Here is a 72,089-nt window from a genome sequence, read left to right on the forward strand (position 1 = left end):
CTCTTAGCCAGGTTCCCTTGATGACATCGTACTCCTGATGAAAAGGGGTCTTTTCACTGTCATTTTGCGTTGGTCTTGATTTCTGCCGTGCTTTGGCTGAAATCCTTGTTGTTTGCTGCTCATCCCTGGATTCATTCTCCGTTACATCGGATTCAGACGTGAGGAGTTCGGGTGCTGGGGTAGTTCTTGATTGTAGTGCTTGGCGCGAGGCATCATATTTTTTTGCATATGTCAAAATGCGCCCCTGTTGGTAGTCATCCTCATCTCTTTCGTACTTCTCTTGTTTCCTAGTACGTATTTTCTGTTCGTATTTGGTGAGGCGTGCCTTCATATCAGTTTTAAGTTGAAGCACTAACTCTTGATCAGATTCCCCTTCTAATGTCTCCTCCAAGTTTTTTATTTCCTCCAACGCTTTCTCGCGGTCACTCCAGGCATACTTGATTAGTATCTTCAGAGTCCCCTCCGTGTACGAGGCTGTATGTGATTCCCAATCCGTGAGCAGCTGAGGGTCGGGGTTCTCATACGATGGCACAGTATGGACCCTTAGCCCACGCGGTACCCTCTTTACCTCGACATAGCTAGTGAGGCTTGTGGCTTCCCACCATTTGCGTGTCTCGCGTTCATGCAGTCTTTCAAGTTTAACCATCATTTCCTTTATTTTAGCGTTCTGTGGGTCTGCTACTGGCACTTCTTCGTTGGTCCTCTCACGTCTCTCACGTTGTCTAAACATATCTTTTGCCGCTGTGTGGCGTTCTGTTTCTGAGAACATGATGCCGGTTTTTCAATTGCGCTTCTTGCTAGGTGTAGTGCATGCGCAATGTTTTTGTAGGCTTGGCTTGTGGTGTCTGTGTGAGGACGGTAACCCCCCTGGCGCTCTGCCCAAATGTCCGCTCCCTCATACGAAATTCACTTGAGTAGCAGGGAAAATTAAGTCGGACGGTGGTCCGCTTACCCGTCTCAGTATTTCCGAGCGACTCCAAGGGTGAACCACGGCACGCCGGCGTCCTCCAGGATTCGGCTCGTACTCTCCAAGGCGGGGGTGGATCAATCCGCAATCGATCTTCCTGCTGACTGGCGGTCAGGCGGTGCACGGAAACAAATAAGTTCGCCGCTCCTTTCCCTTCGTCAATTCCGTGCACTCGTGGGCGGGTGCTGTCAGCGGCTCAAAGGACGCCGCGTAACACTGCGCTCAAACAACCTTGTATTCCCAAGGAAAAGATGACAGCACTCGCCTTCACTCACACAGTAGTTTATTGACTACAAGCGCGCCACAGACGCGTTTCGGCTCTTGGCCTTCGTCAGTGTGTGATTTTACACATGAACAACCGGTACATGATATAGATTGCAGAGTACACAGGTTACACCTCTCAGTCGACATCGACAGAGGACCAAAACTTTCCCAGCCATCGCGGGCGCCATCTTGTAACGGCAAAAAATACATACATTTATGTTCGTAATGAATGTACTGCACGTAATCATACCTACAGATAGGTAAGTATGCGTAGATGGGAGATGATATTCACAATACTAGTGGATTATTGTACACTGTTTGATATATATATATTACCTACTGGCGGTCGCCAGTAGGTATATATAGTTAGGATTTTTTCTCTATGTAACTTTTGAAAATTCTATGTCTAAAAACTTTGGCGTTTGTGGACCGAATCGGCTGAAATTTTTTCCCATTCATTTTTCCATAGGGCGTTTGGCCTCACTTTTAGCTCGAACGGCTGAATGGATTTACACGAAACTTGGCAAAATTGTAGGGACTGTTAGCCCGATGTGCCTTTGCTGGGTCTCAATATATGTGCTCCAGTGGATTTTGAGAAATTAACATTTTAAAAAACAGATATATCTGTGACAGCGTCCCGGATAGCGCTCCAGTTCGCGTACTTTTCGCGTAACGGAGCTTTGCGAAGCGAAGCTGATTGGCTCTCCGGTGTCTGTCAACATTCTAAACAGTCCGTAGCGGCCGCCATCTTGTCTCTCGGTAGGATCGAGAAACAAGAGGAGGCCAAAGCTAAGGGGCAAATGACCATAAGGGGGCATAGTAGATCCTCCCTGACCCCCTAGGTTTGATGTGGAGGTTTTTAAAGGGCCCCGCGGGGCAAAAAAAAAAAAAAAAAATCGTTTTTTTTTCGTGGGGTGCGCCCGGGAAAGCGGTCTGGGGAGCGTACTATAAGGAAACAAGAATGATTGACTTTTAACTTATTGTATGTTTATTGATTGTTCGTTTTGTTGTTTTTTTTGTTTATTTTTATTTACGTAGCAACTTGTAGCTACCAATGCTGAGTCTAAAAATCAATAAACGCTGTTTCCTTTGTAGATATCTTGCATGTTGTTACAGAAGTTATTGTGGTATATGGAATTCATACCTTAGTCTGTCAGGAAAGCCGAAACAACATGGAGGCAGGAGATGATAAAGAGATGTTAAATACACATTGGAGATAATATAGTGGAAGAAAGGAAGTAACTATGAGCAAACTTAGTAGGTAACACAAAAAAGTTGCACAGTATATTTAAAGTCTGATTTCACGTTATAATCAATTTGCTACTAGTTTACAATATACATATAAAAATGAATAATGTGTCAAACAATTTTTGAATTATGAAATAAAAATTTATTATTCTGATTCTTTCTCAAAATTTAAAAGAAATTCTAAAAAATCATTATCATTTTTTTTTCATTTTCCAGTAGAAAATCTACTGCTTCCACACATTGCAGAAGTTCTTTGTTCAGTGAATCGTCATAGAATTGATGGTCAATTTCCGACTCGTTTTTTGTTCCTGCTTCAATTTCCAAGTTATTTTCCTGTTGTCCTTCCTTTATGTATGCTGAAAAAAGATTTTTTTAAAAATATATCAGTACAGATAGGGCACTGTTGGGTTTCAGTACAGACAGGCAGTTTGTTTATTTAAACAGTGATTTTTTCGTTGGGCACTGTATGGTATCAAACTGGAAGTAGAAATATGAAGAAAATTATCAAATAAACTCTTAGTCAATTCTGAATTATACAAGACAAGTCTAACTCCATCCATAACTAAAACAGAGAAGACTATTTTATTCTATAAGTATTACAGAGTGATAGAATATAACTATCAGAAAATGTTTTCCTAATTAGCTTACAGTACAGAACATACTTCAGTTTTTTAAATAATATGTTACCTTTTAAATAAAACTTGAAGTTATCAGTTGAAATTTAGTGGATATGCACTTCAAGAAGTAGTAGTCAAAATGGCTGTGTTTCTCTCTCTTACTTTATATATATTCAGGTACATAACCAATCAAATGTCATGATATAATAGTAGAAATTGAAAGTAATATTTTAATTGGTGGTCAATTCCAACACTTCCGATATGTTTTTTGAAGTAATTTACCTCAGGGATTTTAGAGAGTTCTACATGCTAAATGGCTAAATGGTATTCCAACGAAATTTGTGAAAATGGTAGGGATTGGTATGTAGTATGAGCTAATGTTTAATTGGTGAAAGTGTCTCCAGTGGTCTTTCTGTAAATTACTTTCCCACCTTTTTTGAGCGAGTGCTTGTCAGTGCGTGTCCCGGTACGCAAACCTGCAGCGTTACGGGAGTCCTCCATTTTGTGTTTTGGTAGAATTGAGATACAAGATGGAGGGTAAATAATGTTCAGAATGGGTAGAAGGGGGTACTTTAGACGTATCCTGACCCCTAAGTTTTCTGAGGGTGGCTGAGGAGGCTCATATATGTCGAGAAAATAAATTTAATTTTTCGCGTGGTTAGCTGCCGGTACGCGAACTGGGTAGCGAACCGGAAAGCGAACATAAGTGAAAATTAGTGAAAAAAGGTACATTCGAAATTTCAAAAGAGTAAATAAAGTTAAGGTAGCTCTGAAAAGAGCTTTTGGGTTCTGTGTAAGTTCTAGATACTTATAAGTAGGAACCAATACACATTCTTAAATTTAGTATGAAAACTCTGTTCCCCTCATCTGAGAAATGCACGCCCTCTCCTCTGTAGATATCTTGCATATAGTAACGCAAGTTATTGTTGTAGATGCAGCCCATTCCATGGTCTCTCATGTAAGCTGAAACAGACTTATTTACATGCTTCCTCGATTTCTCAATTTGTGGACAAAATTGATTGGACCACCTCCAATTTTGTCTTTGGCATATATTGGAATATACCAAGGCAGTTTGAGGAAAAAGTGTCATCAATTGCTCAATGGTGTCTTTTAGGAGCATTTCCAGACCTACCCCAGTCAAAGTGCCCAAATCGTTTCCTCCACAGTGCACTATTATGAGGTCAGGGTTTGGCAAATGTAAAAAGGTTTTCACCAATGGTATCAATTGGTGACATTTCAATCCTCTTCGGCCAATCCATTTGATTTCCACATTTTGTAAATTGAGGTTGTGTAAATTTCTGTTATCAGCATACCTGTGAGCCCAGTGGATGTAGCTATGTCCAAGAATCCAGACTGAAAACATGGCTAGAGGAGTTTTTGCTGCAGTCAGATGAAGTGTGGGAATGAAATGGCAGTTGAAATAGTGAAGTTTGTAATGAAAAAAAACTGTGGAGTTTAAGTGCAAATGATTCATTAGCAGTGATTGGTGTATTTCCATTGCTGAAAACAGAGAGTTAGGGTGCATGGATGTGTTCTTTGAAAGATGTAATTTGAATGGTTAATAAAAAATGATGTTATGAAAGATTGCAGTGGATTAGCAGGTGTACTGAGAGTTCAGAGTTCATTTGAAACATTGTTGTGTGAACTTGTAAACATGAGAGGTCTGGCAGGCGGTAGTTGCTATGGAAAAAGGTCAGAAAGGGCAGAGGGGGGAAGGGTGTTGATTTGAAAATAGTGAGGGAAGAGTTTTGATTGGCTGACATGAGAGATATGTGTGATGAATATCAGCGTTTCAGTGCCTTTGTTGGTTCCAGCCTCTGGAGTGCATACCTTTAATTCTGCTAAAGAATAATTGGTGTGTTTCTGAGACTGTTTTGAAATTCAAAAAGAATTTGTAAAGGTGAGTTATCGTTTCTATATTTTAGATAAAGAGTAGTATGCTTTTTTGAGTAAATAAGAAAGTCAGCTGTGTATTTAAAATGATGTTTTGCGTCAAGTGTTTGCATTATGCTTTCAAAGGCGATTTTGCATTCTTTTCCCAATTGTAATTGTAGTTAATGTAAAGTATTAGTACTGATAAGGTGTGTATGTACATAGGAGCTGTGCTGTGTTTTTTGAAATTATGATCAGAAAATAGTTTTTAAGGAAAAGGCATGCTTTAAAAAAATATGAGAATTTATTTACTTGTGATGTGTTTCCTGCAATGCGTCGCTTTTGCAGAACAGATGCATGATGCATCTGTGTTGTTATTGCCCCATGCTGTTCTACAGTGTATATGTAAAAATGATGCATAAGTGTTGCACGGGCATTGTAAATACTCTCCTATGTGTCCGTAGCCATTTCAAGTCACTCCCCCTGGTTTAAGGGCCTTGTAAATACGTCCCCATGTGTGTCTGGTCATTTGTAGTCACTTTCCCCGTGGTGCAAGGCCCTTGTAAATACGCCCCGATGTGTGCTTGAAAACTTTTGTTTTTGATTGTTTGAGTTACATAGCCATGTAAAAAGTTATTGAAAAAAAGGTGCAAGTACCTTAAAAAACGTTTTCATGTGTATTAGGGCATTTTAAGTCAGTTCCCCATGAATGTAGGTGTATAATTGTTTTACATAAAAGGTTTAAAAACTTTTTTTGAAATTAAATGCATGCACACTTTGGGCCCGATGTAGGTGGCCGTTTCAGGCCATTTACCGACCGGTTACGGCCGATTTCGGCCGTTTCCGACCGGTAAATGGCTATTCGGTATGTAGGGGCCTAAATCCAAGGCCACATGTAGGTAAATCTACATTTACAGAATTGGTAAAATTACCGATTCGGTAAAATACCGAATCGGTAATTTTACCGATTCTGTAAATTCCATATGTAGGTGGGACTCTTCTGAGTCCCAAAGGCCTTAACGAATCGGTATTTTACCATGAAATCCAACTTCATGGTAAAATACCGATTCCGGTGTGCATGCACATGTGTGCATGCACACGTATGTCATGTGACAGGCAGGTATGCCTGCCACATGGCACTTGTGCCTGTTTTGGGGGTGCCAGAGGGTATCAAAGTGACACCCCCTGCACCCTTGTGAATTCTTTAATTAGCGATTCGGTAAATACCGAATCGGTAATGCCTAATCATTCCTATGGGCTTCAAAGCCCATAGGAATGAATGGGCATTACCGATTCGGTATTTACCGAATCGGTAATTAAAGAATTGTTAAGGATTCGGTAACGAATCCAGATGTTGAGACCTACATACCATTTACCGATTTTGAAATACCGAATCGGTACAATTCGGTATTTTAAAATCGGTAAATGTTTTTTACCTACATCTGGCCCTAGAATCGGTATTTTACCATCAAATTGGTTTTGATGGTAAAATACCGATTCGTAAAGGCTCCTGGCACTCTGAAGAGTCCCACCTACATATGGGTGGCTTCAAATCGGTATATTTACCGATGTTTTATTTTACCGGATCAGTAAAATTACCGATTCGGTAATTTTACCGATTCGGTAATATATTGCCCCTTACATGACAAATTTTGTAAACTGGTCGGTAACGGCCGAAAATACCGTTTTTCGGCCGTTATCGACCGACCTACATCTGGCCCTTAAAGTCTTAGGGACAGATTTATGATGGTTGTGCGCCTCTTTTGTGCTGCTGTTACGTCACTTTTATAATGCAGGAGAGATTTACAAGATGCACCATGTTGCAAAACAGCAGCCGCGGGTCGTGGAGGGAGTTACGGTGGGGCAGGCAGGCGGGGAGGGGGAGGGGCAGGGTAGAGGGACGTAAACACTGGCATATGGATTATTGCAGGTAAGTACACAATTTAATGTGCGTAAAGTTTCATGTGGGCTTTTTGTTGCAGGGTAGGCAGTCATTTGCATGAAAGTCCTGTAATACTATCACTATCACAGTAAAATTAAAAATATTTTATTGAATCATCTTTATAGCATTGCTGAATCAAATTCTTACTGTTATTGATTTACTGTTTGGTAATAGTGGTTAATAGCATTTTTTATTATATTTTACCACAGATTCAACTGCAGATTATTTAGAAATTAGACAATGCCGTCTAAGGATAGAATCCGAAAGGCTACGAAACGTCAAAGACAGCAGATTAGTAAATGCTTGCAGCAGTCCTCTACATTAAAATCACCTCAACGCACGAAGAAAGCTCAGGGTAAGAGAACAAAATCATTTCTTAGAAACATTTGTAGAAACAAAAGTATAACTACAGAACAAGTTTTAGTGCCGAAAAAGACAGCCAATTTAAATGGAAAGGAAAGGCTCGTCAAAAAAGTTTCTGCTACAGCAGGAGATAACTCTGTGCATGGCAGTAGAAGGGAAAATGCATTCAGGGACATTCGTAGGCGAATGTTCCGCAACAGGGTAATTGTCAATTTGCTAAAACAATTTAAGAAAGGCCAACAGAAAGTGGCATTTTATAAGAAAAAGAAAAATGTAGAGAAAATTATTGATCAGGCTTTCGAAATTAAGCAAAAGTTATTTATTTTGGTAATTAATAGAATTAGGAAACTAAACAAGGTAATCTATGTTTTCAAATCAAATAGTAGATGGAAGAGAGAAGTTAATCGAAGTAATTTTTGTGAAGTTTTCTCAGGAGAATGGATGCATAGTTCAAATAGTGAGGCATTTTTTAATGAGGAGAGTTATTTTCAGGACAATGATTTGGTGCATGCAGTTGACACCAGTGGTCGAGCTTATGAGGTAAAAGATGGTCAACCGGTTGAAAAAGAAATACTTGTGTCTGCAGATGCAGAAGAGGTGTTAAGTGATGAGGTTTTAGGGAGACGTCCTAAGGGACCAGTGTACACCTGGAAGTGTAGTTCTATTTGCAGTGTGCGACAGGATTCCATCAATTTGCTTTGTCATTTTATACGGACGTTTAATAAGAAAAGTTTAAAACAAAAAATTAAGTTGTTGCAAGAATTAGATCCTTGCAGAGTGAGACAAGTGACAGGTTTGCATGGTCATTCACTGGCTTGTCTTTCCAGGAGAGTATGCCAGAGTGTTTTTCATCATTTCAGGATGCTAGCAGTGCATCATAATAAAGTGAGGAAATTAGTGAGAATGTTGTATTATGCTAAGAGTCCAACAATTATGCTTAAACAATTAAGCAGTGCTCTTTTGCATGGTTCTGAAGTAAATGTGAAGAATATTTGTCAAGAAATTGAGTTCTGTTACTTTGCTGGTAAAGAGAACAATGTTGATATTGAACCACTAGAAGAAGGTAATGTGGAAGACAGTGTACAGATTTTCAGTACACATAAGTTTCACAAGGAAATTTCCATGTTTATGGTGAAAACATGTGAGAGGCCTAATTTCACTTGTGTGTGTTGTCGAAGGAGTTATTATAAGAATCAGACTAAGTTAGTGGATTTATTTGCAAAAAGTGATATGGAAAACAATAGTGAATGGAAGGATTTTGTCACATACTTGATGGTAGAAAACTGTTTTGATTTGGGAGCGGACCAACGTATGTGTACTTATTGCTATAACAAATTAAACCAAAACCAGATGCCTGCTAGAGCGGTTTATAATAATCTGGAATTAGTTGGCATTCCTTCTGAATTGAAGGATTTAAATACTTATGAATCTATTTTGATTCAAAGTGTCCATCCCTTTCAGGCTATTGTACGAATGGAGCCAAAGACAGGGAAGTTGCCTCCATCAGATTTACAGAGAGGATTAAAGGGAAGGGTTGTTTATTTGCCTTTGGATTTGAAGAAAAACATTAATACAATTGGAGTAGAGAAAGTGGAAGAGGAACCTCTGGTTATCATAGTTAATGGTGTTCCGACAAAGAGTAAGAAAATCTGGCAAGATTTAGTGGATGTTAGGAAAGTTAAAAAGGCAACATTGTATTTGATAAAAAATAATGAGTACTACAAGAATGTATGTGTTGCAGAAGAGGAAGTAAGTGAAGAAGAAGACAGCGATTTGTGTCCTGGACAAATTGAGAAAGTAGAAGCCTCTAAAAAGGAAGAAGTATATGAACATTATAGTGTTCATCCTTTGCATTCCAAGGAAGTCATGGGGAATGCTATTGAGTTGTTTCAAATGAAACAAACCAAAGGGAGTCCCATTAGTGTTTGGGAGGAAAGTTTGGAAGCTCGATGTTTCCCACAGTTATTTCCCACAGGTCGAGGAGGACGATATGATGAGCGACCTGTTCAAATTCCTGCTTCAGAATACCGGACTTTACGATTGTATGCAGAAGATTCTAGGTTTCGTCAATGCATTCCCTATTTATTTCATCTACTGTTTGAAAGTGATCTCTCTGGGTTGTCTTATGCAGTGAACCACATCTTGAAAAGTGGTGTACAGCTGCGAAATATCTCGGCAAGGGACTTTATGGATAAAGTCAATGTGCAAGACAGTATTTTGGATTCTCACCTGATTAATCTGATGATATGTCAGCGTGGTACTAATGAGTACTGGTACCGTCGTCATGGTGACTTAAAATGTATGCTGAGGAACTTAGGAACTCCCACATGGTTCCTCACTCTCAGCTGTGCTGAGTATGGCTGGGAAGACTTACTTGAATTTCTACGAGAGGTAAATGAAAACATTGAAAATATTGAATTCAAGACACCCGGAGAACTGTGCTCTTTGGATCCTGTGAATGTATGCAGATACTTCAATCATAGATTTGAAGCTATGATGTCTTTCATCACGAACAAGAAAAATCCACCTCTTGGAGAGGTGTTGGATTTCTTCTGGAGAAAGAAGTATCAAGCAAGAGGTGCTCCTCATGTACATATGCTGCTATGGATCAAAGATGCACCCAAATTTGGAACAGATCCGGATGACTTAGTGATGAGTTTCATAGAACAGTATGCTACATGTGCTGTTCCAAAGACAAATGAAGACAAAAGTCTAGGAGAACAAGTTTTACGGTTTCAAAGCCATCGTTGTGGAAAGTACTGTCGTCGTAAATTCAGAAATAAGGACAAGTACTACACCAAATGTCGTTTCGCATTTCCACGGTCGGTGATATCAAAAGGAAGAGTGAACAATTTGATGTCTTCGCTGCGACATAATGTGACGAGGAAATCACCCAAAAACACATACAATTTGAAAAGAAACGAAGAGTCCAAGTACATCAACGACTACAACCCAGTGATTTTGTCCATGTGGAATGCTAACATGGATATACAGTTTGTGGCTGACAACTGTATGGCTGTGGCTCGGTATGTGACGTCTTATATCACCAAAAAAGAAAAGACAGAACTGAAGGATATGTGGGAGGATATTTCCCATGAAAAGAGTCTCAGTAAGAAGTTGTACAGTTTCAGTCTGAAGATGTTGTCGCATCGAGAAATCAGAGCTTACGAATGTTCTGACCGGTTATCTTCAGCAAGTCTCTATGCCAAATCTAGAAGTATCATTTGGGCGAGTCTTGGTCTTGCTGCAACGCGTAATCGAGTTCTGAAACCTGTATGGGAAATTGAGTATTTGGCGGACAAGGAGCCAAACAGTACAGATATTTTGAAGACCAACATGTTGGATACATATTATCCAAATAGAAGCAGTCACCTGGAGAATGTTTGTCTGTATGAGGTTCTACAAAATTACGTTTTCAAGAGGAACATCAAAGAAGATATTGATAAAGGAGTGTGTACTGTAATTGGAAGTGAGGGATGTCTGGTCAAGCAAAGAAAATGTCAATTAGTTAATCATCGAAAATTGGATTTCGAATCTCCAGAAAGAAAAGAGTTTTTCTATTTAGCTCTTTTGCAACTTTTCAAGCCTTGGCGTGTAGAAGAGGAACTGCTTGGGGATTTCCTCTGTTACGAAGACTCTTTCAATGCGGCCAAGGAGTCCATAGAATGTCCTGTTTTTCCAAAATATCTCGAAATGTTGAATGCAGAAATCGAGCAGGAAGCAACAATTGCAGCTGAGATTGCTAGAGACAGTTCTCAGGACAGTCAGAGTTCTGTTTCATTGAGTCAGGATCCACTAGGAGGACCAGTTATCGAAAATGAAGCTGCCACTGCCATGATTGAAGTGGAAAGAGCCATGGCACATGCTCAGGAGGATGTGGTTAACTTAGAAGATTTGGAAAGACAACTCAACGTTGAGCAGAGGAAAATATATGACGAAGTTACCAACCAAATTGAGCATGGATTAAGTCATGAGAAGAAAAAGTGCTCATGCACGTCGTTGAAGCCTGTCCGACTATACGTGAGTGGAGAAGCAGGAACTGGAAAAAGTTTCCTCATTAAAGCAATTTCATGTTATCTGCAGAAAAGGACTGAGTCATCGCTTTCTTGTGTTGTGACCGCTCCAACTGGACTGGCAGCTCATAACATTAAAGGTATTACTTTGCATCGGCTACTGATGCTGCCAGTGGAGCATGATAACAAATTACAATACCACAAGTTATCTGGGGATGCTTGTTGTGAAGTATCTAGAGTCCTGAAGAAGATGAAACTTCTTATCATTGACGAAGTAAGCATGGTTTCCAATGTCATGCTTGCCTTTGTGCATTTGAGAATGCAAGAAGTTCTTAAAACAGAGTATGATGTGTTATTCGGTGGCAAACACATCATTGTTTTTGGTGATCTTCTGCAGCTGACACCCGTGAAAGGACAACCAGTGTTTAAACTGCTTACACATGAAGATACCAAGAAGTGCCTAGGGAGCATTGGCAACGTTAACATATGGTTAAACTTCAATTATGCTGAGCTGCGTGAAAATATGCGTCAGGCGAAGGACGAAGATTACAAGAATATTCTACAAGATGTTAGAATCGGGAAAGTGACTGAGCGTGGGAAAGAAGCTTTACATGCACGATTACTGTCAAATTTGTATCCAGAAGAAGACGTTCTGCCAGAGGATATTTTTCAGAAAATTACTGAGAAAAAATCTGGAATATGTTTAATGCCAACTCTTGCAGAATGTTCCATCTTCAACAACAAAATGTTGAATTTAGAAAAACAAGAGATTGTGAAACTGGAAGCTATTGACAGAATAGAGCATATGGGAGCAACAATTATTTTGTCTGAGAATTTGAAATCTAAATTGGATTCATTAGAGAAGACTATATCTAAAACTGCGGGTTTTGAAAAGACTCTGAATGTGTGCTTAAATTGCCGTATCATTTTGAGAAGGAATTTACATGTTGAAAGAGGTCTGGTAAATGGATCAATGGGTAATGTTGTTGATTTTGAAAAATACAGAAGTAGAGATGGAATTGAATTTTTAAAAATTAAATTTGATGGCATTGAGGAAGTACAGCTAATTGGTCGTTGCACAGCTAGGTTTTTGCTTGTAAAAGACCTATATGTTCGCCGTAAGCAGTTTCCTGTTTGCTTGGCATATGCAGTGACAATTCATAAATTGCAAGGATTAAGTGTAGACACTGCGTTAGTGAATATTGGCAGTTCTGTGTTCAAAGAGGGTATGGCTTATGTAGCATTGTCACGAGTCAGAACTTTATCGGGTTTGTACTTGATTGACTGTGATGTCACAAACATTTGTGCGGATCTAGATCGTGTTAAGGAATACAATAGGTTAAGAAGAGAGTATGCGCCACATTTGCCTCAATATCCTTTGTTTGAGAAACGTGTGGTAGGCCGGAAACGAAGAAATATCAGTAATAGTAGGGAGGTTGAAGCAAAAAGACCAAAAGTCGATGAACCAAAAATTGTAAGCAGGAATAAAATGAATTCTGTTGAAAATGTTGTTGGTTTTAAATTTGAAAATAGTTCTGGTGTCAACTGCTATGCTAATGTAGTTGTTAATGTTGTCTTTTCACTAGAGACTTTAAAAGAACAGATTGTGATCAATTCGGAACAAAGTTTATGCTGTTTGTTGAATTCTGTGTTAGAGAAATGTAGCACTGATTGAACAAAAGTAGAAAGTGTGTCTGAAATTCGTTATCTGTTAGACGAATGTTCAGGTCAAACAGAATTCTCTGAAAATATTCAGCAGGATTGTCAGGAGTTTTTAATGTATATGCTTGATGTATTGCAAGATGAAGGTGTAGATGTAGATTATCTGTTTGGTCTTTCTTATCTATGGCAGCATGATTGCGAGAACTGTAGGCTATCAAGTACTACTAGTGTAGACTCAGAAAGATTTATATATTTAACTTTGCCTGACAGTAAATCAGTATCCTTCAATAAGCTAGTAAAGGCAGCCGATCAAAACATGGTGTGTAGCCAATGTAAGTCTGCAATGCTGTCCACGTTCATTTTACGAAGTTATGGCCAGTATGTCATTTTAATGTTCCAACGATGTAGGCCTGATGGAACTAAATTGACAACTTTAATTAATAATTTTGTGGCTTCGCAGTTGTCAATATCAGGAAGGGCTTTTGTAACTACAGCAATTATATATCATGACGGTCCTTCAACTTCTTCAGGACATTACACAGCTTATTTAAAATCTGGAAACGGCTGGTCATTCTGCAATGATTCTGTTTTATCTTTCAAAAAAAGATTGCCCTTCCACCTTAAAAATTCTTACCTGCTGTTCTTACAACCAAAATTTTAGGAAAGGAATCTTGGGATTTGTTCAGAGGAATTTCCAGAGGTTCTAATGGCTCCTACTCTATATGGCCTTGTGGATAATTGTAGTACAGAGCCAAAACTGTTTGTTTTTATAAGCTAAGTCAAGCAGCAGATCAAAATAAGGAGTAGAGGAAATGTAAGTATGCAATGCTGTCCATATTTTTTATGGAAACTTATGGGTGAAATGTAATTTTACAATTTGAACTACATAAACTGGATGAAAAAAAGTTGTTAAGTCTAATTAAACATTTTTGGGCTACACAGTCATCGATTTCAGGAAGAACATTTGCAACTGCAGCTATTATATGACATGATGGTCGTTTGACAACATCTGGATATACACAGCTTATTTGGAATATAAAAAAGGCTAGTCTTTCAGCAAACATTACTAATTGAGTACGAAGCAATGTTGCCTTTTGACTTGATTACTGAAGGGAGAATTTAGGGTAGGTAATTGGACTATAATGATTCTAGGTATTGCTGTAATTTAGTGTGCTGTTTTAAATTGCTTTGTATGTCTCAGTTTTCTTAAAACAATGGAGTTTATCTTTCAGAAAGTGGCGGGCAGAAAATAGTAACAGCACAACAGAGTATAAGCTGTTCATAGGACATCCTTTGACGTCATAGAAAGTAAGTTACTTTGGAGGAGTTCTTATTTCTGCTTAGTTATATTATTTGGGTTTTTTAAACACAATCATTTTGATTGTGTTTTTTTTTACCCGCTGTTATATGATGAATACCTTCAACTCACTGTTTTCAGTGAAATTTGATATTTTCTGATAACAGCAAAAATAAACCATTAAATATGTTTAATTAATTTTCTACTTTGAATTGTGATTTATAATATGTATTCATTTTGTCTCATGCTCACTCTTTTTTTACTACCTTGTATTAATTTAAATTTTTTTGTTCTTTCTTACACAGATTAAAAGTATAAAATGATACTTTACTTCGTTAATGACAATTATAAGGTAAGTGTTTAGTACTCTTTATGTTACATGTCTATCAGATTTAACTTTTATTAGTTCCACTGCTTCATTTCTTTAACCCTTAGTTTCCTGCCTTTGCTACTTTCTTCATTTCTATTACTTATTTATACTACTCTTTTCACTCCTTTTATCAGTCCCTCTTTCAACAGTAACTGTGTGTTACTCCCTCTATTTGTCTTTCTTTTCACATTACTCTCTGTTTATTTACTCGTCTTTTTAAAAAAAAAAAAAATTTTAGTTCGCTCCTGGTTCGCGTACCGGAACGCTAACCGGAAAGCGAACCAAAAGAAATAGAGGATGCTAGAGTGCTAAACATTCTAGCAATTTTTTTTAAAAGGGAAGGTAGTTCTGAAAAGAACTTTTTTTTTATTATTTTTGTTGTTTTATATTTTTTTTGTGTTTTTTTGGAGGAAGGGGAAACAAAAATGATTCACTTCAAAGGGCTCAACAGGAGCAAAAAAAATAAAAAAAAATTACTTTCTTGGACGTTTTGGACATTGATGATGTTCATATGCTCTATTTATTAGAGTAATACTCCTCTCTCCACATGAAATTAATTTGCCACATTGTATACATGTCAATTTCATTTGCCCAAAGTTATTTTGGAGATTTGGTACAGTTTCCCTTGCCTCTGATTCAGTTATTGCTAGTTCATTGGTGGATGTATTGGCCGGTCGGGGGTTATCCACCAAATCTCTAATTTGTGCAGCACTATAATTAATCGGGTGCCACCTCTCCATGTGTCGATGCATGGTATGATTACCATAACTATATTTTTTTTTGGTCCATCTGGAGAGTTTTTCGTGGCAGATGAGGCAGGTAACGTACCTGGCATTTACTTTCTTTTCATGTTGAGGAAAAGAAAAAAATTGCCAAATAAAATTGACTTTAACATGGGAAGTCCTTGGCATTTCTTTCAAAAACCCCCTTGTCCCTTGCTCCTGTTCCTCGTCTTCCTCTTCTTCCTCCTCTTGTTGGAAGATGACCTGGCCAGTTGGTCCTCTCTTCTTTGGTGGTGGTGGAGGTGGTGGGGATCCACCAGCTGCAGCTACTACAAATGCAATGACTAAGCAAGCAAAAACAGGTCTTTCTCTCATAAAAATGAAAGTCGGAGTGAGGAAAAAAGGTGGGACTTTCATCATTTGGGAAAAATAAATGTTCTAAACCAATGAAAAGTGTTTATTTTACAACATATGATCAAGCGTTCCATCATTAGGAAACTAAAAGTAAAATGAACCAATGAAAAGTTTTATTAACTTGTCACATGACCTGTTATGCTTACGTTACGCGCTCCGCGCCGCGCCTCGGATCGTTTCCGGGGCTCTGCGTTTCGCGCCTTGGTTCGCGTTCCAGAACGCTTCCGGGTGCGCTAACGCGGCGCATCATAAGGCGCATTACGCAGTAACGCGATACGTTGCGATTACGCGACGCGTTCCGATGTGTCTTTCTAACGCGGTACTTGCACTAATGGAACGTTTACCGGTTCGCGGACCGGCAGCGAAACAAGAAAAAATAATTTAAACTATGATATAAATTGAATTAAAAAAATATAATACAAAAATATATAAAATATATTTGTGAATTAGAATAAGAATATATTGTACAGCTATAGATATTAGCTTTTAAAAAACCAATGAAGTTCACTGAAAAAACCATAGGTTATAGACCATATATAGTTAGGGATTAGCATTTACAAAACCTTGAAAATTCACTGAAAAAACCATTGGTTATAGACCATATATAGTTAGGGATTAGCATTTACAAAACCTTAATTTACTCGCACAAAATCATAGAAATTCGCATATATAGTTAGTTGCAATAACTATATATCGCGCACCCGCAATCCACTGCTAATGATGTCACATATTACATCATTTATGACATGGTCAGTGACATCACTGATGACATCACTGATGACATCTCAAATGACATCACTGATGACATCACTGATGACAACACCCAGTGACTGTATGTTTCTGAAAAGTTAAAATATGTCTTACATATTGAAGAATGAGTGGATGTATAAGTGTCTGGATGAAGGATTTAGTAGGTGCATGACTGACTGTATGAGAGAATGATTAAATGTGTCTCACTGAGTGCATGGGTTAGTGACTAAACTGTCCTAATTTGTGCATCATTATATATGTTGTTCTGTAAACTGCTGCATGTTTAAATCAGTAGCTATATGAGTAACTATATGGGTTATTGAATGGTTGCCCAAGTATTTGTATGGGAGACTGAGTATGTGTGTGGGTGGCTGGAAGGTGTATGACTCTGTGCATAGATGTGTGAGCAGTTGATTCACTAGATGTATGGGTTCAAAAGTGCATGTGGAAACAGCTGTATGGTTAGTTGACTGTGTGCATGAGTGTATTGGTGAGTGAATGGATATCTCAGTGCTACATGTCAAAGTACGTACATATGTAAAACACAGTCCATGTGAGAGTTGACATATGTAAATAACTGTGCATAAGAGCCAGTGAATGTGTGAGTGGCTGTATGGATCATTGTGAACTTGTATCAGGGATTGTATAAGAGTAAATATGTGTTAGTATATGTTTGAATAAGTAAGGTGTGTATAACTGTATAGTTGAGGAAATGGAGGTGTGATTGATTCTTTGCATGACTGACTAGGTGTGTGAGTAACTCCATGGATGAGTGACAGTCTGTGAGTGTCTGTTTACACTGATTGTATCTAAGGTTATATTAGAGTCTGAAGAGGTTCATCGTATTATCATGTGAATGATATCATCAGTGATGTGATCAGTAATGTCAAATGAGATGTCATCAGTGATGTCATCAGTGATGTCATTTGAGATGTCATCAGTGATGTCATCAGTGATGTCACTGACCATGTCATGAATGATGTAATATGTGACATCATCAGCAGTGGATTGCGGGTGCGCGATATATAGTTATTGCAACTAACTATATATGCGAATTTCTATGGTTTTGTGCGAGTAAATTAAGGTTTTGTAAATGCTAATCCCTAACTATATATGGTCTATAACCTATGGTTTTTTCAGTGAATATATATATGTATATATATATATATATATATATATATATATATATATATGTATATATATATATATATATATATATATATATATATATATATATATATATATATATATATATATATATCTCACAAGAGTAATTCCACGGCACTCCTCTATTCAAAATAATTTTATTTCACAAATGTGTCTTTCTCCCTCGAACCGTAGTTCCTGATCATGGTAGTATGGTACATTGGTCCTTCCTCTCTTTCCCTTTATATACACACACATTGATGTCTTTCATAGTGCATTATGGGAATAGTAGTTTTTTAAATGTTTTTTCACATTTCAACAAACTTTATAACGCTTTTTGCAGGCTTGTTATTTTCTGATGCTGGGGTGTCGACCAATAGTTTTCCTCATATTATTATTTACTTTATGTACACACTGGTGTCTGTTTCTAAAGTAGAATCATAGCACCATAGGAACATGGATGTACCATGATTTAATACACCACATCTGAGTATTCTTTTTCGCAGAGAGGAAGGACCAATGTCTCTACGGTGCCAGTCAGCTCCCTGCATCCTTCGGAAGCCACCATTACTTTTCTACACGGGGACCTGCTAATATTCAGCTCCCAGTGGGGAAAAGCATTCTGCTTTGCATTTTAAAAGAGAGAGTAGGTTTTCGTGTTCTCTGTTTCAAAATGCAAACCAAGTTTGCTATGGCAGGGTGAAAACCTTGCCTCTCACACTGCCATAGCAAACGCAGTGTTGAAAAAATCTTCCGGTAAGACAACAAAGGATTTTGAAGTCCATTCTCGCCGTTTTAGCTGTAGTTTGCTGCCATGAAAGCTGCGATAATTTTAATGCCGTCCTTGTAAATATACCCCTAAGTTTTGGAATGTTGACAATCCCGTCTCCCATTTAAATAGGCATGAAGTATTTAGTGAAGTACACACTGTGAATTGTGATGCAACAGTGTCTGATTGTGTTCTATAAAGAATTGCCCATTGTTGAGTACAGAGTAGGCAAATTGTACATGGGGTTTTGTAACATCAGTGGCTATTCCTCGAGCCCTCTAGTTAAAAAGAGTTGTGTACTTCTTTTGCTCGTAATGTACATAGTGTTTTGTCGTCTCAGTTTGCTTCCCCTTCTGTCATGTAGAAGATACTGGGTAAATATAACGACTTCTGTACAGCCAATACCTTTCAACCCTACCCCCAAACTGCTTACTGCCTGTTACCATAGTAACAGTTCATGGAACAGTTAGCTGAGCACCCAGGTCACAAGTTCACCACACAATGTTGCTAATCCAAACAGCAAGTGTGCTGGACTTTTTAAAATTTTCCATAGGAACTGTCAATCGCAGCTACAGACTCTGGTAACGAGCTGGTAAAGAATTAGTCTCAGTATTATACTTCTAGTTATAAACATCATTTCTGTGGTTACGTTTGTGGGTGTTCTTTTACGAGGAATACACCATTTGGACTTTACCGGACTCAGTGAAAACGGAATCTTTGAGAATTATATACGAAATTGGAATTCCACATAAGAGCTGGTAAGATTTGTCACACGCTCTTGTTATGTTAATATGGATATTGAGTTGGCTATTAGATTCGGGTGACACAGTATGGAGATGGGGAGATGTCTCATAATATTGTTTAAATACACAATCTGATATCGAGTTAGCAATTATATTTTGGTGACATAGCAGGTATATGGGGAGATGTTGGTTTAGATCCTCAATATATACAATTCCTTGTGAAACAGAGAAGATTGTGTACTTATAATGAACAACGTTTATTATTTATTGGTCCTTTTCGCATCATTAGAATGATCCAAGAGGGAGATGTTGCATTATACCGCTATAATATACAATCTGATATTGAGTCAGCCATGATATTCTGGTGGTACAGTATGTATATCGGGATATGTGGCGTTAGATCCCCAATATATACAATCTCTTGTGGAACAGAGAGGGTCTTGCACTTAGAATGAACTGCATTTATAATTTATTTGTCCTTCTCGCATCATTAAAATGATCACAGAGACAGAGGTTTTGCAACGATGGTTGCTCACGGTCATTCAACTACAATAGATCCGATTATATGTTACTGTAGAGAATGTTTGTCTTCTCAAACATTTTCACACGCAATCTGTACTGATAGCATGACACCTATATTTTACAGTGTCTACGTCTATTGTGACTTGGAAAATTTAAAGTTACCCCGCCGGGTTGGAAGTATCACCGGAATTGGGGTAAGGTGGCAACTTGAAGATTATTTGAATTTTGAAACCATGAGGAGACCAGTACAGAGGATTTGGGAGACTAATACTGCTCTCTTTATATCCCTCCCCTCTTCTCTCTGTTCTTTTCTTTTCCTTTTCTCCATATATATTATTCGTATGGAACTAGTTGAGATATTGCTGGTTCAACATTGGAGGTAATATAAATGTTGCTGTTTTACAACATGTACAATTGTCTCTCTCTGTGGCCTCTCACATTGTGCCATTGGCTATAATTAATAGATAATGGGTGTATATACACATTGTGTGATTTATTAGAACTGCGACACGGGTGAAGTCACACTCTCACTTTTTCTTTTGCATCACTTAACTAAACGGTACTTTGAAAACCATTGTACTATAGATTTTTCAGGGGTTCCACACAAGGAGGTGTCCATCGACTAAAAAGTCACTATTGGGACATAATGCATGACAGAGCATACTTTGTTTAGACATGCATATGTAGGAGTGCAAACTCAGGTAATTCCTTTTGTATTTCCAGCCCTGAAGAGTTGTAGCTTCTGTACATTTACAGTCCTACAACGAAACACGTGTCGGCTGGCTGTATGTTAAGTTACCTTAATTTGATGACCCAATAAAAGGAGAGACACACGAACCTCCATGAAAACGACGCTGAACAAGAAATTTCTTTTGTATCTATTTGCAAAACTGACTGTCACATTGTTGTTGAGATTCATTGAGTGCGCGGGATTTTGTGTGTATATTGTAAGGGTGTGTTTTTCATACTCTAATTGAGGAGTTCCCAAGGGTCTCCCCTTCCTGCCTGCACCATTACCTTTGAGAAATACTTTGCACGTTCACTTTGCTCGAGCGCCTACAAATCCTGAATACTTAAAACCCTTTCTTTTGACAGTATCATTTCTACTTTTGATTTAATCTTCTCTAAGCATATGATTATCACACTAAATAATAGTGAAATGTCAGAAAAGAAGACGTGTACACTCAGTTTTTTATGAGCTTTTATTAAAACAAATAAAAATAAATAGAAACGTAACTTTAACATAACAGTATAATGAACAAAATGTGAGATGGACTCCAATGGTAGGAGGGTAGGTAACCTGCAAAACAAAAATTAAAATAAGTCTTTAAAATTAGATTGATGTGACTGAATGAGGTCAAAGATCACAAATTAACATAACACTTGGCAATATTGCTTATTCGCAAGTGTGCAGTGTGCCTGATACATCCCACCGCTCTCCTAGGCCCGCGTTGAAGAGGTGTCTGTAGGGAAGTGCCTGCTGGGTCAGTTCTACAGTATGATCCAGCAGGTCTTTAAAACGCTTCAGAGATGAGACAGAATTAGGTGAGAGATCACGTCATTATTCAGGACAATATTGTTTATTTGCAGCACGTTTAATTGGAGGCATTGTATATCTAGGCCACTCTGCTTACCTTCTGTAAACTTGAGTTCTGCTTTGGTTCTATACTGCAGACTGTATTAAATTCTGCCTTGATTTATTTATCTGCAGTGGACAGCAGCGTTTATAACTTGTAAAGAGAAAGAGAAACAATGTGAGGGAGAGAGAGAAAGAGAGAAAAAAACCATTGAAAGTGTGAGAGAGAGAAAGTAATAGATGGAGCAGGAGAGTTAGTGTTGATACTGGAGAAAATCTTCATAGCTTACCTTTTTGCCACCTGCGTGTGTCCAAGCACGTGCCGGTTCATAGTGCACCCTCAAGTTTAGTAATCTGAAAGATAGTATAGAGTTAGTAATAGCAGAGTACATAAAACTGTACACTTATAATTCTGCGTTATGCCTTTGGACACTCATGTTACTGTATTACATTAACTTCCACTGCAGGGAGGTGTCTGTGCGCTCTTTTTCTCCCAGAGTACTATACCCATGCACTCCCACTGCATAGCGTTGAGTTCTCATTACTGCATACCCAGACTGTTGCACCCCATTGACTCCCAGTGTCCGGAGGTGAGTGCCCTTTCTTGCGCACCCAGACTGTTGCAACCTATCCACTCCCACTGCCCAGAGGTAATTGTACATTCGTACACAGTCAAGTTGCTGCACAATATCCACTTTCTCCACCCACAGGTGACTGCTCGTTGCTTCGGAAACAAGCTTCTTTGCTCACCTGATTCAAAGAGGGTCCACCACGTGTCGAAGCAGCCTTCTTATGCATTGCTACGATGGCCAGGCATCATCGCAGAATCCTCAAACGTTTAGCTTTGGAGGTGTTGGGGGGAACGTCAATTTGTGAAACACAACCTGTTAGATAAAAAGGAAGATAAGATTGTGTGTCATTTGTTTATAAAAGGAGAGAGGAAGTGAGAGAGTGACTGAAAAGAATATTCGCAGCTCACCTTTCTGTCACTGGTGTGTCTTCCACCAAGTGCCGGGGCATAGTGCACCCTGAAGCTCTACATCGAAAAGATAGTAAAAGAAAGATGTTATGATTGGTAATTGTCACTATCTTAATGTGGAGTAGAATAACATCGCTCTTTCACACACCTTCTCTCCCGGATTAATAATACAACTATTTGTTCAGTTCCAACTTGTTTAATGGGCTTTGATTTATGAAGAATTAGTAGGGTAGTAAGGTTTTCCATCCGGTTATAGAAAACAAGTGGTGCGCAGTGATACACGTGGTTTCAATCGTCACGAGCGAAGGACTTTTGACCGGTTATAAAAACTTTCCTGCTATAGGAAAAAAATACAAATGCAATAAGATACGGTTTATAGGACTGCATACGCCTAAATCACTGTGTCCCCTTTTTGGATCCAGTCTGCTGCACCCCATCTACTCCCTCTGCTGCGCACCCAGGCCTCACTGATCACCTTTTCACAGACAGGGTACGTTCTACATCATGCAGTCCTGCTCTGCCACCAAGAAGTCTCACATTTGGTGCTGAGTCTTGATATCACTATGGCAAAGGACATACTCGTGCACCCGTCATCATCGCAGGATCCTCACCTGCTCAGTGCTTGTGGTACCACTAACTCAGTGACCAAAGAGGCCACGCACGTGTTGGTAGGCCCCCTGTTTGGTAGTTCGGGCCTACATGCGGCGTTGGAACCACCAGGTTGGGCCTGGGCCATCACAGCACTTGCGATGGGAGCACTCTAAAATGGCGTAGAGCACGTGTGCCCCGCCTTTTTTATTGGTAGGGTCACGTGTGTTGTGACGCATGTGCTAGATGGGTGTGGTGTGGGTGTATACCAGCCATGAGGGAGTGTGTGTGTGCCGTTCTGACAACTAGACCTGGAACTAAGAAATCACTACAATGGAAATCTGGGCCATGTAGCGTTGTTGTGTTTTCCTGGAAACGGAAGCGAATAGGGCTGGACTGACAAATGCCAGTGCTACATGAGGATGTAACAATGACTCTGGAGCTATGGGCGTGGCTCCGCAGTAAGCTATATGAGAAATCAACTGATTCGGGTGTCCGTGTTGTAGTGCTGCCATCACCTGGGTCTTAAACGCAAATGTGTCATTATGTCTCTAAAGTCCCACAACATGGCCAACATGGAAGGTACAGGGTATCACTGACCCTATATTCATCCATAGTTGCACACATAAAAGATGGTGGACATGATGCTTTTCTGCAAATATGAATGTTTGCTGTACATTCAGTGGAGTGTTGTAGCTGTAGTAATACAGGGCTATGAAAGCTTTAGGTTGCAGTTTTTGGCACATGAAGGGCAGCTTATATATATACGTATGTGGTCATTCGGGTATACTGTCGAACTTGGTGATGGAAATCAGTGTTCGAGGCTCGGAGTCTCGCCCACATCCTGTTATTGTAGATAAATGACGTAATCTATGCGTGCCTGAAAATGTACTGTAAATACGGTGCTCATGTAAATTACTGTTATAGTTTTGGGTCAACGTCACGCTATATAAATGTGCTAAAAAAATAATTGTGTAGGTTTCAGGGATGTTATACTTTGTTTGGTACTGCACTCTGCAAATAATGGATAAAGAGTCTGTTGAATTCTGCCTGAATACGGCCACATGGCGATGAATTAGGGTGCACTGCGTTAGTAGTACCTTTGGCACTTAGCGTGTACGTAACCTGCGATGATGATTGGTCCAGGCAGGCACTGGGAGTAATGTTTTTTGACAACTGAATCTTGCCTTAATAAAGCCACGTGGCGATTATTTATGGTGTACTGAGTTAGTGGCACGTCTGGTGTTTAGCGTGTGCTCACCCTACAATAATGCGTGGTCTGAACGGCTGCACTCAAAGCATTGACTGTTACATACTGGACTGCATGAACTTTGAGGGGAAAAAAAAAACTACCATCGATGGTTATCAATTGCTCAGCAAACTAGGTTTACTGATTGCTCCCCATAACAAATTAAATGATTGCACTTCACGCAGTGTATTCTAACTTTCTCAAAATGGGGATGTATGTCTGGTGGCGATGTTGAAGGTGATGCCTCAGAGGTACTTGGTAATGCCGGTGGAGGAGGTACATTTTGGCGCAGTCTTCTACATTCTTTGTGAACATAGTTCACAGGATGCAGGAATTGAAGGTGCTTACGCATACTAGCAGTGCCACAGGAATATTTTTTGTCTCTGCCTTAAATAAATCGAGGCTGAATTCAATACTGTCTATAATGTAGATCCAAAGCTGAATTCAAGTTGTGAACCCTACTGTCTGCAGTGTACATTGAAGGCATTAGTCAGCACAGTTATAGAAGAATGCTTTTTTTTAGGGGTGGGCGGAATTCACGTAATCGCGTTATGCAAATCTCCACGAAACGGTAAAAAATCTCTGTGAACATGCAGAAATTCTGCGAACACCACGGAATTGCTTGTTCGCGATGCTTTTTTACTATTTGCAATCGCTGTTTGCGTGCTCGGGGGAAATATCTTGCGAACACGCATTTGAGAACGCAAACAAGCAAAACATTTCGCGAAGTCGCAAAGCGCAGAATTTTGGGCAATTTCGTGTTCTCCGCAGAACGCGAAAATACCCGAATTCCACGAACGGAACGGAGCGGAATTTACCGCCCAGGCCTACTTTTTTTAACTTATTCTAACAAAATCTGAATACATACAGTATAATTGTCTCTGCATTAAGTAAATCAAGGCTGAATTCCCTATTGTCTGTAGTGTAGATGCAAAGCTGAATTCAAGATGTCAACCCTGCTGTCTGCAGTGTAGATCCTAGGCTGGACTGCATCATATGTAATCACGATTGAAATAAAAGATGAACCATGTATGGAATACATTGTCAAAATATGTATATTTCAGGGACATTATAGTTCAAATTGTAACCTGTGCTGTCAGCAGTGTAGACTGCCATTGAGTGTGCCTTTGCCCTTGCAGCGTGAATTTTATTATTCAAGTAAATCTATAACTAATATAAAAGAAGTTTTTAAAGGAAGCATACTAAAGGGATATTGTATAGGTTTGATAGGTGTTATATTTAGTTTGGTATTGTACTCTACAAATAATGAATCAACAGTCTATTTAAATGTGAGCTCTGATGACTGCAGTGTAGGCAGGAGGCAGCGGTTAGCAAGAGCCCACGGCCACGTGGGGTTGAGTAGAGCTGCGCAGTATTGGTAATTTAGCGTGTGTCAGCCAGCGATGATAGTTAGTGGCACCTGAAACAACAAGGTTCTGTGGAGGCCTGCGATGATGCGTGATCCGGGCAGGCCGTACTGATAGTAATGTTTTTTGTCTTGTGAATTCTGCCTTAGTAAGGCCACGTGGCGATGATTTTTTGTAGGAGCTTTGGCGCTTAGCGTGTACGTACCCTGCGATGATGCATGGTCGGAGGGAGGCACAGTAATTGGAGTAATGTCTTTTGTCGATTGAATTCTGCATGAATTCCATTTAAAAGGGATAGTATGCCTCATTGCTGACATAAAACTGCTCACTCTTCTTTGCGATGATTTATGGTGCACTGAGTTAGTAGTATCTTTGGTGCTGAGCTTGTACGTACCCTGCGATAATGCGTGGTCCAGGGGGGCCGCATTCGGACCAATGTCTTTTGTCTGTTGAATTCTGCCTGAATACTACCACGTGGCGATGAATTATGGTGCACTGAATTAGTAGTACCTTTGGCACTGAGCGTGTATGTAACCTGCGATGATGCGTGGTCCGGGCAGGTCTCACTGGGAGTAATGTTTTTACCTAGTGAATTCTGCCTTAATAAGGCCAAGGGGAGATGGCTTGTGGTGCAGTGAGTTAGTGGTACCTGAAGAACTGTTTTTTTAATCTTTTTGTTGTTTTATACTTTTTATTGTTTTTTGAACATTTTTTATTTTTTTGGGATTTTCTGAACAATTTTATATTTTTTTGTAGTTTTTCTGGGATCAAACAAAACACAGGGAATTGCAAGCAGCTCAACTGGAGCAAAAAAAAAAGAAAAAAATTAAAGTTGCTTGCTGCAGTGATGGTTGTCTGCAGCTCGATTGAGTAAAGTGATGCTCTGCTCACCATATGATATTGTTTTGTTGCAATATATGCAAACAAATTTAAATTTTGCAAACTTGGTTTGGACATTAGGGACCATCTCCCTAGCCTCTGCACCCGATGGAGTGGTTTGATTGGAGGTGCTTGAAGAAGAAGGATGGGGAGGGTTCTTGGTCAGTTCCCTGACCTCTGCTCTTCAATAATTGTTCGGGTGCTTCCTCTGCATATGCCTAATCATAGTGTGGTTCCCAAAAGAATATATTTTGTTTGGGTTCCCTCTTGACAGTTCTTGGTGACAGATGAGGCAAGTCACCTTAGCTGCATTCACTTTTTTGGCACCCCTTGGCATCTTGAAAAACTGCCAAATAAAATGTTCCTTGGGTCTGTATGGGGGATTGTCCTCAGGCAGATATTGCCTCTCCTCCTGCTCCTCTTCGTCCTCCTCTTCTTCATGACCACCAATGTGGTCTTGTGGTGGTCCTTGTGGTGGTGGTGGAGGTGGTGGTGGTGCAGATGCACCTGCAGCTGCTACTAGTGAAGCCATTTCTCACAGAATGAATGCAGGTCTTCTTCACTCAAACAACAAAGTGAAAATGAGGAAAAAAGGTGGGGTCTTTCATCATTTGGAAAATGTTTTCCCCATGTTAATTTCCATAGGGCGGTCAACCTCACTTTTAGCCCGAACGGCTGAATGGATTTCCACCAAACTTGGTAAAATTGTAGGGACTGGTAGCCCGATGTGCCTTTGCTATGTCTCAAGATATGTGCTCCAGTGGATTTTGAGTAATTTAGGTTCCAAAAAATATATATATCTATGGCCGCGCCCCCGGACGCGCACCGGGCGCGCTACGCGACTTGCGCACGGAAAGCTGATTGGCTCTCGGTGTCTGTAAACATTCGAAACAGTCCGAAGCGGCCGCCGTCTTGTATCTCGGTAGGATTGAGACACAAGAGGTGGCAAAAACAAAGGGGGAAATGACCAAAAGGGGGCAGGGTAGACCCCCCTGACCCCCTAGGTTTGATGTGGAGGCCATAAAAGGGCCCCGCGGGGCAAAACATTTTTTATTTTTTTTTATTTTCGCGGGGGGTGCGCCCGGTACGCGCAACGGGGAGCCCACAGGGGAGCGTACCATGGGGAAAAAAAGAAAGACAGTTTTTTAAAAATTTAGCATTTTTATATAAATTGAAGGTAGTTCTGAAAAGAACTGTTTTTTTTATTCGTTTTGTTGTTTTATATTTTTTTATTGTTTTTTTGAACATTTTTTATTTATTTTTGGATTTTCTGAACAATTTTATATTTTTTTTGTAGTTTTTCTGGGATCAAACAAAACACAGGGAATTGCAAACAGCTCAACTGAAGCAAAAAAAAATAGAAAAAAATTAAAGTTGCTTGCTGCAGTGATGGTTGTCTGCAGCTCGATTGATTAAAGTGATGCTCTGCTCACCATATGATATTGTTTTGTTGCAATATATGCAAACAAATTTAAATTTTGCATACTTGGTTTGGACATTAGGGACCATCTCCCTAGCCTCTGCACCCGATAGAGTGGATTGATTGGAGGTGCTTAAAGAAGAAGGATGGGGAGGGTTCTTGGTCAGTTCCCTGACCTCTGCTCTAGAATAATTGTTCGGGTGCTTACTCTGCATATGCCTAATCATAGTGTGGTTCCCAAAAGAATATTTCTTGTTTGGGTTCCCTCTTGACAGTTCTTGGTGACAGATGAGGCAAGTCACCTTAGCTGCATTCACTTTTTTGGCACCCCTTGGCATCTTGAAAAACTCCCAAATAAAATGTTCCTTGGGTCTGTATGGGGGATTGTCCTCAGGCAGATATTGCCTCTCCTCCTGCTCCTCTTCGTCCTCCTCTTCTTCATGACCACCAATGTGGTCTTGTGGTAGTCCTTGTGGTGGTGGTGGAGGTGGTGGTGGTGCAGATGCACCTGCAGCTGCTACTAGTGAAGCCATTTCTCACAGAATGAATGCAGGTCTTCTACACTCACACAACAAAGTGAAAATGAGGAAAAAAGGTGGGGTCTTTCATCATTTGAAAAACAAAACTGTTGTGAACCAATCAAAAGTGTTAATTTAAGGTCTCATGACCTGGGCTTTCTCATTATTTGGAAACTAAAAGTGTTCTGAACCAATCAAAAGTGTTATTTTCAGGTCACATGACCCGACGCGCTCACGCTACGTGCCCCGGGGAGTGCCCCGGGGCGCGCCCCGGGTTGCGCCCGTAGTCGCGTCCGTAGTCGCGCCCCGGGGCGCGCCCAGCGGCGCTTACATTGTGCGATCGTATGCGCTCGGGTGCTTCACGCGGCTACGCGATACGTCACAATGTTGTTTTCGTTCGCAGGAATAGTGCTAACGGGACGCTCACCGGTACGTGCCCCGGGGCGCGCCGAATCACTGCGCTTACCGGTGAGCGCATCGGTATGCGCCCCGGGAGCGCTCCGGGGAAAAAAAAAAATATTACATAATTATACAATATCAAATTTGTTATAAAAAATATTACATTTCATACCTATAGAGATTTGCTATTAAAAAACCTTTGAAATTCACTGAAAAAAACAGAGGTTTCACACCAGTTATAGTTAGGAATTAGCATTTAAAAAACCTATTAAATTCACTGAAAAAAACATAGGTTTCACACCAGTTATAGTTAGCTGGAAATTTTACTGACATAAAACCATTGAAATTCCCACGTTATAGTTAGTTGGACTCACTATAACTTGCGCGCCTGCAATGCACTGCTGATGACGTCACATAATACATCACCCATGACATGGCTATGGTTTTTTCAGTGAATTTCATAGGTTTTTTAAATGCTAATTCCTTTCTATATCGAGTTTCTAACCTTTTTTTTTTACAATTTGCTGTTTTTTGTAAGTATTCTTTTTTTTTTAATATAATTTTTTTCTTTTGCGCTCTGGGTGCGCGCTCCGGCAAGCTTTCAGGTAAGCTCTCCGGTAAGCTTTCCGGTAAGCTAACCGGTGAGCTCACCTGAAAGCGCACCAAGAGCGCTACTTTCGTTCGTGAAAAAAAATATGAATGAAAAGTTAATAATAATGCAAAACATTTCGTACCATACAAATAAAATCAGTTTTTTTTATAAGGAAAATGATTATGCATTTCTGTAAAAGTTTGATGACGTCACTTTGGCGCGCAACGTAAGTGCCCTCGGAAGCGCCTACGTTCGCGCCGGGTAAACGCACCCAGAAGCGCCTACGTTCGCGCCACATTTGCGCCCCGGAAGCGCCCACGTTCGCGCCGCGTAAACGCACCCGGAAGCGCTCTGGAGCGCGCAGCGTAAGCGCGTCGGGTCATGTGACCTTAAAATAACACTTTTCATTGGTTGCTAACAGTTTTTTTTACAAAGAATGAAATCCCCACCCATTTCCTTCACTTCTTCTTTCACTTTTGTGACTGAAAGACCTGCCTTTTTGCTCCAGGATATTTCTTGCTTTTACAATGGCTGCCAGACAATCCAGCAGTGAGGATGACCAAGAATTCATCAATGAAGAGCCTCCTCAACGTAAAGTTAAGGAACATTTCATTTGGAAATTTTTTTAAATCCCACCTGGACAAAAAAAGGTAAATGCTCCAAAAGTGCAGTGCAGGATCTGCAAAGAAGAGCTGTCAAGAGGTAACCCTTTGAAAAAGTACTCTTTTGGGAACTTCACAATGATCCGGCATGTGCAGAGGAAGCACCCCCAGAATTTTGCCCGAGAAAGTGTCAGGGCTCTGGCACAAGAGGTTCCCAGTGATGGGGCCTCTACATCCACCGGAGGAGCAACTTCTTCTGGGAGGGGGCAATCACAGGAGCAGGTGCCAAACATTCAACCTGCATTTAACCATGGTGTCCTCAGATGCAGATACTGCAATCAACTCCTCACCTATGGGGAGCAAAGTGTCCAGCTCATGGTTCGAGCATTGGAGAACCATCACTGCCCTTCCCACCCCTAATTTTTTTTGTTTTTTTTGTTCCTGTTGAGCAGTTTCCATTCCCTGTTTTTGTTCCTGTTTAGAAAAAAGAAGAAAACCAAAAGTTCTTTTCAGAACTACCTCCAATTCTCATCAAAGAGCTATATTCTTAAAAAAATGAAAAAGAGTAAATGAAATAGAGTGCATTGATAATGGAAAGGAGAATGAGTAAGAAAGAACATAAAGGTATGAGAGGAAAAAGGAAGTGAAGTAGGAGGACTGAAAGAAGGTGAGTGTTAGGAAAGAAAGTTATGAGAAGAAGAGTGAATATGGGGAATGTTGATATTCAATGAAAATGTTGAAAAGGAACAGGAGTGTTGAAGGTTAAGAAAAGATGCATTGCTGGAGTTGAAGGTAGAAGGCCTCATTTATGAAGCCATGCGTCACTTTAACGCCACCAAAGCATCACTTTTTGTGACACAAAAGTCCAATTAAAAATGCACCTTATTTATTCATATTTACAAAGTGGCGTTTCTAGGTAAATACATCACTTTGTAAACCCCTGTGCCACATTATTCCTACGTCAGGTGTAATGTATGCAAAAGGGACGTATTGATGCAAGAAAGGGTCGTAGAGGTGACACAGTGAATAAACTGGAGGCCTCATTTCTGAAAAGTGACGCATCGCTACGTGAAAACAGCGATGCGTCACTTTTCTGGGCGCACTCCTTATGACATTCCAGATATGTCATATTTAATTTATGACTAATCAATTCGCAAGGAGTTACAGATACGTCAGTATTTCTGACGTATCTGTAAACACAAAATTGACACATTACTGGAGTGCGTCACAAAAGTAACGCAACTCCAGTAATGCGTCCTTTCACATGGGGAAAGCACAATGTGAAAGGTCTTGCGTCAGTCTTACACCTGCTGTGAGGCAGGCGCAAGATTTTGACGCAACAGCATCCTAAAAGTGACGCAGTGAAATCTCATAGATTTCACTGCGTCGCTATTACCAAGCTTTTTGCGGGGGAACGCCCCCTCTGCATACATTATACCTGACGCAGGTATAATGTGGCGCAGGATTTTAAAAAGTGACCCATCTACCTAGATGCGTCACTTTTTAAATATAGCGCAACGAGGCGCTTTTTTTTACACCGCTGGTGCGATGCGTCACTTTTCTGTGCGCACTCCTTACGACATTCCAGATGTGTCATATTTAATGTATGACGAATCATGTCGCAAGGAGTTACAGATACGTCAGTATTTCTGACGTATCTGTAAACACAAAAGTGACGCATTGCTGGAGTGCGTCACAAAAGTCACGCAACTCCAGTAATGCGTCCTTTCACATGGGGAAAGCACCATGTGAAAGGGCTTAGGTCAGTCTTACGCCTGCTGTGAGGCAGGCGCAAGATTTTGACGCAACAGCATCCTAAAAGTGACGCAGTGAAATCTCATAGATTTCACTGCGTCGCTATTACCAAGATTTTTGCGGGGGAACGCCCCCTCTGCATACATTATACCTGACGCAGGTATAATGTGGCGCAGGGTTGTAAAAAATGACCCATCTACCTAGATGCGTCACTTTTTGAATATAGCGCAACAAGGAGCATTTTTTTAAACCGCTGGTGCGATGCGTCACTTTTCTGTGCGCACTCCTTACGACATTCCAGATGTGTCATATTTAATGTATGACGAATCATGTCGCAAGGAGTTACAGATATGTCAGTATTTCTGACGTATCTGTAAACACAAAAGTGACGCATTGCTGGAGTGCGTCACAAAAGTGACGCAACTCCAGTAATGCGTCCTTTCACATGGGGAAAGCCCCATGTGAAAGGGCTTGGGTCAGTCTTACGCCTGCTGTGAGGCAGGCGCAAGATTTTGATGCAACAGCATCCTAAAAGTGACGCAGTGAAATCTCATAGTTTTCACTGCGTCGCTATTACCAAGCTTTTTGCGGGGGAACGCCCCCTCTGCATACATTATACCTAACGCAGATATAATGTGGCGCATGGTTTAAAAAGTGACCCATCTACCTAGATGCGTCACTTTTTAAATATAGCGCAACAAGGCGCATTTTTTTACACCGCTGGTGCGAAGCGTCACTTTTCTGTGCGCACTCCTTACGACATTCCAGATGTGTCATATTTAATGTATGACGAATCATGTCGCAAGGAGTTACAGATACATCAGTATTTCTGACGTATCTGCAAACACAAAAGTGACGCATTGCTGGAGTGCGTCACAAAAGTGACGCAACTCCAGTAATGCGTCCTTTCACATGGGGAAAGCACCATGTGAAAGGTCTTGTGTCAGTCTTACACCTGCTGTGAGGCAGGCGCAAGATTTTGACGCAACAGCATCCTAAAAGTGACGCAGTGAAATCTCATAGATTTCACTGCGTCGCTATTACCAAGCTTTTTGCAGGGGAACGCCCCCTCTGCATACATTATACCTGACGCAGGTATAATGTGGCACAGTGTTTTAAGAAGTGACCCATCTACCTAGATGGGTCACTTTTTAAATATAGCGCAACGAGACGCATTTTTTTACACCCCTGGTGCGATGCGTCACTTTTTTGTGCGCACTCCTTACGACATTCCAGATGTGTCATATTTAATATATGACGAATCATGTAGCAAGGAGTTACAGATACGTCAGTATTTCTGACGTATCTGTAAACACAAAAGTGACGCATTGCTGGAGTGCGTCACAAAAGTGACGTAACTCCAGTAATGCGTCCTTTCACATGGGGAAAGCACCATGTGAAAGGTCTTGCGTCAGTCTTACACCTGCTGTGAGGCAGGCGCAAGATTTTGACGCAACAGCATCCTAAAAGTGACGCGGTGAAATCTCATAGATTTCACTGCGTCGCTATTACCAAGCTTTTTGCGGGGGAACGCCCCCTCTGCATACATTATACCTGACGCAGATATAATGTGGTGCAGGGTTTTAAAAAGTGACCCATCTACCTAGATGCGTCACTTTTTAAATATAGCGCAACGAGGCGCATTTTTTACACCGCTGGTGCGATGCGTCACTTTTCTGTGCGCACTCCTTACGACATTTCAGATATGTCATATTTAATGTATGACGAATCATGTCGCAAGGAGTTACAGATACGTCAGTATTTCTGACGTATCTGTAAACACAAAAGTGACGCATTGCTGGAGTGCGTCACAAAAGTGACGCAACTCCAGTAATGCGTCCTTTCACATGGGGAAAGCACCATGTGAAAGGTCTTGCGTCAGTCTTACACCTGCTGTGAGGCAGGCGCAAGATTTTGACGCAACAGCATCCTAAAAGTGACGCAGTGAAATCTCATAGATTTCACTGCGTCGCTATTAACAAGCTTTTTGCGGGGGAACGCCCCCTCTGCATACATTATACCGGTTGCAGGTATAATGTGGCGCAGGGTTCTAAAAAGTGACCCATCTACCTAGATGTGTCACTTTTTAAATAAAGCATAACAAGGCGCTTTTTTTTTACACCACTGGTGCGTCACAAAAAGTGACGCACAGGCGGCGCAAAACTGGCAGTGCAAGGCCTTCATAAATATGATCCTGGATTTTCCCCTTACTTCGCTCCCCGGTGCGCTTCCCGGTGCGCGTACTGGGCGCTCCCCCCGCGCAAATCAAAAAAAATATTTCTTTAAAATGCCCCGCGGGACCCTATTTTAGCCCCCACATTAAACCTAGGGGGTCAGGAGGGGGTCTACCCTGCCCCCTTATGGTCAATTCCCCCCTTTGTTTTTGCCACCTCTTGTGTCTCGATTTTACCGAGACACAAGATGGCGGCCGCTTCGGACTGTTTAGAATGTTTACAGACACCCGAGAGCCAATCAGCTTTCTGCGCGCAAGTTGCGTGTCACGCCTGGTGCGCTCCCCGTGCGCGTACCGGAGCGCGCCTATAGATATATATATTTTTGGGGACCTAAATTACTCAAAATCCACTGGAGCACCTATCTTGAGACATAGCAAAGGCACATCGGGCTACTAGTCCCTACAATTTTGCCAAGTTTGGTGTAAATCCATTCAGCCGTTCGAGCTAAAAGTGAAATCGACCGCCCTATAGAAATTAACATGGGGAAAACGCGTTTTGGGACCCCCCTTTTATCTCGGCCCCCGCTTGACGAATCCCCCCCATACTTTCAGGGAAAGACCGGAACTCGACGAGGCCATTTTGAGGAAATTTTGAAGCAGATTCGTCAACCGGTGCCAACGTTATTCCAAATAGAATTTTGAGATTTAACATTGAAAAAAATCCTAACTATAACTACCTACTGGCGTCCGCCAGTAGGTAATATATATATATATATATATATATATATATATATATATATATATATATATATATAAATATGAAAGTTAGCAAATGCGCTCCTGCGCTTCCAACAAGCACACTCAAAGCTCCTCGCCATCCGACTTGTCTCGCCTTTCATACGCTCTGAAAACTTGTTTCCCCTCAAAATTATTCCATGTGCCCGACGCGTTTCAAGGCTCACCGGCTCTTCTTCATGGGGCTTTCATCAAATATTAGGCATTAACACTCACCCTTCAGTTTCAAACTTTATTTCATTTGAAGGAACCGCCCTAAGTGGGCGTAGCTTTGTTCATCTTTACCACCAGGAATGATGGTCATAGTAGTCCGTGGGTAGAGTGTCACTTTCACCTTAAGTAGGTTGCCTGCTTATTTGAAAATTCACCGTATATATGTACCCTTAAGTAGGGGGAGAATTTGAGGAACCCAGAGCTGGCATTTTACTTAGGAGCGTGAACCAAAACAGCAAAGCAAAGTGCAGTGCCATGACCTCTCCGCGCTGCATATCGCTTCACTACAACCGGAGATGGTGCTCTGCCGCACGGCCAGGGGCAGCCGTGTAAAATATCAAAGTTAGCAAATGCGCTCCTGCGCTTCCAACAGGCACACTCAAAGCTCCTCGCCATCCGACTTGTCTCGCCTTTCATACGCTCTGAAAAGCTTGTTTCCCCTCAAAATTATTCCATGTGCCCGACGCGTTTCAAGGCTCACCGCCTCTTCTTCATGGGGCTTTCATCAAAAATTAGGCATTAACACTCACCCTTCAGTTTCAAACTTTATTTCATTTGAAGAAACAGCCCTAAGTGGGCGTGGTTTTGTTCATCTTTACCACCAGGAATGATGGTCATAGTAGTCCCTGGGTAGAGTGTCACTTTCACCTTAAGTAGGTTGCCTGCTTATTTGAAAATTCACCGTATATATGTACCCTTAAGTAGGGGGAGAATTTGAGGAACCCAGAGCTGGTATTTTACTTAGGAGCGTTGAACCAAAACAGCAAAGCAAAGTGCAGCACCGTGGCCTCTCCGCGCTGCGTATCGCTTCACTGCAACCGGAGATGGTGCTCTGCCACGCGGCCAGGGGCAGCCGTGTAAAATATCAAAGTTAGCAAATGCGCTCCTGCGCTTCCAACAGGCACACTCAAAGCTCCTCGCCATCCGACTTGTCTCGCCTTTCATACACTCTGAAAACCTAGTTTCCCCTCAAAATTATTCCATGTGCCCGACGCGTTTCAAGGCTCACCGCCTCTTCTTCATGGGGCTTTCATCAAAAATTAGGCATTAACACTCACCCTTCAGTTTCAAACTTTATTTCATTTGAAGGAACCACCCTAAGTGGGCGTGGCTTTGTTCATCTTTACCACCAGGAATGATGGTCATAGTAGTCCGTGGGTAGAGTGTCACATTCACCTTAAGTAGGTTGCCTGCTTATTTGAAAATTCACCGTATATATGTACCCTTAAGTAGGGGGAGAATTTGAGGAACCCAGAGCTGGTATTTTACTTAGGAGCGTTGAACCAAAACAGCAAAGCAAAGTGCAGCGCCATGGCCTCTCTGCGCTGTGTATCGCTTCACTGCAACCGGAGATGGTGCTCTGCCGCATGGCCAGGGGCAGCCGTGTAAAATATCAAAGTTAGCAAATGCGCCCCTGCGCTTCCAACAGGCACACTATGTGATCAAGGTAAGTTGTGTACCAAAACGTGTAATGGCCGACGGAACAACAGCAGAATAAATAAATATTTTTGGCACTAACCTGGGTCTGTGCTCCACGTTCTTTCCGGGAGAGAAAGCGCAAGCAACCAGCTTGTGGAAGTGGAGTGGTGTGGATATATATACATATATATATATATATATATTCACTGAAAAAACCATAGGTTATAGACCATATATAGTTAGGGATTAGCATTTACAAAACCTTATTTTACTCGCACAAAACCATTGAAATTCGCATATATAGTTAGTTGCACTAACTATATATCGCGCACCCGCAATCCACTGCTGATCATGTCACATATTACATCATTCATGACATGGTCAGTGACATCACTGATGACATCACTGATGACATCATCCAGTGACTGTATGTTTCTGTAAAGTTAAAATATGTCTTACATTTTGAAGAATGAGTGGATGTATAAGTGTCTGGATGAAGGATTTAGTAGGTGCATGACTGACTGTATGAGAGAGTGATTAAATGTGTCTTACTGAGTGCATGGGTTAGTGACTAAACTGTCTTAATTTGTGCATCATTATGTCTGTTGTTCTGTAAACTGCTGCATGTGTTAATCAGTAGCTATATGAGTAACTATATGGGTTATTGATTGGTTGCCCAAGTATTTGTATGGGAGACTGAGTATGTGTGTGGGTGGCTGGGAGGTGTATGATTCTGTGCATAGATGTGTGAGCAGTTGATTCACTAGATGTATGGGTTCAAAAGTGCATGTGGAAACAGCTGTATGGGCAGTTGACTGTGTGCATGAGTGTATTGGGGAGTGAATGGATATCTCAGTGCTACATGTCAAAGTAAGTACATATGTAAAACACAGTACATGTGAGAGTTGACATATATAAAAATCTGTGCATAAGAGCCAGTGAATGTGTGAGTGGCTGTATGGATCATTGTGAACTTGTATCAGGGATTGTATAAGAGAGTAAATATGTGTTAGTATATGTTTGAATAAGTAAGGTGTGTATAACTGTATAGTTGGGGAAATGGAGGTGTGATTGATTCTTTGCATGACTAACTAGGTGTGTGAGTAACTCCATGGATGAGTGACAGTCTGTGAGTGTCTGTTTACACTGAGTGTATCTAAGGTTATATTGGAGTCTGAAGAGGTTCATCATATTATCACATGAATGATGTCATCAATGATGTGATCAGTAATGTCAAATGAGATGTCATCAGTGATGTCATTTGAGATGTAATCAGTGATGTCATTTGAGATGTCATCAGTGATGTCATCAGTGATGTCATTTGAGATGTCATCAGTGATGTCATCAGTGATGTCCCTGACCATGTCATGAATGATGTAATATGTGACATGATCAGCAGTGGATTGCGGGTGCGCGATATATAGTTAGTGCAACTAACTATATATGCGAATTTCAATGGTTTTGTGCGAGTAAAATAAGGTTTTGTAAATGCTAATCCCTAACTATATATGGTCTATAACCTATATTTTTTTTCAGTGAATTTTCAAGGTTTTGTAAATGCTAATCCCTAACTATATATGCTCTATAACCTATGGTTTTTTCAGTGAATTTCAATGTTTTTTTAATAGCAAATATCAAAAGCTGTAAAATGTATTCTTATTCTAATTCAAAAATATATTTTATATTTTATTTTTTAAGCAAAGGGCCCAGATGCATTTACAGTTTATCACTAACAATGTTCCAGGCTAATGTATTTTCACGGGAAATTAACAACTGTCCTGCAAGTAAAATATTCCTATTTCGAGAAAAAGGGCGTTTCTTCGTCCCATGAGGGAGCCGTTGAGCAAAAGAGGCTCGGCCTGCTGTCTTAGTCGCTGATACGCCTGAATATCGGATTCTTATCGATCACTTTATGTTGCAGGAGTGGAAAACACAACAGCCCTTGCCCATTTATCTTTACAGCATTCCTGCGTATTATACCTTTTAACAGTCATGTAATCGGGCTGCTTTATTTCACTTGCCTTTTACTGATTCGAAAACAGTGGCTATTATTCAAAACTTTACCAATCTAGGTACTACTACCATGTTTTGTTTTAAAAACCTTTATTGTGAAAATGTCAGTATACAAATACGGGCCTATAACCACGTGGGCCGGCCACGGAGCAAACTGGAATCGTACATGATGAGGGGACATTTACACTGTAGAAGAACATAATGGGCGGCCCATTAGGTTGCAAGAACTAAGGTGTCTAACAGTTGCGGAATCGGTAGACGTAAATTTTATAATTAAAGTATGACAGGGCCAGTTACAATAAAATTATCTAGATATACATTTGCGGGCAAGTACCATGGGTGACGTTAATTCGAACTTTCAATAGTACAGTAATCAATAACACATCAGAACTTAATATCAATAGGGATGTCCAAATGTTCAATCAGTACTCGTCCCCGCCCGCCATGTGCTTCAAAACTGCATACGTATCTCGTGATATCAAGGCTGGGCAACCAGTACACAACAAGGAGTTGCGAGTCCCATTTATACCGGCGCCATTTTGGGCGAGGCCGGGCAGGTCCAGGATATAGTCAAAATGTCTCCACCAACCAGCGGTCGGACCAGAACACCTTTCGGCAGTCAAAAAAGGTTCCGTTAAATGACAACAGAAGAGATAGGCAACAAGAACCATCAGTCAAAAGAGACGAGGGCAAGTTCTTCCCTACCGGGTCACGTTGGGGCTCCACCGGAACTGATCGAATTGGTAGTCTACAGTGTTTCTGGATGTTTCAGACTGAAGCTGGCGTCAGCATGAGAGCACCACCATCTCGTGGCTCCGTCGTGGCCATTCCGCAAGCAATCATGGCAGCCGCTCCCTACCGTAAGCCTGCGGGAGTCGGAAGCCCCGGTGACTTTTGTAGAATCTTCAAGGCTGAGGGAACGCTTTCGGGAATGGGGCCCATGCCCTAGCAGGCAAGCGTCCGAGTTCCAAGGTGTCCCAGGGCCATTTTAGTAGACCAGGCCCAAATCCGAAGAGCCGGCCGCCATTTTGAGAGTCCTGTGGCAGCCGCCTATCGCTGCACCGCAAGAGTGGGTGCAATTCAGCTGGATGGTGGGCGAGACGCTGTAGCCGCAAGAGCGGGCGCAACTCAGCTGGATGGCGGGTGAGGCACTGTGCCGCAAGAGCGGGCGCAACTTAGCTGGATGGCGGGTGAGGCACTGTGCCGCAAGAGCGGGCGCAATTCAGCTGGATGGTGGGCGAGACGCTGTAGCCGCAAGAGCGGGCGCAACTCAGCTGGATGGCGGGTGAGGCACTGTGCCGCAAGAGCGGGCGCAACTCAGCTAGATGGCGGGTGAGGCACTGTGCCGCAAGAGCGGGCGCAACTCAGCTGGATGGCGAGTGAAACGCAAAGGGGCGCCCCACTGCAGCTGAGGAGCCTCCACCTGGGGAGGCGGGGGAGGCCCGTTCGCGCCGCCTCCCCCCCCCCGGGGCGCCCCACGCCGTCTTTCGGCGCAGCATTGTAGGATGGCCAGACCAGTGCAGAAACCTGCCGGACACCACCTCGGTGCCGTCTGGATCTCAGCGCGTTGTGCTGCCTTCGGCCTATTCACACAACGGTCCGCTACTGACGACGCCTCACAGGGCGACGGATTTGTGACGCGTCGCGTAAGCGCGACGTATCACGTTACCGCGTAATGCGTCTTATGACGTGCCGCGTTAGTGCACCCGGAAGAGATCCGGGGCGCGGCGCGGAGCGCGTAAAGTAAGCATAACAGGTCATGTGACTTGTTTATAAAACTTTTCATTGGTTTGTTTTACTTTTGGTTTCCTAATGATGGAAGGCTTGGTCATATGACCTAAAAATAACACTTTTCATTGGTTTAGAACATTTTTTTGCCAAAATGATGAAAGCCCCACCTTTTTTTTTCTCACTCTGACTTGTAAAGCAAAGGACCCAGATGCATTTACAGTTTATCACTAACAATGTTCTAGGCTAATGTATTTTCCCGGGAAATTTACAACTGTCCTGCAAGTAAAATATTCCTATTTCGAGAAAAAGGGCGTTTCTTCGTCCCATGAGGGAGCCGTTGAGCAAAAGAGGCTCGGCCTGCTGTCTTAGTCGCTGATAGGCCTGAATATCGGATTCTTATTGATCACTTTATGTTGCAGGAGTGGAAAACACAACAGCCCTTGACCATTTATCTTTACAGCATTCCTGCATATTATACCTTTTAACCGTCATGTAATCGGGCTGCTTTATATCACTTGCCTTTTACTGATTCGAAAACAGTGGCTATTATTCAAAACTTTACCAATCTAGGTACTACTACCATGTTTTGTTTTAAAAACATTTATTGTGAAAATGTCAGTATACAAATACGGGCCTATAACCACGTGGGCCGGCCACGGAGCAAACTGGAATCGTATATGATGAGGGGACATTTACACTGTAGAAGAACGTAACGGGCGGGCCATTAGGTTGCAAGAACTAAGGTGTCTAACAGTTGCGGAATCGGTGGACGTAAATTTTATAATTAAAGTACGACAGGGCCAGTTACAATAAAATTATCTAGATATACATTTGCGGGCAAGTAACATGGAGGACGTTAATTCGAACTTTCAATAGTACACTAATCAATAACACATCAGAACTTAATATCAATAGGGATGTCCAAATGTTCAATCAGTACTCGTCCCCATCCGCCATGTGCTTCAAAACTGGATACATATCTCGTGATATCAAGGCTGGGCAACCAGTACACAACAAGGAGTTGCGAGTCCCATTTATACCGGCGCCATTTTGGGCGAGGCCGGGCAGGTCCAGGTTATAGTCAAAATGTCTCCACCAACCAGCGGTCGGACCAGAACCCCTTTCGGCAGTCAAAAAAGGTTCCGTTAAATGACAACAGAAGAGATAGGCAACAAGAACCATCAGTCAAAAGAGGGGAGGGCAAGTTCTTCCCTACCGGGTCACGTTGGGGCTCCACCGGAACTGATCGAATTGGTAGTCTACAGTGTTTCTGGATGTTTCAGACTGAAGCTGGCGTCAGCATGAGAGCACCACCATCTCGTGGCTCCGTCGTGGCCATTCCGCAAGCAATCATGACAGCCGCTCCCCACCGGAAGCCTGCGGGAGTCGGGGGCCCCGGTGACTTTGTAGAATCTTCAAGGCTGAGGGGACGCTTTCGGGAATGGGGCCCATGCCCTAGCAGGCAGGCGTCCGAGTTCCAAGGTGTCCCAGGGCCATTTTAGTGGACCAGGCCCAAATCCGAAGAGCCGGCCGCCATTTTGAGAGTCCTGTGGCAGCCGCCTATCGCTGCACCTCAAGAGTGGGCGCAATTCAGCTGGATGGTGGGCGAGACGCTGTAGCCGCAAGAGAGGGCGCAACTCAGCTGGATGGCGGGTGAGGCACTGTGCCGCAAGAGCGGGCGCAACTCAGCTGGATGGCGGATAAGGCACTGTGCTGCAAGAGTGGGCGCAACTCAGTTGGATGCCAAGGGGCGCCCCACTGCAGCTGAGAAGCCTCCACCTGGGGAGGCGGGGGAGGCCCGTTTGCGCCGCCTCCCCCCCCGGGTGCCCCACGCCGTCTTTTGGCGCAGCATTGTAGGATGGCCAGACCAGTGCGGCAACTTGCTGGACACCACCTCGGTGCTGTCCGGATCTCAGCGCGTTGTGCTGCCTTCGGCCTATTCGCACAACGGTCCGCTACTGACGCCGCCTCACAGGCCGACGGATTTTGTAGGCTTTTTATAGCCAAAAGCCGATTAAAAGACAGCCAAAAGCAGCCCATTGTTGCTACTCCGGGGAGGGAGGGGCAGGGACAGTGTCAAGCGGACGGTGAATGCTTTGAGATGGATGTTGCAGCAGGCTGCCATGTAAATAGTTGTTTAAAATGTTTTTTTTTTAATGTGTTTACTTTGTTGGAGCGTTGTATATATTTATAAGTTATTAAAGTGTAATAATCCTACTACTTTGTTGGAGTGCTATATATTTGTAATGTGGCAACAAGCACAAAGATGTTACTGTATAACCAGAAAAAGACATAGTCCAATTGTGCGTGATCTAGTCCAATCTGGTGACACCGATAGTGGGTATCAGCAGACTTTCATTTGTATAGGGTTTGTTGGTTATTGGGCGGGATGGGTGGTAGGGCAGGCATGCTTAGGCAGCGAGGGCGGCGGAGCCGAACTACCTCGTGGCCATCCCGACCGCGAGCTTGGCTCCTCCTCCTGGTTTCATACTTTTGTGGAGGGCTATTACCTGGTGTTTCTTGTTTTAGCAGGGTCAGAAAGGATCCTATCAGTGGCCTACTGATTTTGTTCGATTCCTTTCGTTTTGCAATAATTTGCTAGGAAGGTACCGTGGCTAATCCGTATTTTATATATATGTCCTCTTTATTAGGGGTGCCCTCCGGAGGGGCCGGACGAGCTACCTCTAATAAATGGTCCGGGTAGAACCAATTACCAATCAGTGGGGAGAAGATAGGCATTACAGATTACAAAAGGGGGGACAAGGGTCCGCACTACCTATCTTACAGTGAGAATCACCATTGCTCCCCACCCCGACTGACACCCTCCTTTGCCTCAGCTTGGATCATCATTTGCTTGTGTTCGAAGACCCCACCGTGAGTATAACAACAACCGGGGCCTTACTGCACACCCTCAGAAAAACTACGCAGCAAGATAATCTCTACCTTCTCCCTTTTCCATGTTCCAACACTTTGAAATGAACAATATATTTACTCGCAGTGACAAAATGGCGGTCAACACTTCCTGATTTCCTTCGAATCGAACGTTAACAGACGTCACGCAGCAAAAAAAAAATTCCGCTCACGCGCAGCCGCTGGAAGACATGTATCAACATATATGAGCCTCCTCAGCCACCCTCAGAAAACCTAGGGGGTCAGGATACGTCTCCCGTGCCCCTTTATACCCATTTCCCACATTGTTTTTCATCCATCTTGTGATTTAATTAAAATGAAACACAAAATGGCGAACTCCCGTTACGCTACCGGTGAGCGACCCGGTTCGCGTACCGGGAAGCGCTTCTACCGCGAAAAATCAAAATTTTCTTTTTTGCCCCACGGGACCCTTTAATAACACCAACATCATTCCTAGGGGGTCAAGAGGGGTCTACCTTGCCCCCTTTCATTAAATTCCCCCTTCGTTTTTCTCCTCCTCTTGTCTCTCGATCCTACCGAGAGACAAGATGGCGGCCGGTCCGGACTGTTTAGAATGTTCACAGACACCGGAGAGCCAATCAGCTTCGCTTCGCGAAGTTCCGTTACGCGTCAGGTACGCGAACCGGGGCGCTAACCGGAGCGCTGTCACAGATATATCTGTTTTTTAAAACGTTAATTTCTCAAAATCCACTGGAGCACATATATTGAGACATAGCAAAGGCACGTCGGGCAAACCATATCTACAATTTTGCCAAGTTTCGTGTAAATACATTCAGCCGTTCGAGCTAAAAGTGAGTCCAACCGCACTATGGAAAACTCAATGTTAAAAACGTGTTTTGGGACCCCCCTTTTTTCTCGGCCCCCCTTGACGAAACCCCCCCAAACTTTCAGGGGCTGCTCAGAAACAAAATGTGCCATTTTCCTGAAAATTTCTGCCAATTCCGTCCACAAACGCCAAAGTTATTCCACATAGAATTTTCAAAAATCCCATAGAAAAAAAAATCCTAACTATATATACCTACTGGCGACCGCCAGTAGGATATATATATATATATATATATATATATATATATTCACTGAAAAAAACCATAGGTTATAGACCATATATAGTTAGGGATTCGCATTTACAAAACCTTAATTTACTCGCACAAAACCATAGAAATTCGCATATATAGTTAGTTGCAATAACTATATATCGCGCACCCGCAATCCACTGCTGATGATGTCACATATTACATCATTCATGACATGGTCAGTGACATCACTGATGACATCACTGATGACATCATCCAGTGACTGTAAGTTTCTGTAAAGTTAAAATATGTCTTACATATTGAAGAATGAGTGGATGTATAAGTGTCTGGATGAAGGATTTAGTAGGTGCATGACTGACTGTATGATTAAATGATTTAATGTGTCTCACTGAGTGCATGGGTTAGTGACTAAACTGTCTGAATGTGTGCATCAGTATGTCTGTTGTTGTGTAAGATGCTGCATGTGTTGATCAGTACCTATATGAGTAACTATATGGGTTATTGATTGGTTGCCCAAGTATTTGTATGGGAGAGTGAGTGTGTGTGTGGGTGGCTGGGAGGTGTGTGACTCTGTGCATAGATGTGTGAGTAGTTGATTCACTATATGTATGGGTTCAAAAGTGCATGTGGAAACAGCTGTATGGGCGGTTGAATGTCTGCATGAGTGTATTGGTGATTGAATGGATTTCTCAGTGCTACATGTCAAAGTAAGTACATATGTAAAACACAGTACATGTGAGAGTTGACATATATAAATAACTGTGCATAAGAACCAGTGAATGTGTGAGTGGCTGTATGGATCATTGTGAACTTGTATCAGGGATTGTACAAGAGAGTAAATATGTGTTAGTATATGTTTGAATAAGTAAGGTGTGTATAACTGTATAGTTGAGGAAATGGAGGAGTGATTGATTCTTTTCATGACTGACTAGATGTATGAGTAACTCCATGGATGAGTGACAATCTGTGAGTGTCTGTTTACACTGATTGTATCTAAGGTTATATTAGAGTCTGAAGAGGTTCATCGTATTATCACATGAATGATATTATCAGTGATGTGATCAGTAATGTCAAATGAGATGTCATCAGTGATGTCATCAGTGATGTCATTTGAGATGTCATCAGTGATGTCGTTTGAGATGTCATCAGTGATGTCATTTGAGATGTAATCAGTGATGTCATCAGTGATGTCACTGACCATGTCATGAATAATGTAATATGTGACATCATCAGCAGTGGATTGCGGGTGCGCGATATATAGTTATTGCAACTAACTATATATGCGAAATTCTATGGTTTTGTGTGAGTAAATTAAGGTTTTGTAAATGCGAATCCCTAACTACATATGGTCTATAACCTATGGTTTTTTCAGTGAATTTCAATGTTTTTTTAATAGCAAATATCAAAAGCTGTAAAATGTCAAGTACGTGGTAGGTAAAAACATTTTCGTATTTATGCACGCTGATGTGCTTTGAACGCTGCCCCCCCTCCCCCCCTCTCTTTTCTTTTAGGAGTATTCTCTCTTTGCAGATAGTGAAGGGTAGGTAACGTAAGCCTTTGCCCCCGTTGTAACCTGTCGTGCCTGCTTCCCTCTACATTTGATTGATTGTTATCCAAGCATTTACTGTTTTAGAATTGGGTGCTCTCATGCTGATGCCAGCTTCAATCTGAAACATCCAGAAACACTGTAGACTACCAATTCGATTAGTTCCGGTGGAGCCCCAGCGTGACCCGTTAGAGAAGAACTTGCCCTCCCCTCTTTGACTGATTGTTCTTGTTGCCTGTCTTTTCTCTTGTCATTTAACAGAACTTTTTGGACTGCTGAAAGGAGTTGTATTCCGACCGCTGGTTGGTGGAGACATTTTGACTATATTCTGGACCTGCGTTGTCGCGTAATGCGTCATATGACGCGCCGCGTTAGCGCACCCAGAAGTGCTCCGATGCGCAAGGCGCAGCTTCCCGGAAACGATCCAGAGCGCGGCGCGCAGCGCGTAACGTAAGCATACCAGGTCATGTGACTTGTTAATAAAACTTTTCATTGGTTCATTTTACTTTTGTTATTCTAATGATGAAAGGCTTGGTCATATGACCTAAAAGTAACGCTTTTCATTGCTTTCGAACATTTTTTTTTCCCAAATGATGAAAGCTCCACCTTTTTTTTTTCTCACTCTGACTTGTAAAGCAAAGGACCCAGATGCATTTGCAGTTTATCACTAACAATGTTCCAGGCTAATGTATTTTCCCAGGAAATTTACAACTGTCCTGCAAGTAAAATATTCCTTTTTCGAGAAAAAGGGCGTTTCTTCGTCCCATGAGGGAGCCGTTGAGCAAAAGAGGCTCGGCCTGCTGTCTTAGTCGCTGATAGGCATGAATATCAGATTCTTATCGATCACTTTATGTTGCAGGAGTAGAAAACACAACAGCCCTTGACCATTTTTCTTTACTGCGTTCCTGCGTATTATACCTTTTAACAGTCATGTAATTGGACTGCTTTATTTCACTTGCCTTTTACTGATTCGAAAACAGTGGCTATTATTCAAAACCTTACCAATGTAGGTACTACTACCATGTTTTTTTTAAAAAACCTTTATTGTGAAAATGTCAGTATACAAATACGGGCCTATAACCACGTGAGCCAGCCACGGAGCAAACTGGAATCGTATATGATGAGGGCACATTTACACTGTAGAAGAACGTAACGGGCAACCCATTAGATTGCAAGAACTAAGGTGTCTAACATTTGCGGAATTGGTGGACATACATTTTATAATTAAAGTACGACAGGGCCAATTACAATAAAATAATCTAGATATACATTTGCGGGCAAGTACCATGGGTGACGTTAATTCGAACTTTCAATAGTACAGTAATCAATAACACATCAGAACTTAATATCAATAGGGATGTCAAAATGTTCAATCAATTCTCGTGCCCGCCCGCCATGTGCTTCAAAACTGCATACGTATCTCGTGATATCAAGGTTGGGCAACCAGTACACAACAAGGAGTTACAAGTCCCATTTATACCTGCGCCATTTTGGGCGAGGCCGGGCAGGTCCAAGATATAGTCAAAATGTCTCCACCAACCAGCGGTCGGACCAGAACCATTTTCGGCAGTCCAAAAATACAAGAACAATCAGTCAAAAGAGGGGACGCTTTCGTGAATGGGGCCCATGCCCTAGCAGGCAAGCGTCCGAGTTCCAAGGTGTCCCAGAGCCATTTTAGTGGACCAGGCCCAAATCCAAAGAGCTGGCCGCCATTTTGAGAGTCTTGTTGCAGCCAGCTATTGCTGCACCACAAGAATAGCCGCAATTCAGCTGGATGGCGGGTGAGTCACTGTACCGCAAGAGCGGGCGGAACTCAGCTGGATGGGGGGTGAGGCACTGTGCCGCAAGAGCGGGCGGAACTCAGCTGGATGGCGGGTGAAACGCTAAGAGGCGCCCCACTGCAGATGAGGTGCCTCCACCTGGGGAGGAGGTAGAGGCCCGTTTGCGCTGCCTCCCCCCCCTGGGCACCCCACGCCGTCTTTCGGCGCAGCATTGTAGGATGGCCACACCAGTGAAACTTGCTGGACACCACCTCGGTGCCATCCGGATCTCGGCGCGTTCGAGTCACTGTACCGCAAGAGCGGGAGAAACTCAGCTGGACACGCCATCTTTCGGCGCAGCATTGTAGGATGGCCACACCAGTGCGGCAACTTGCTGGACACCACCTCGGTGCCATCCGGATCTTGGCGCGTTGTGCTGCCTTCGGCGTACTGTAGCAGCAAGAGTGACCGCAACTCAGCTGGACACGCCGTCTTTCGGCGCAGCATTGTAGGATGGCCACACCAGTGCGGCAACTTGCTGGACACCACCTCGGTGCCATCCGGATCTCGGCGCGTTCGAGTCACTGTACCGCAAGAGCGGGAGAAACTCAGCTGGACACGCCGTCTTTCGGCGCAGTATTGTAGGATGGCCACACCAGTGCGGCAACTTGCTGGTCACCACCTCGGTGCCATCCGGATCTCGGCGCGTTGTGCTGCCTTCGGCCTACTGTAGCAGCAAGTGGGGGCGCAACTCGGCTGGACGGCGTGTGAAACGCTAAGGTGCGCCGCACTGCAGATGAGGTGCCTCCACCTGGGGAGGCGGAAGAGGGCCGTTCGCGCCGCCTCCCCCCGGGCACCCCACGCCGTCTTTCGGCGCAGCATTGTAGGATGGCCACACCAGTGCAACTTGCTGGACACCAACTCGGTGCCATCCGGATCTCGGCGCGTTGTGCTGCCTTCGGCCTATTCGCACATCGGTCCGCTACTGACGCCGCCTCATGGGCCAACGGATTTTGTACGCTTTTTATAGCCCAAAGCCGCATAACAGGTCATGTGACTTGTTTATAAAACTTTTCATTGGTTCATTTTACTTTTGGTTTCCTAATGATGGAAGGCTTGATCATATGACCTAAAAATAACACTTTTCATTGGATTAAAAGATTTTTTTTCCCAAACGATGAAAGACCCACCTTTTTTTTGTCACTCAGCAATCAAAAAAGGTTCCGTTAGATGACAACAGAGGGGACAGGCAACAAGAACCATCACTCAAAAAAGGGGAGGGCAAGTTCTTCCCTACCGGGTCACGTTGGGGCTCCACCGGAACTCATCGAATTGATAGTCTACAGTGTTTCTGGATGTTTCAGACTGAAGCTGGCGTCAGCATGAGAGCACCACCATCTCGTAGCTCCGTCGTGGCCATTCTGCAAGCAATCATGGCAGCCGCTCCCCACCGGAAGCCTGCGGGAGTCGGGGGCCCCCAAGACTTTTGTAGAATCTTCAAGGCTGAGGGGACGCTTTCGAGAATGGAGCCCAAGCCCTAGCAGACAAGCGTCCGAGTTCCAAGGTGTCCCAGGGCCATTTTAGTGGACCAGGCCCAAATCCGAAGAGCCGGCCGCCATTTTAAGAGTCCTGTGGCAGCCGCCTATCGCTGCACCGCAAGAGTAGGCGCAACTCAACTACATGGTGAGCGAGAAGCTGTAGCCGCAAGAGCGGGCGATAAACAGCTGAATGGCGGATGAGGCACAGTGTAGCAAAAGCGGGCGGAATGGCAACTGAAACGGTAAAGGGGTGCCCCACTACAGCAGACGAGCCTCCACCTGGGGAGGCCCGTTCACGCCGCCTCCCCCCCCCCCCTGGGGCGCCCCACGCCGTTTTTCGGAGCAGCATTGTAGGATACCAAAACCAGTGCGACAACTTACTGGACATCACCTGCGTGCCATCCAGATCTCAGCGCGTTCTGCTGCCTTGGGACTATTCGCACAACAGACCGCTACTGACGAGGCCTCCCCCCCCCCCCCCCCAGGGCGCCCCACGCCGTTTTTCGGAGCAGCATTGTAGGATACCAAAACCAGTGCGGCACCCAGGTGACATCACCTGGGTGCCGTCCAGAACTCAGCACGTTGTGCTGCCTTGGGACTATTCGCACAAAAGACAGCTACTGACCATTGTTGCTTCTGTTTTAAATTTTTTTTTTAAATGTGTTTACTGTTTTTGTTGCGTTGTATATATTTATAAGTTATTAAAGTTTTATAATCCTACTACTTTGTTGGAGTGCTATATATTTTTAATGTGACACATAATTGTAAAAACTTTGATGTACAAAGAGGCATCCCTGGAATCTTCCGCTTCAGGCTCGGTCCCACACACCCTCACAGTGAGAATCCCCTCCCCAATCACAATACAGGATGGTTATCAGATAGTAGGAACGCGTGTGGTGTGACGGATCTCATCGGGTGGGGGCCTTGATCTACTGTAACTCCTTTGAAGAGGGGTGATTCTTTACAGTTGAGGCCATAAACTACATCCGCAGGGCTACATGATAGCCTGGGACCGGCCTGGACAATCAGACACAAAGGAAGAGGAATGTCAGAGGGTGCGGTAGTGAATAGGGTGAAAGGGTGGTGTCGGGCGGGCACAGGGTGTGATTCTCAAGGAAGAGCAGCGCAGATGGCGGGAGGTTTATGGCCCATGCATAAGACAGAGAGCGGGGGTGACCAGTGCGTGGGGGAGATGCTTGCGAGGGTGGGGAGCCATGCTGAGGATCGGCGGCGTGCAGAGAGTAGGTCTGGTCAAGGCATCTAAAATGGCTGCCGTGCACGACAAAATTGTGGCATTGGAAAAAAAGCAAGATGGCGCAGACAATGTTTATCAATACGAATTAATTTATAACAATTATTTTTAACAATATATTTACTCGCAGTGTCAAAATGGCGGTCAACACTTCCTGATTTCCTTCCAATCGAACGTTAACAGACGTCACGCAGCAAAAAAAAACAAAAAACGCTCACGCGCAGCCGCTGGAAGACAAGTATCAACATATATGAGCCTCCTCAGCCACCCTCAGAAAACATAGGGGGTCAAGATACATCTCCCGTACCCCCTTATACCCATTTCTCACATTGTTTTTCCTCCATCTTGTAATTTAATGAAATCGAAACACAAAATGGCGAATTTCCGTTTCGCGTCCCGGTTCACTACCCGGTTCGCGAACCGGAAAGCGCTTCTACCGCAAAAAATCAATATTTTTTTATTTGCCCCACGGGACCCTTTAATAACCCCAACATCATTCCTAGGGGGTCAAGAAGGGTCTACCTTGCCCCCTTTCATTAAATTCCCCCTTCGTTTTTCTCCTCCTCTTGTCTCTCGATCCTACCGAGAGACAAGATGGCGGCCGCTCCGGACTGTTTAGAATGTTGACAGACACCGGAGAGCCAATCAGCTTCGCTACGCAAAGTTCCGTTACGCGAAAAGTTCGCGAACCGGTGCGCTATCCGGGACGCTGTCACAGATATATCTGTTTTTTAAAACGTTAATTTCTCAAAATCCACTGGAGCACATATATTGAGACCCAGCAAAGGCACATCGGGCTAACAGTCCCTACAATTTTGCCAAGTTTCGTGCAAATCCATTCAGCCGTTCGAGCTAAAAGTGAGGCCAAACGCCCTATGGAAAACTCAATGTTAAAAATGCGTTTTGGGACCCCCCTTTTTTCTCAGCCCCCCCTTGACGAAACCCCCCCATATTTTCAGGGGCTGCTCAGAAACAAAATGTGCCATTTTTCTGAAAATTTCAGCCGATTCAGTCCACAAACGGCAAAGTTATTAGACATAGAATTTTCAAAAGTCCCATAGAGAAAAAATCCTAACTATATATACCTACTGGCGACCGCCAGTAGGTAATATACATACATATATATATATATATATATATATATATATATATATATATATATATATATATATATATATATATATATATATATATATATTACCTACTGGCTATCGCCAGTAGGTATATATAGTTAGGATTAATTCCCTATGGGATTTCTGAAAATTCTATGTCTAATAACTTTGGCGTTTAAGGACAGAATCGCCTGAAATTTTCAGGAAAATGGCACATTTTGTTTCTGAGCAGCCCCTGAAAATTTGGTGGAGTTTCGTCAAGGGGGGGCTGAGAAAAAAGGGGGGTCCCAAAACACGTTTTTCCCATGTTAATTTCCATAGGGCGGTTGGCCTCACTTTTAGCTCGAACGGCTGAATGGATTTGCACGAAACTTGGCAAAATTGTAGGGACTGTTAGCCCGATGTGCCTTTGCTAGGTCTCAATATATGTGCTTCAGTGGATTTTGAGAAATTAACGTTTAAATCAAGATATATATCTGTAACAGCGCTCCGGGCAGCGATCCGGTTAGCTTACTTTTCGCTTATCGGAACTTTGCGCGCAGAAAGCTGATTGGCTCTCCGGTGTCTGTCAACATTCTAAATAGTCTGGAGCGGCCGCCATCTTATCTCTCGGTAGGATCGAGAGAGAAGAAGAGGTGAAAAACGAAGGGGGAATTTATTGAAAGGGGGCAAGGTATACCCCTCTTGACCCCCTAGGAATGTTGTTGGGGTTATTAAAGGGTCCCGTGGGGAAAATAAAAAAAAATTATTTTTCACGGTAGAAGCGTTTCCCGGGCCGCGAACTGGGCCGCAAACTGGTAGCGAAACGGGAATTCGCCATTTTGTGCTTCGTTTTAATTGTTTAGAGACAAAAATTATCGCCGCACATCGGCCACAATGCATGAATATCGTTGAAAAGTCAGCGATATTCATGCATTATCCAGCAAATGCTCTTAGCCATGTTATCCACCTTCCATTGGATAACAGAAAGCTGATTGGCTATCCGGTGTCTGTCAACATTCTAAATAGTCCGGAGCGGCCGCCATCTTATCTCTCGGTAGGATCGAGAGAGAAGAAGAGGTGAAAAACGAAGGGGGAATTTATTGAAAGGGGGCAAGGTATACCCCTCTTGACCCCCTAGGAATATTGTTGGAGTTATTAAAGGGTCCCGTGGGGAAAATAAAAAAAAATTGATTTTTCACGGTAGAAGCGCTTCACGGGCCGTGAACTGGGCCGCAAACTGGTAGTGAAACGGGAATTTGCCATTTTGTGCTTCGTTTTAATTGTTTAGAGACAAAAATTATCGCCGCACATCGGCCACAATGCATGAATATCGCTGAAAAGTCAGCGATATTCATGCATTATCCAGCAAATGCTCTTAGCCATGTTATCCACCTTCCATTGGATAACATGGCTAAAAACCGCTCTGTGCGTGAGCTTTTTTTTTTTTTTTTTTTTGCTGCGTGACGTTTGTTAACGTTCGATTCGATGGAAATCAGGAAGTGTTGAACACCATTTTGTCACTGCGAGTAAATATTTTGTTATAAATGAATCCTTATTGATAAACATTGTCTGCGCCATCTTGCGTTTTTGTCCAATGCCACAATTTTGTCGTGCACGGCAGCCATTTTAGATGCCTTGACCAGGGCCACTCTCTGCACGCCGTCGATTCTCAGCATGGCTCCCCACCCTCGCACGCATCTCCCCCACGCAATGGTCACCCCCGCTCTCTCTCTCATGCATGGGCCATATACTTCCCCCATCTGTTTGCTCTTCTCTGAGAATCACACCTTGTGCCCGTTCGACACCTCCCTTTCACCCTATTCACTACCGCACCCTCTGACACTTCTCTTCCTCTGTGTCCGATTGTCCAGGCCGGACCTAGGCTATCACCTAGCCCTGCGGATGTAGTCTATGGCTCCAGCTGTAGAGTATCCAGACATGGCAACCCTCCCGATTCAGGTGTGAGACTACTGATTTCAGTGCTAGTCTTTCGCTTCCCGATTCCTGCAAGGAAAAACCCGGGGGCATATTTCCAACATCTAGCGGTAATTTTTGTCTCTAACTTGTTTAGAGACAATAATTATCGCCGCACTTCGGCGAATTTTATCGCACATAAACCTTGCTATTAGCAAGGTTTATCGCAAATGCGATAAAAAACGGCCGCAATGCATGAATGTCGCTGAAAAGTCAGCGATATTCATGCATTAGTCAGCAAATGCTCTTAGCCATGTTATCCACTTCCCATTGAACAAGCGCATGGTCTTTTAAAGATTTGTGAAGTACTCGGGGCGGCGGTGTGTGTGTGTCCTCTTTCAGGAGCGGGCGGGGGGGCATTGGCAGCAATTTGCAGGCCAGGCAGTGTTCAACACGTGCATCACCTTTTCTCAGCCTGCTATTGCGCTCCATGCTTCGGAAAGGTAAGAAAAAGAACGTGCATTTGAGTTTGAAATGTCCGATCTTGTAGTAGTACACTTGCAAAGCCCACACATGACAATAACCCGATTCAAGGCCCCATTCACCCGATTTTTTAAAAAAATATAGTACTCCAAGACAGTTACATTTTAAAACTTTATTAATATTTAAATATAACGAACGCAACAAAAACTGTAAATATATTTAACCATTTTTTGAAATTAACCAGAACTATAACGATAACAACAACAACAACAATAATATAACTTTTATGCCTAAATTACGCAAACATTTAGCTAATCTGCTAAAGGGGGGAGTCGCCATTTCTTTACAATAATCAATAATGAAAAATCCACATCAATAGGGTTGCCCGTTTTCTCGATGCAGCACTATAGTGCAATATACACAGCACCTGGGGTGTCAAGAGTGAACAGGTCTTTCTTTGTTCCTTAAGATTCTCCGAGAATGCTGATGCATTGGTGTCTGTACACTTCTTTGTCAATTCTGTCAAGATGATAACTGCTTTATAAACAGACGATATCTTTGTTTCGTCATTAGTGTTAAGTGTGTCTGAAACTACAGTGCCCTTCTGTTTTTTTTTCTTCAGGCTCTACAGAGTTTTGTGTGTTGTTCTTTTGAGCGACAATTATTCCAGAGGTTTCAGGTTCACTTGTTTTGTTCTGCAGTGAGTTAACAGCTTTAGAGAGTTCATGTTTATTTGCTATGTCCTGCTGTTCGTGAACTGCTTCAGAGACGTCAGGCTCATTTTTTATGTTTCAGTAGATCCTGGACCTGCCCGGCCGCGCCCAAAATGGCACCGGTGTAAATGGGACTCGTAACTGCTTGTTCTGTACTGGTTGCCCAACCTTGATATCACGAGATACATATGCAGTTTTGAAGCACATGGCGGAGGCTTGTCTGCTGTAGTGGGGCGCCCCTTTATCGTTTCAGTCGCCATTCCGCCCGCTTTTGCTACACTGTGCCTCATCCGCCATTCAGCTGTTTACCGCCCGCTCTTACGGCTACAGCGTCTCGCTCACCATGTAGTTGAGTTGTTCCCACTCTTGCGGTGCAGCGGTAGGCGGCTGCCACAGGACTCTTAAAATGGCGGCCGGCTCTTCGGATTTGGGCCTGGTCCAGTAAAATGGCCCTGGGACACCTTGGAACTCGGACGCTTGTCTGCCAGGGCTTGGGTTCCATTCTCGAAAGCGTACCCTCAGCCTTGAAGATTGTACAAAAGTCTTGGGGGCCCTCGACTCCCGCAGGCTTCCGGTGGGGAGCGGCTGCCATGATTGCTTGCGGAATGGCCACGACGGAGCTACGAGATGGTGGTGCTCTCATGGTGACGCCAGCTTCAGTCTGAAACATCCAGAAACAAGGTGGGGCTTTCATCGTTTGGGGAAAAAAAATGTTTTAATCCAATGAAAAGTGTTATTTTTAGGTCACATTACCTAGTCTTACATAATTAGGAAAAGAAAAGTAAAATGAACCAATGAAAAGTTTTATTAACAAGTCACATGACCTGTTATGCTTACGTTACGCGCTGCGCGGCGCGCTCTGGATCGTTTCCGGGAAGCTGCGCCTTGCGCACCGGAGCACTTCCGGGTGCGCTAACGCGTCGCGTCATATGACGCATTACGCGACAATGCAGGTGCCGAATATAGTCAAAATGTCTCCACCAACCAGCGGTCGGAATTCCACCGCTTTCAGCAGTCCAAAAAGTTCGGTCAAATCTTAAGAGCGGGAGCAACTCAACTACATGGTGAGCGAGACGTTGTAGTCGCAAGAGCGAGCGGTAAACAGTTGAATGGCGGAAGAGGCACAGAGTACCAAAAGCGGGCGGAATGGCAACTAAAACGGTAAAGGGGCGCCCTACGACAGCGTGTCTTCAGGTGAAACGGATTGTGGGACAAGGTCCAGAATGAAAGATTCTTCAAAAGGGAAAAAATTCCGCCGGACCCCGGGAGCCGGCCGCCTATGCCGGGGGCGATCTCAGGCCTCACCAGGGCAACACGACTTGGGGAGGGGGCAGGAGCCAAGCGCCCCCTCTCAGTCCGCGCCATCTCACCGCCCCTCGGGGGCCTCCGTCAAGCGGTTTAGGGAGGCACCGTATCACATTGTTTTCCAATGCAGTCAGGTCCACAAATGGACCCCACTTACTTTGAATAGTGCAGCTGCAGCAGGTGCAAATAAGGTTTAAACAGTGTTACAAGAACTGCTTAGAATTCTGAAGTATGGCACTCAATAACCAAGACTTATGCCATTTATGTAAGGCAGTGACATGGAAGCAACTCAGGGACAAAAAGCATGAACGAACATTCACGTATGAAAATCTTATTTGGAGAAGGGGTAGAATCCAAACGCCCCCTGCCAGTTCGCGCCACTACACCGTATGTGGAAAATCTGAAGCCATCATTCTACAAACTCTCAACGCTTGTTATCAGTGCATGAGTTTCATGCTCGATCGATTGAGCTAGCCGGATCGGGCAATAAAAAGTATAAAATAGTTATGTAAATAGTTATTTAATAAAATGTTTTACTCTGTTTCTTTGCTGGTGTGTTGTGTATATTTATAATATTTGCATAGGGTTTGTCGTTATTTTGGGCGGTGTGGGTGGTGGAGTCGAGCTGTTTTGCAGCCCTCATGGTGTGGAGCTCAGTTCATTTCACTATTTTCGTATTTCTCATGAAGGGTTATTCCTAATGTTTGTATTTTACCGAGGTCAAAAAGAGATCGAATTAGTGGTCTACTGATTTTGCTCGATTACTTTTATTTTTTTTCACGATTTTTCACTATCTGCAAAGACTAAACAGAGTATTGCGACTTTGTGCTTGTTTGTAAATAGAGAATGATCCAAAGAGAACCAATTGTAAAACAGTAAATGCTTGGATAATAATCAATCAAATGGAGAGACAAGCAGGTACGACGGATTACAACAGGGGTAAAGGTCTGCGTTAACTACCGTTCACTATCTGCAAAGAGAGAGTACTACTAAGAGAAAAGAGGGGAGTGGGGAGGGGGGGCAGCGTTTAAAGCACATCAGCGTGCATAAACACGAAAACGTTTTTACCTATCACGTACTTGACATTTGACAGCTTTTGATGTTTGCTATTAAAAAACCATTGAAATTCACAGAAAAAACCATAGGTTATACTCCATATATAGTTAGGAATTTGCATTTACAAAACCTTGAAAATTCAATGAAAAAACCATTGGTTTTAGGCCATATATAGTTAGGGATTTGCATTTAGAAAACCTTATTTTACTCGCATAAAACCATTGAAATTCCATATATAGTTATAAGCGCTAACTATATATCGCGCACCCGCAATCCACTGCTGATGATGTCACATATTACATCATTCATGACATGGTTAGTGACATCACTGATGACATCACTGATGACATCTCAAATGACATCACTGATGACATCACTGATAACATCTCATTTGACATGACTGATCACATCACTGATGATATCATTCATGTGATAATACCATGAACCTCTTCAGACTCTAATATAACCTTAGATACAATCAGTGTAAACAGACAGTCACTCATCCATGGAGTTACTCACACACCTAGTCAGTTATGCCAAAAATCAATCACACCTCCATTTTCTCAACTATACAGTTATACACACCTTACTTATTCAAACATATACTAACACATATTTACTTTACTCTCTTATACAATCTCTGATACATGTTCACAATGATCCATACAGCCACTCACACATTCACTGGCTCTTATGCACAGTTATTTATAGATGTCAACTCTCACATGTACTGTGTTTTACATATGTACTTAATTTGACATGTAGCACTGAGATATCCATTCACTCACTAATACACTCATGCACAGTCAACCGCCCATACAGCTGTTTCCACATGCAGTTTTGAATCTATACATATAGTGAATCAACTACTCACACATCTATGTACAGAGTCACACACCTCCCAGCCACCCATACACACACACTCAGTTTCCCATACAAATACTTGGACAACCAATCAATAACCCATACAGTTACTCATATAGCTACTGATCAACATATGCAGCAGTTTGTAGAACAACAGATATAATGATGTACAAATTAAGACAGTTTAGTCACTAACTCATGCCCTCAGTGAGACACATTTAATCACTCACTCATACAGTCAGTCATGCACCTACTAAATCCTTCATCCAGACACTTATATATCTACTCATTCTTCAATATGTAAAATATATTTTAACTTTACAGAAACATAGAGTCACTGGATGTTGTAATCAGTGATGTCATCAGTGATGTCATTTGAGATGTCATCAGTGATGTCACTAACCATGTCATGAATGATGTAATATGTGACATCATCAGCAGTGGATTGCGGGTGCGCGATATATAGTTAGCGCTTATAACTATATATGGAATTTCAATGGTTTTATGCGAGTAAAATAAGGTTTTCTAAATGCAAATCCCTAACTATATATGGCCTAAAACCAATGGTTTTTTCATTGAATTTTCAAGGTTTTGTAAATGCAAATTCCTAACTATATATGGAGTATAACCTATGGTTTTTTCTGTGAATATATATATATATATATATATATTCAAACTGTGTTTGCCCCCAGGGCCTCCCGGGTCCAAACCAAAAGAAGCCGCAACTGCAGTCAATCCGTTTTTTCAGAAACCAGTAGATTTATTGTTCAAACCTCTACAGCATGTTTCACAGCGAAAAACCAACGCGTTTCGTGAGCTCCCCACTCACTTGATCATGGTTGTTACAACACATAATGATATGTTGTATGAAATGATCACATTGCTACTCTCAAACAACATCTTCTTCTTTGGAGAACAACTCTATCGTCAGCGCAATGGCGCTGCAATGGGATTCTCATTCAGTCCAAGCTATGCTTGCATAGCAATGGGTTGGTGGGAGGAAGAGATAGCCTGGAATCAACGAAACATCAAATTCACGGTTGTTACAAACACTGTTTGCTGAGAATAATTTAAAAAGGGAGTCCCTCCCCCCATCGGTCACATGATTCCAACCATATGTTATTTGACACTATGGCCTTCTGGGACTCGTAGTTTTTACATTACAAAATGTCATTTCATGTTATTATCACAGAAAAACAAGTTGTACACCCATTCCCTGCTGATTAACAGTTTTTAAATTAGATATTCCTTTCGTGATATTTACATTAAGGATTTCTTGTGTGCCAGAAAACCATAATCATTGTTTTTTCTTTCTAAATCCCAGGCAATTGAGATTAGAATCGACTTTGCTGTGAAATAAAATAAAAGCCCTCTAGTGGGCTGACTCAGTCATATGGTGCCTTATAAATTAATTCCTTATAATTTTCTTAAAGTTCTTTGTACCTTAGAAAAGGAAGGACGGTTATTGTTTCCAGCATTTTAAATTCAATAATTTTCAACATAAAATTTTCAATAATAAACAAACAATAGGGTATTTTTGTACAGGTCTTTTTCCATTAGACCTACTTAGAGCCCTCTGGTGGGCTGACATTTACAAGGGTGTTAATTGATTGTCCTAAGTTTAATGTATTGAGTACTTTTAAATTTTGGCCCAGAGTTTGGCTTCCATGTATACTGTGCCGTGGTTTTACGGAGGGAAAAGTTAATTATGGAGTACATCAAGAGAGGCTTTCGTTGTTGTTAAATGTGTACATAAAGTTCTTCGGACTGGTTCAGACCATAAGGGGTCATTGTTCGAAAGTTCAAGATATGGCGTGATTCCTTTTGGCGCAACAATTTTTCTCGATGTCCTCCCCTTTCGGTTGGGGCCAATGTTTCCAATCCTAGAAATTTCAAAAGTCGCCAATTGCCATCATGATTTGTCTCCATGTGTTTGGCCACTGCATTACCTCTGTCTTTGTTGGTTGTGGCCCTGGTATGTTCCAAGATACGCTTCTTAAGCTCGCAGATTGTGCTTCCTATATAGCGCAGCTTGCACGGACATTCAATTAGGTAAACTGTATACTGGCTTTTGCAAGTAATTAGTTCTTTAATCTTCCAAGTTTTTCCATTAGCCATTTCGATTTGTTTCGTCGGTTTGGCTATCTCGCAAACTTTGCAGTTGTAGCATTTATTGAATCCAACTGTTTTGAGCCAAGATGTTTTTTTGCGGTTCATAAAATGACTATGGATCAATTGGTCCTTCAGATTTGTTGTTCTGCGATATGTGACCACTGGGTGATCACCCATTTTTTGACCAATTGTTGGATCCAGTTTCAACAATTTCCAGTTTTTTCTGAGAATCCGGACAACTTATTTTGCTTCTTTGCTATAATCCAGTATTAGTCTTATAGGTTCTTCCATTTCTTTTTCTTTGATTTGTGGTTTCAAACAATCTGCCCTCGATTTCTCGTTGGCTCTTTCCCAACATTTTTTCGTCAAGTTTTTTCCATATTTTCTCTTGCGGAATCTCTCCATTGTTGTTGCACTATGCTTCTCCCATTCTGTTTTTTCGCTACAGATTCGTTTAACACGGAGGAATTCACCGTATGGTATACTTGAAATTAGGGCAGGTTGATGAAAGCTTGTGGCTTCCAATGTTGAATTTGTGGCTGTTTTCTTCCTATGTAGGGTAGTCTCCACTTTGTTGTTTTGGATATATACTTCTGTATCCAAAAAGGATATCGATTGCCTGCTTATTGTGTAGGTGAATTTCAGACCTCTTGTGCTATTGTTCAAAAGTTCAAAGTATTCTTCGAATTCACTCTCACTTCCCCCCACACTATAAATAAATCGTCAATGAATCTCTTCCATTGTACGATGTGTTGGGTGAATTTGATGTTTCGTTGATTCCAGGCTATCTCTTCCTCCCACCAACCCATTGCTATGCAAGCATAGCTTGGACTGAATGAGAATCCCATTGCAGCGCCATTGCGCTGACGATAGAGTTGTTCTCCAAAGAAGAAGATGTTGTTTGAGAGTAGCAATGTGATCATTTCATACAACATATCATTATGTGTTGTAACAACCGTGATCAAGTGAGTGGGGAGCTCACGAAACGCGTTGGTTTTTCGCTGTGAAACATGCTGTAGAGGTTTGAACAATAAATCTACTGGTTTCTGAAAAACGGATTGACTGCAGTTGCGGCTTCTTTTGGTTTGGACCCGGGAGGCCCTGGGGGCAAACACAGTTTGAATACATTGCGGTTTGGTTCTACCGCGTGAAGCGACGCACTTGCCAGCAGCGCCAAAAACAAGAGGAGAGCGGAACCATCCATGGATTATATATATATATATATATATATATATATATATATATATATATATATATATATATATATATATATATATATATATATATATATATATATTCACTGAAAAAAACATAGGTTTTACACACGTTATAGTTAGGAAGTAGCATTTGAAAAACCTATGAAATTCACTGAAAAAACCATTGGTTTTACACACGTTATAGTTAGGAAGTAGCATTTGAAAAACCTATGAAATTCACTGAAAAAACCATAGGTTTGACACCAGTTATAGTTAGCTGGAAATTTTACTGATATAAAACCAATGAAATTCCACGTTATAGTTAGTTGGACTCACTATAACTTGCGCGTGTAATGCACTGCTGATGACATCACATATTACATCACTCATGACATGGTCAGTGACATCACTCATGACATCACTCATGACACCATCCTTGTGAGAAAGTGACAGATATCATTTCAGTGTAATGTAACCCTTGAAACACATATTCAAAAATAGAAACTAACATTTTCAAAAAAATGGAGATACCTATACCAGTTACAACAACCAATTCAGTAATTCCAACATTTATATACACATCCACTAATTCACTAACAGTTCTATATAGTCACTCGTATATATGCTTACTGATTATATATAGTGATACAGCTATACATCCTATTATATACCGACAGACATCCAAAAGTAAATCACACACATATTCACACTTGGAAATAAACTAATAAACATCCATTTATTTACATATACAGATATACACACACTAACACCTTACTTCTAAGTAAACTTTCACTTACTTACTCTTTTAAACAATCACTTATAGAAACACATACTTATTTAAACAGGAACTCTTTCAATCTCTCACTGTCACATATACTCAGTGATATATATCAATACTTACATAAACTAGATTAAAACATATGTGGTTACTAATAAACACACTAGTGAAGCAGGTATTCACTCACTAACACACACATATACACACTCAGCCATCCATACAGTCCTGCACATCCATTAAAACACTTATTTAAACATTTATTTTTCCATCAACCTCTACATATACATATATAAAACATATTTATTTTTTAAACAGACACACATTCACTGAATAGTGTCATCAGTGATGTCATCAGTGATGTAATATGTGATGCATCAGCAGTCCAACTAACTATAACGTGGAATTTCATTGGTTTTATATCAGTAAAATTTCCAGCTAACTATAACTGGTGTCAAACCTATGTTTTTTTCAGTGAATTTCATAGGTTTTTCAAATGCTACTTCCTAACTATAACGTGTGTAAAACCAATGGTTTTTTCAGTGAATTTCATAGGTTTTTCAAATGCTACTTCCTAACTATAACGTGTGTAAAGCTATGGTTTTTTCAGTGAATTTCATAGGTTTTTTGAATGCTAGTTCCTAAGTATGAAGGATATACCTGAAATAAATATCGACATACCAATCTTACGTGCACAACCGAGTGTACGCACCCACCTATTTATTTCATGAAGCTTTCCAATTTAAACCTAATGAATTTCTTCATAGACCAATGAAAAAACTTATAGTACGTTAAAGACACTGAACCTAGGCTTTTTTTCTCCTATAAACTTTTTAATTAAATGGAGCCGAATTTTTTTTAATCATTCGTGCGTGACTGATTGTACACACCTTAATATTTATTTTGAAAAATATAACAGATTTTATAATTTATTAATTGTATACTTAAATCGAGCTGTAAAAATATGTCAAATCCGTATGTGTTTGAATTCACTTCTTTTCACGTTTTTAAACTTCAGTAAAGAACATCGCTACTTCCAAATCACGTTCGTAACTAGATAGTGTCACCGCCTACACGTCCTGAGAAGCGCATGTAAAGTCATGTGACTTGAAAACAAGACTTCCAATTGGTTCTTAGTAGTTTCTGTCCTGTAATTTACACGAAGCACTCCACCCACTTTCCTCACAATCTTTTCTACTCTCAAGAGACAACAACGTCGAGCATCTTCCGGAAGACTTTGCTGAAATGGCTGCCCTTCCACATTCATCTTCCGAATCTGAAGGAAATGAGCGACCACCGTTAAGAAGAAAAAAGGAATCTTTCATTTGGCAATTTTTTACTTATCCTGAAGATCAAAAGAAAGTGAATGCGCCAAAAGTAACCTGCACGATATGCAATTCGGAGCTCTCAAGGGGAAATCCAAATAGAAAATATTCCTTTTCTATACACACCATGCTGCGGCATGTTAAACAAAGGCACCCTGAGCATTATGCAAAAGCATCGACAAGAGCCCTGGCAACGCTATTACCATCAGAGGTGGCCAGCACATCTTCTGGTGGAGGACCTGTATCTCCATCGAGTGCTGAGATGGACTTGAGACCATATCTTGCGAAGGTACACATGAAATGCAACCAGTGTGCAGAAATTCTTTTGTATGGAGAGCAGAGCCTTGTTCTTATTAAACTCAAAATTGAAAGTCATAAATGCCCGAAGAAAAAATAAATTTCTTCACTTCATTTTCATAGTATTACATACTGAAAAATGTAGTAGCAACTTTAAGAAATCTAAAGCATCATAACACTTGTTTCCAAAAAAAAAAAAAAAAAAAATTCTTTTCAGAACTAACTATTTCTACGAAAACATGCTCCAAGAGCATATTATGACATGTTTTTTCGGCGCTTCATTGTAGTGCGCGACCGGGTGCGCGCACCCTCCTATTGCGTGCAGGACCTGAGACTTGCATGTGAAGTCATGTGACTTCAAAACAACACTTCTAGCTGATATTTTCTCGCCGCTTTCATCTTGTGCGCGACCGGGTGCGCGCACCCACCTATCACGTACAGGCGTCGAGACACGCATGTGCAGTCATGTGACTTTAAAAGAACACTTCCAATTGGTTTTTACTAGTTTCTATTCTGCAATTTACACGGAACACTCCACCCACTTCCCTAGAAAACCAGTTTATCGAAAAAGCCTCCCCTTATGAAACATTCGACATCGTTCACATAGCAGTGTAGTAAATAGCACTACATACACTCCGTCCCTTAATTATAAAAGACTTATAAGTATGTGAAAAAAACTTTTCTTTTCACGTGATAATGTGAAATTCTGAGCCTGTTACCGAATTTTTTTTCACATATGTTACTATTCTCCTTCGACCACTAACACCATAGAAAATACCACCAATAGCGGTGATATTTTGTACACCGACAACGGTCGATTTCTATCGCTTAGAGCCCTTGCTATTATAAAGTTTTATTTCCTAAGTCTCTGATCTCCAACTGTGGAACGTGACTCCCCCGTGTGTCGTAATGAGGTGCTAAGAGCAGCACGTACACTATACTGCGACTAAGCATCCATAAATTCCGCGGACATTTCTACCCTGCTATCTGCAATTATAAACATCAAAAGGAGCTACGCTGCCCCCCTTAGAGAGGCCTCACTCCCACTGCTACAAAGGCTTGGCAGTCGCCAAGATACACAAAAACAGCGTCTCGGGTCCATTGAACTTCTGTGACGATCTCAATGAAAATAAGCACTAAACAATATTCAAGTATGTAGTATTCCTTCTACTTGGTTAGAGACTAGGGGGCATATTATCAAGGGGGTTGATCACCGCTTTTTTGGCTTTAAAAGCCAAGAAAGCGGAGATAAAATTATCTCCCTATTATCAAGCTGTCGCTAACACCAATTAGTGACAACTAATAGGAGATAGCAACCATCTTGGGCCCCGCTTTACATGTCGGTGATATTTATCACTAATGACATCCAAAGTGTGTATGCCAAAATGTTAGCCACTGCAAACAGTCCCTAACATCGCTATCTCCTATTATCAACTTTTGGAGATATTCGCGCGAAGCGCAAATATCTCCGAAAGCTAAGACCTGCCCTGAGCAGTTCTTAGCCATGTTATCCAATGGGAGGTGGATAACATGGCTAAGAGCATTTGCTCGATAATTCATGAATATCGCTGACTTTTCATCGATATTCATGCATTGCGGCCGTTTTTTAACGCATTTACGATAAACCTTGCTAATAGCAAGGTTTATCTGCGATAAAAATCGCCAATGTGCGGCGATAATGTTTGTCTCTAAACAAGTTAGAGACAAAAATTATCGCCAGTTCTTGGTAATATGCCCCTAAACATTTACCGCAGCGCTGCAGCGATTTCTTCCGCAAATAAACCTTGGTATTAATAAGGTTTAACGCAAATGCGGTAAAAAACGTTGCAAAGCATAAGTATCACAAAAAAATCAGGATTATTCATAGATAGCGACCTAATGCTATTAGCCATGTTATCCACCCCCCATTGGATAACATAGCTAAGAACTACTCAAGGCAAGTCTTAGCTTTTAGAAATATTCCCGCTTAGTGCAAATATCTCCAAAAGCTAGTAATAAGAGATAACGATGTTAAAGACTATTTTCAGTCGGTAACATCTTGGCACGCCCACTTTGCATCTCATTAGATATAAATGAAACTGACATGCAAAGTGCACCCAAAATGTTCACTATCTTCTACTAAGTGTTCCTAACTGGTGTTAGCAGCTGCTAGGTAATAGAGAGATAATTTTATCTCTGCTTTCTTGACGTTTAAAGTAAAAAAACCACAGATAAACACCTTTCATAATATACCTCTATATTCAAATTGAAGTAGGCGTAGGTCTTCACGCAGCAATCACATGTACAGATTTGAAAGAATATGGCCCAGAAAGTCACTGAGTAAAATCTCATAAATGACAGTCAACCAATTTCAATACGTATTAGTTCAGAAGAACAGTTCTTTATGATACAGGGCTCTAGAATGACAAACATATCTCGTCTTTATAAAAACCCTTCAGGTTTTTTTAACAGCTGTTAAATGGTTCCATACTCATCACAAACGTGCTCCATCATGAACATTGTCTGATCTGTCCTCAGGACGAACAACATTTGTGATGAACTTGCCGCTATGCATGCACAACACTAACATTGTGCTTCCTTAACACGTTCTATTCACTAAGCAGAACCATGACGGAACCACTCTATCATAAACACATCTGAACCATGGCTCATAAAAGGAGTACCTCAATCATGACCATTCAAGTCCCACTAAGCCCCCCAGCCCCCTAATCTTGAGTCAAAATTGGAACTACAACACAGGATTTAAAGTCCTGCAAAGAACACCATGTAACATTTAATACCATATACACCATCGTTTTCATATATCACTTTTCCTAAACTCACTCAGTGAAATATCGCTCATTTTATTTAATCACTTTTAAACCATACCTTCTAACAATGCACCCAATCCTATGTGGAAGTGTTCAATATAAAAGATGACATTGTTTTAAGAAGGATAGAGAAATAAATAACACAATGTTTTAAAAATTTCTTTATTATATATACTTACCTAATAAAAAAAAAAAATAAAAAAAATGTCTTATAAAAACGTAGCACCTGTGGAAAGAAATTAAAAATAAAATTATAAAGTATATTATTTATAGAAAAAACAATACGAAACAATAAGACAGGTGCAAACAAAACTGTCAGATATTATTAATTAAACTTACCTTATAAATATAATATCTGTGGAGGAGAGTAAAAAAAAAATCTGTTATAATACATATTTCTGAATGCAATGTAGCAAAATAAGTAAACAACATATTAAATGATTTATTTTTGCTGTCCTCAGAAAACATTGATTTTCACTATCAAGAGTGATTTCAACATTAATCATCATATAACAGCGGGGAAAAAAAAACACAATCAAAATGATTGTGTTTAAAAAACCCATACAAAATCTGCATACATATTATAAATACTTGAAAAAAACATGTCTTAAATGTTTTCCTCAAATTCGCAATTTCTTGAGTAAGCACACTACATCTTCCATAGTTACAACCTAATTAAAGTATACCACTTATTTTTCAAGATATCTCAACAAAATCCCGTGCAGCAATCTCCTATAAAAAATGTATTTGAAAGACACAGTTTCTTCTCTCATACCTTTCCGCGTGGCCAAATTGTATAAGCTAACTCATTATCTTTTAAATACCTCTCCGAAACACTTACGTCCATATAAGTTTCTAAATAATTCTCAAAAGTACTCATTTTCTTCTCTCATATTTTTCCACGTGGCCAAATACTATCAGTTAAGTAGTTTTTTTCTGAAATTTTGTAATCTTAGTCTCATCCATTATTTTCTGTACTTTTACAATCAAAATTTGTACCATATTTTATACCATCAAACATTAAGTAAATTTGTACCTGATGTTATCAATATGCAAAACACACATTTCATGTATAGATTTGTACACCCTTATTTACATGATATTTCTAAACTAGTAAGTTTCAGATCTTTATAGTATACATATTCCTACACCAAACCACTCTACTGAAATTTGGGTTCCAAAAATAACAAATAAGAGTTACTTAAGGCAAAAGGCAAACGTTTTTTAAAAGTCAATTGGCTATCATTGCAAAGTGTCCAGCCAGTAGCACACTTCAAATAAGCCGTATAATGTCCTGATGATGTAGAATGCCCTTCATGATAAATAATGGCTACAGTTACAAATGTTCTTCTAGAAATAGAAACTTGAGAAGCCACACAATTTTTAATTAAAGTGGATACTTTACTCCCATCAGCTCTGCATCGTTGAAACATTAAAATTACATATTGTCCGTATCTATGGATAAATAAAGTTGATAACATTTCAGACTTGCATTGAGAACAGACCATATTTTGATGCGCATCTTTAACTAGTTCATTAAAAGGCACTTCTTTGCAGTCTGGTAATGTCAAATATAAAAAATTTTCGCTGGGTATCTCAGTACTACTTAAAAATGAACAATTATCACACTTATGTTCCCATTTATAAGAAAGCCCAAAAAGACTATCAATATCTACACCTTCATCTTCCAAAGCTGTAAACATATACATAATAAATTCCTGACAATCTTGCTGTATATTCTGAGAAAACTGATTTACTTCTGCACATATATCTAAAACATTCCTTAATTCCGAAACACTTCCTATTTCATTATCACCACTACTACACGTTTCAAATATAGAATTTAAAGAATGACAAAAGGTATGCTCCTGATTTTCTATAATCTGTTCCTTAACATTTTTCAAAAAGAAAACAACATTAACTACTACATTTGCATAGCAGTTGACACCACACCTATTTTCCAACTTAAATCCAACAATCTCTTCAATACTAACAGTTTTCCTAGAGCTACCAACAACAGCTACATCTTTTTTTCGTCGTTTCTGGACTACTTCAGCACATTTGTCCTCATTTTTCCTTTTCTGACCAACTATACGCCTTTCAATTAAAGGATATTGAGGTAAACTTGGAGCATATTCTCTTCTTAACCTATTGTACTCCTTCACACAATTTAAATCTGCACTAATCTTTGTCTCATCATAATCAATTAGATAAAGTCCACATAAAGTTCTAACACGCGACAGAGCAACATACGCCATACCCTCTTTGAATACAGTACTTCCAATATTTACCAAAGCACAATCTACACTTAAACCTTGAGATTTATGTATAGTCACTGCATATGCCAAACAAATTGGAAATTGCTTACGACGGACATATAAATCTTTCACAAGCAAAAAACGAGTTGAACATCGACTAATTTGTTGAACTTCATCAATCCCATCAAATTTTATCCTCAAAAATTCAATCTCATCTCTATTGGTATAATTCACAAAACCAACAACATTACCCATTGCTCCATTTACCAATCCTCTTTCTACATGTAAATTTCTTCTTAAAATTATCCGACAATTTAAACATACATACAGATTTTTCTCTAAACCAGCAGTTTTAGATATAGTTTTTTGAAGAGAATCCAATTTCAATTTCAACTTTTCAGACAAAACAATAGTACTACCTTCATGCTCTATTCTATCTTTAGCTTCCAGTTTCTTAATTTCTTGCTTTTCTAAATTCAACATTTTCTCATTAAAAACTGAACATTCTTTCAGAGTTGGCATCAAGCATATCACTGACTTATCTACAACCTCTTTACTATATATTCTCTCAGGAACATTATCTTCATTAGGAAACAGCTTGGAAAGTAATCGCGTTCGTAGAGTCTGTTTCGCATCTTCAGTTAATTTTCCAATTCTAATATCTTGAAGAATACTTCCATATTTAGTATCCTTTGCCTGTCGCATATTTTGAATCAGTTCAGTATATTTGAAATGTGACCATATATTTACATTTCCAATACTGCCCAGGCACTTTCTGGTCTCCTCATGTGTAACAGTTTCAAATACAGGTTGTCCTTTGACAGGAGTCAGCTGGAGTAGATCTCCAAAAACTATGACATGTTTACCTCCAAATAACACATCATACTCTGTCTTAAGTGTCTGTTGCATTCTTAAATGCACAAAAGCAAGCATTAAATTAGAGACCATGCTTACTTCATCAATAATAAGAAGTTTCATTTTTTTAAGGACTCTAGAAACTTCAAAACAAGCTTCTCCAGAAAGCTTCTGATATTGTAATTTATTTTCATGTTCATCTGGCAGCATCAGCAAACGATGTAAAGTTACACCTTTTATATTATGTGCTGCCAATCCAGTTGGAGCAGTAACAACACACGACAGTGTTGATTGAGTTGTTTGCTGTAAATATGTAGTAATTCCTTTAATTAGGAAACTTTTACCAGTCCCAGCTTCTCCACTTACATATAATCGAATAGGCTCAAATGACATACATGAGCAATCTTTTCTCTCATGACGAAAGCCATGCTCAATGTGCTCTGTCACTTCATCATATATCTGTCTTTGCTCAACATTAAACTGCTTCTTTAATTCTTCTAAGTCGATTACTTGCTCTTGACCTTGCTGCATTGCGCTTTCCACCTCATCCATGGCGGTGGCTGCTTCATTTTGAATAATTGGTTGTCCCAGTGGATCTTGACTTAATGATGCCGAACTTTGACTATCTTGTGAACTATCTCTAGCAATCTCTGCTGCAATTGTTGCTTCTTGCTCTATTTCGTCATTCAACATTTGGAGATAATTGGTGAAAACAGGACATTCAATAGTACTTTTAGATGCGTTGAATGAATCTTCATAACTATCAAAGTCTCCAAGTAGTTCCTCTTCTCTACGCCATGGTTTAAAGAGTTGCAAAAGAGCAAAATAGTAAAATTCTCTTTTATCAGGTGTTTCGCAACTCAGTTTCCGATGATTTATCAAGTGTCTTTTTCTTTGTTTTACCAGACATCCTTCATGTCCAATTACAGCATGTACACCTTTATCAATATTCTCGGTAACATTTCTCTTAAAAGTATAATTTTGAAGTATTTCATACAGACAAATGTTTTCAAGCAGAGTACTTCTATTTGGATAGTATGTATCCAACATATTTGTTTTCAAAATGTCTGTACTGTTTGGTTCTTTCCGGGCTAAGTACTCAATTTCTTGCACAGGTTTTAGAACACGGTTTCGTGTTTCTGCTAGGCCCAAACTCACCCAGAGAATAGTCCTTGACTTCGCATAAAGACTTGCTGATGATAATCTATCACAACATTCATATGCTCCAATTTCTCGATGAGACAGCATCTTCAAACTGTACGTATATAATTTCTTGCTCAGGCTCTTTTCATGAGAAATGTCTTCCCACATCTCCTTCAGTTCTGTCTTTTCAGATTTCGTAATGTAAGACGTTACATATCGAGCCACAGCAATAGAGTTGTCTGCAACATATTGTATGTCCATGTTAGCATTCCACATGGACAAAATGACTGGATTATAGTCATTAATATATTTCGATTCTTCACCTCTTCTTAAATTGTACGTATTTTTAGGTGACCTCCTTCTGATATTATGTCGCAAACATGACATCAAATTGTTGACTCTTCCTTTTGAAAGTACCGGTCGTGCAAATCCAAAGCGACATTTGGTATAAAATTTGCTCTTTGATTTGAATTTTCGCCGACAATATTTTCCACAGCGATGACTTTGGAAACGTAACACTTTTCCTCTTAAGTCCTTATCAGTGGTACTATTAGGTATGTCACAAGTGGCATACTGTTCAATAAAAGACAGTACAGTCTCATCAGAGTCTATTCCAAATTTAGGAGCATCCTTGATCCATAGTAGCATATGAATATGAGGAGCACCTCTTGCTTGATATTCTTTTCTCCAAAAGAAATCCAGTACTTCACCAAGAGGCGGATTTTTCTTGTTAGTAATGAAAGACATCATAGCTTCAAATCTATGATTAAAATACCTGCAAACATTAACTGGATCTAATGAACACAGTTCTCCAGGTGTCTTGTAGTTTATATTTTCTATATTTGCATTCGCCTCCCGAAGAAATTCAATTAAATCTTCCCAAGCATACTCGGCACAGCTTAGAGTTAAAAACCATGTTGGTGCTCCTAAGTTTCTAAGCATACACTTTAAATCTCCATGACGACGGTACCAATACTCATTAGTACCCCGCTGACAAGCCATTAAATTAATTAAATGAGAATCCAAAACACTATCTTTCTGATGCACTCTATCCATAAATTCCTTTGCTGAAATATTTTGCAGATGTACACCACTTTTTAAGATATGATTTACTGCATAAGACAGACCAGATAAGTCACTCTCAAACAAAAGATGAAACAGATATGGAATACATTGCCGAAACCTTGGATCTTCTGCATATAATCTAGTTGTCCGGTACTCAGATGCAGGAATCTGCATAGGTCGATCATCATATCGTGTACCTTCACCTGTAGGAAATAACTGTGGGAAACAACGACCTTCCAAACTTTCTTCCCAGACACTAATCGGATTTCCTTTCGCCTTTCTCATCTGAAATAATTCAATAGCATTCCCTATTGCTTCTTTGGAATGCAGTGGATGAACACTGTAATGTTCATAAATTTCTTCAGATCTAGATACATCAACTTTTTCAATTTGTCCACTACACAAATCACTATCCTCTTCTTCACTTACATCTTCTTGTTCTACGTATATATCTTTGTAATACTTATTATTTTGCACTAAATACAACGTTGCCTTTTTCACTTTCCTAACATCCACTAAATCTTGCCAGATTTTCTTACTCTTTGTGGGTACACCATTCACTAGAATAACTAGAGGTTCCTCTTCTACATTTTCAACACCAATTGTTTCCATATTTTTTTTAAGATCAAGAGGCAAATACACAACTCTACCCTTTAATCCTCTTAGTAAATCTGAAGGATTTAATTTACCAGTCTTAGGCTCCATTCGAACAATAGCCTGAAAAGGATGTACACATTGAATCAGAATCGTCTCATAAGTATTTAAATTCATCAATTCAGATGGAATATTTACCAACTCTAAATTATTGTGAACA

This window comes from Lissotriton vulgaris, chromosome 1_1 (assembly GCF_964263255.1).
Source record: "Lissotriton vulgaris chromosome 1_1, aLisVul1.2, whole genome shotgun sequence".
Classification (NCBI taxonomy): Eukaryota; Metazoa; Chordata; class Amphibia; order Caudata; family Salamandridae; genus Lissotriton; species Lissotriton vulgaris.